This window comes from Sebastes umbrosus, chromosome 9 (genome assembly GCF_015220745.1).
Source record: "Sebastes umbrosus isolate fSebUmb1 chromosome 9, fSebUmb1.pri, whole genome shotgun sequence".
Classification (NCBI taxonomy): domain Eukaryota; kingdom Metazoa; phylum Chordata; class Actinopteri; order Perciformes; family Sebastidae; genus Sebastes; species Sebastes umbrosus.
This window is the reverse complement of record NC_051277.1, coordinates 33,670,661-33,731,608: the sequence shown is the minus strand read 5'-3', so window position 1 is coordinate 33,731,608 and position 60,948 is coordinate 33,670,661. Positions and strand designations below refer to the sequence as shown.

The 60,948-nt window shown below is 42.7% G+C and overlaps 2 long non-coding RNA genes across 2 annotated transcripts in view; one reads left to right on the top strand and one right to left on the bottom strand.

Annotated features, from left to right (window-relative positions):
* Positions 1-363: 363 nt before the first annotated feature.
* Positions 364-27,878, bottom strand: LOC119494102. Its single transcript, XR_005208121.1, has 3 exons — positions 26,604-27,878; positions 3,269-3,272; positions 364-376 (listed from the first exon to the last, which is right to left on the bottom strand). It is a non-coding gene; the product is annotated as an uncharacterized LOC119494102 (long non-coding RNA).
* Positions 27,879-60,007: 32,129 nt separating this feature from the next.
* LOC119494105 overlaps positions 60,008-60,948 on the top strand; it is a 9,048-nt gene continuing 8,107 nt past the window's right edge. Inside the window, exon 1 of the long non-coding RNA XR_005208123.1 lies at positions 60,008-60,269. This is a non-coding gene — a long non-coding RNA (uncharacterized LOC119494105). The remainder of the gene's footprint in view (positions 60,270-60,948) is intronic.

Here is a 60,948-nt window from a genome sequence, read left to right as displayed (position 1 = left end):
GGTTCGTTAAGAGGGGAGGGCGCAGAGAGAGCAAAGGAGTGTGGGAGAAGGAGGAGGTGGCAGAAGAAGAAAGGCAGCAGGAGCACGCCACGTATGTTACAGAGTTTAGCTGATTAGCTAGTTTAGGCTACCAGCCTTTTGTTGTTTTTGGGCACTCTTCCAACCCCGGGGTTAGCCTGTATTATAGGGTAATAAAACCCGGTTCTCCGGTTAAACTTCAGCCACCTTGTCCTCATCATTTAGCTAGCTAGCCAGCCGTGCTACGGAGCCGCGAGCGCTACAATATACTACAGATGTCTAGACATTGAAACTGTAGTAATGTTGCTGGTATGATATCAATATACTGTCAACAGATCACTTTGACTGTCTGTTGTTACTGTGAACCGCACGCGGCAAAAATAGGCGAGACCTCTATTCTCTAGAAGACGGCACAGTCTCACGCGGGCAGTGTGGCTGCTCTAACCTGTTAACACGGACGCCGAAATAAAAAACAAGTTAACACAGCCGCCACGCACTGCTGACATTCCTGGTGTGTCAGGAATGTGTATTTAGGGCTTTTGTTGTTTTTTATTTCGGCGTCCATGTTAACAGGTTAGAGAAGCCACACTGCCCGCGTCAGCAGCACGGCTCTGCTGTGTCTCTTCTAGAGAATAGAGGTCTTGCCTATTTTACCACAAGCCGTGCGGTTCACAGCAACAACAGACAGTGAAAGTGATCTATTGACTGTATATTGACATCATACCAGCAACATTACTACAGTTTCAATGTTTATCTGTAGAGAGATGAAAAAAAAGTAAAGACTTATTTTTAAATCAACACTTCCTGCGTTCATTTCAAAATAAAAGCCATCAAGCGTTTTTTCTATGGACAGAATTCCTTCATTTGTTAACAAAAGGCTTTTGTTCTGAAATATGTGCAGGACAGTGTTGTAGAACATGCAGTGACTTGGATAGCTCCATGAATGAATATAGTACAGAGTTTTAATTGTGGATTATTACTATTATTTACAAATTACCAAACGTTTCTTAACCTTTCTCTGTCTAAAATAAATATAAATGATATTTATAATGAAAAGGCCATGAAAAGGCAAACTCTATTTAGAAAGAAAGGGCTGACAGCAGCAGCAGAAATGCAGCAGACATGCAGCTGAAATGCAGCTGGTGTGAACACCTGACGCGTGAATCACGCTGCCACCATGCCACGCAGCCGCCATGCGCTCCTGATGCTCCTGGTGTGTCTGGGGCTTTAGCCTCGATCACTAACCATCATTATCACTTGTTCATCAACACCTGAGGTGGTTTACAGAGGAAGCCAATTAGCTTTATGGAGGCTCAGATGTACACGGTGCAGGAGCTACAGGATGTGCACAGCATTATGAGTGTTTGTTGGTGTCTTCAGGCATAACGTGCGTACGTACATGTAGATGCCTTTGTATCAAAAATACGACAAACGTGTGCAGGTTTCCCTCCGCTCCAGGTCAGTGTGAGTTCATTAGTATACTGGAGTCTGTCGGTACATCAGTGTGACTGCCAGCAGTTGTGCTGCTGATGAGGCCTTTCTATACATGCAGGGTGAATAATTCCTACTTAGCAGGCTACATGCTGCACCCACCGGGTCGTGAAAGTCACTTTGTGTCGCAGTAATTGGCAGGGTGATCCACTGCATGGTGATTAAGCAGCTCGGCGTAGCTAAAGACGTCTGTGTATCCAGGAGAAATCATGACGGCAGCGGTGGAGGAAGATGTCACGCCGGCTGAATACACGCCGTTACAAACACACTGACTGTAGGTGCATTCATATTCAATATATTCAATATATACAGTACATCTGGTGCTGCAGGGAACTCTGCTCTTACAATGCTTTTGTGGAATTGCTTGCTACTATGTGCTCATCTCTGATGCATTTCAACACTGAATGTACCTAAATATCATCAATAAACCTCTATTTATTTTTCTACCAACGAATATGTGCATGCATTAATAAAGTAATGTAGGAAATGCTTTTTCTCTGGATAACATCAGACAACTCCTCTGATACATAAACAATATATATTATTTTTATTTTAGATTTTGTCTCACATTTTAAAGTATTGACTTTAACAACTATATTTTTAATAATTTTGCACAGCCACACACACAGGCACACACACACACACACACACACACAGGCAAATAAACGTTTTGCAGTAGCAATCTACAGCCTGGTGATTATCGAACTGTCTATCACTGAAGTTGTGCACTTTACAGAGATCATGTACACAACAGAGAGGACCACACGCACACACACACACACGCACACACACTGTAATAAAAGCAGTGATCCAAGCTGTCAGTAGGAAGCTGCCACCTGCCAGTTAGAGATCAGTCAATCAGCAAGAAGCATATAGGTGACATGTAGACACACACACACACACACACACACACACACACACACAAAGATGAACATGACTGACATCTTTTCTGAATTGTATGCATTGTCTAAAGAGTTTGCTGAATTTATATCTTTATAAAATGACATATACCAAATATTTGTAAAACAGTAATGAGTCTCATATCTGGCTGAGCTCTGGCGGAGCCCCGTCACTTCACAAGACACAGGAAACCTCTGTTGGTCTGGAGGAGCTGCAGCAGTTATTTCTGCACAAACGTCCACTGAACATTCACTAGATATTCTCAGAGCTAAACTAACTCTTCTGCAGTGTGGAGTGTGCGCGCATGAACGTGAGAGTGGAGCGAAAGAGCGAGAGAGAAGGAGCGCGGTGTGTGAGTGAAGGCAGGCAGAGGAGCAGAGTACAACATAGACTCCGGTCCTGGAGACCAAAGCTACGGTCTCCCCCGCGTCCAACACTGTTTAACAGACGAGCTTCACTAGATACAACCAAGAGGTTTTGGAGCTTCACTGTAGTTTGTGTTGGAGTCTGAGTCTGAACAGTGAAGCCACACGCGAACGCGCATGGGACACCGACCCGCAATGATTTATACGTGTAAGAAGTTACAAACAGTCCCTTTAAGTTTGTCATACAATTTATTAAGTTTTATATAAAACAACAAAATGGAATAAGCAGGTGACGAAAATGGAAGAATGGAAAAGTTGCAGTGCAAAAGTATATCACCTTAACGTTGTTTCAGAAGCTCCCTGTAACTTCATCTTCAGGTGCAGTGCCCGTTGGAAACGTGCCTCCTCAGAACGGGCTGAGTTCTTGGCCTGTGGTGGTGCTGCCTGCAGCTTTCTGGAGAACCGCTCATTCAAACAACTTCTCACACTCACACCGAGCTTCCTGAACAATACACCTGCCATGACATAGTTGCATCACAAATACAAGTCACGGCTACTCACGGTCAGAAACACCGGTGAAACACACTCTGGTTCACAGGAATAAACACCAAGGGCAGACTTTACTGTTTGATGAGGTCCAGTAGGCATCTGCCTAAAAGGGCCTCGATCACCTATAGATTTGTTAGGATGTTTAGATATGAGAAATATTGAATTATGTTACTGTTCTAACTCATTGCACCCCAAAATAACTTAAGGCCCCCAAAACTCTTAAAAAATATGCAACTCAACTGTATACAATACTGTGCACTTCTACATCATTGTAGTACTTTATTTACCTGACAGAGAAATGTTACTGGGCACATTGCAGATTCACATTTAACTCACAAAATATCACAATTAAAATAAGAATCATAATTATTCATTAAACAATCCAGTATCACTATCCTGAAAGCTCCAGCTCCAACATCAGCGGCTGTTTTTCTCGGTCCGGTTCCTCATCTCTCCGGGCCGGAGCGATTCTCTGGGAAATCCGGTCGCTGCGGCTCGTTTTCCTCCTTCCTCAACGACCATGCTAAGGTAGCCTACATCATCACTCACCTCTCTGGCAGAGCAGAAGCCTGGTCTACAGCGGAGTGGGCCTGAGACTCTCCTGTCTGTCACTCACTGACTCTTTTCATTGAGACTTTTAATAAAATCTTTGATCACACCGCTCACGGTCAGGAGGCAGCTGTAGCCCTCATAGGACTGTGCCAAGCAGACAACGGGTCGCAGATTAGGCCATTGAGTTCCGCACCCTTACGGCTGACAGCGGCTGGAACACCTCCTCCCTGATGGCAATGTTTCGATGTGTGCCTTTTGGTCTCACCAGTGCTCCAGCAGTGTTTCAGGCCCTGGTTAATGATGTCCTCCGTGACATGCTTAATGCTTAAAATGTTTGTTTTTGTGTACCTGGACGACATCCTCATCTTTTCCCCGGACGAGGAGACACATGTTCAGAATGTTTGCCAGGTTCTGCAATGCCTTTTGGATAACCAGCTCTTTGTCAAAGCCGAAAAGTATGAATTCCACATCTCCACTGTTGCCTTTCTCGGCTTCATTATCTCCCGGAGCTGCATCCAGATGGACCTGGCTGTCAAATTTAACGCAATCATTTGCGTTAATGCAAATTTGTTTTAACGCCACTAATTTCTTTTAACGCATTAACAATTGCAATTTTTATGTTGTAGCGGCCTAAGTTTTAAAGGGTGAAGATACTGGTATCTATGAAACTATAAAACCTGATGAATCCATCGGTACCAACCATGTCAGACTAGCTGGTCATGAAGGAGGTTAAATAATGCTCTGAAGTTACGCTGAATTTTGGTGAGGAAAAACTGTCATGGCCATGTTCAAAGGGGTCCCTTGACCTCTGACCTCCAGATCAGTGAATGTAAATGGGTTCTATGGGTACCCATGAGTCTCCCCTTTACAGACATGCCCACTTTATGATAATCACATGCAGTTTGGGGCAAGTCATAGTCAAGTCAGCACACTGACACACTGACAGCTATTGTTGCCTGTTGGGCTGCAGTTTGCCATGTTATGATTGGAGCATATTGTTTTATGCTAAATGCAGAACCTGTGAGGGTTTCTGGACAATATCTGTCATTGTTTTGTGTTGATAATTGATTTCCAATAATAAATATATACATACATTTTCATAATGCAGCATATTCGCCCACTCCCATGTTGATAAGAGGATTAAATACTTGACAAATCTCCCTTTAAGGTACATTTTGGATGTATAAAAAATGTGCGATAAATTTGCTATTAATTGTGATTAAATTATGGGCAATCATGCAATTAATTACAATTCAATATTTGAATCGATTGACAGCCCTACTGTTTATACAATCTTTTTGTTTTCTTATGCTTCTTGTGTTGTCTTTAACTGTTGCTGCTAATCTGCTGAGGCATGTAGGCTATTCCAGGAAAGTTGTCTGATGTGTTGTTCAGGTATGATTGGATCATTGATGGAAAAGGGGGCGGGCGTAGCGTTGTTAGCATTGAGCTATAAACTACAACACTGGATTAAGGTTCATTGCTAAGAATTGTTTTTGGAGTCTCCCTCCCCCATGTGGTTACAAAGGACCTTAACATCATTAAAATGTAATTTCCCACTAATCTCCCTTCCTCCACCTTGACTAAATAATACTCTCATTCCTGTGAAATAAGAGGAATTAAAACATCTTTTCATCTGATAAGAAAACATGATTTTTAGATCATTTGAGTATAACATCAAATAGTGTCTTATTTTGAAAAGCTCAAGGGTGACACAACTTGAATATAAATGAAAAAAAAAATGTTTTAATGAGCCACTTTATTAATCAAAGGCCACATTCAGAGTGTGTCAGTGCAGACACTTGTATCAATGTGTCCCGCTCTTATTAAACACAGACTAAAGGTCTTTTGTCTGTCTCTGTCGCTCACTGCCACAAGTTATGTTTGGACAGGTTAATTGTTCGAGATTGATTTTTCCCCCTCTAGGGTATGGACACACACACACACACACACACACTCTAGAGTACGGAGACACACACACACACACATATATATGTTAAGACTCTGGATACACTGCACACATTTTATTTTGCTTTTGTTCTTACTATTCAATTAGACAACACTAAATGTCAGTCAAATTGCCTAACAAAAACAAAGACAATGCATTATATCGTTTTTCAGCTGCACAAGCTGTTGCTTTGTTGGATCAGTCAGTGAGGCTCTGCTCAGTGTTCTTGAGGTGAGTTTGACTCAAATGAAATCAAACGTGATATGTTTCATTTTGTTCTACTTTGTAGCTCTCAGCCCTCTGAGGACCCTGATGTGTTCCTCCAGAGATGCTCCATCACCAGCGCTCTCCTCCTGGTAGAACCTATTAACCTCCTCCTGGCTGTTGGCACAATGCTGCTGATGACCTTACTCTTAGAAATAACGCTGTCAACTAGAATTACATAGGGATTACCCTCGTGGGAGAACCCTTTTTGGTTCCTATTAATACCTTTTATAAAGGTTCCACATTTCAGATAGTTCTGCCTAGAACACAACATAAAGCATTGTACCTAGGACCAACTGAAATAGGTTCCACCCAAAACCCCTTATGAGAGGTTCTTCAGAACCAGAACACTCTTTGGAGGTTGTATCCAGAAACCTTCCACCTTCTAAGGGTGCTATCAAGAACCCACCCAGGGGGTTCTACCAAGAACCCTTTTATATCCCAAAGATCTTTCTCCACACAGTTTAGCATGTTAGCCTGGGGCCATGGGAACAACATCCAGCAGATTTAGGCCTCACAAGGCTCCTAAAGGGCTGGGGCTGATATATTGCAGCACAACCCATAGTTTTTTGGGGGTGTGGCTGGGAGGATCTTTTGACACCCATGATTTCAATAATCCTTGAAGAACTCTTTCTTCCAAAAAGGGTTCTTTGGAGGAAAAGGGTTCTTGATGGAATCCTTAGTCTTACAATGAATCCTTGAAAAACTTTTCTTTCTTCAAAAAAGGGTTGTTCTGAGGCCAATGGTTCTGGGTAGAACCTCAGACTTTCAGGAAGAACCATTTTGGAACCCTTATTTATAAGAGTCCTAAGGAAATGATCATCCTGATGGGATGTTTTTACACCTTCCACCTCACACACTCCAAAGTAGTTGCTACTTTGTTATCCGTGATTCAGACTGAGGTACTTGAAGGACAGGATTCATGAGCGTGACCTTACTGAATCTGATTTTGAGTTATTTTTATGGTTTGTTTACAAATTGATATGTGTGTGTGAACTTGAGTTATGTGTCCAATATTTGTTAGTTCTGTGAGGATGCTTGCATTTTGAACTGCTTTGTTGTTGTTTTAGTTTTTTTTAGAAGACTAGGCTTAACTAGATTTCTTGAAATTAGTCTTTTCGATATTATTTCAAGATTGTGCTATAATGACGGGACAGCCTGACTTATTTTAAGATATCTTATTAAGTAAAAATCCCTTACTGCACAGGCAGCAAGATTTGCTTGTTTTAAGCACAAGCAGGCTTATATCTAGAAAGTTTGGCCTTAAATTTGATAGGGCTTTTTTGCTGTGACTGGTTTTCTTTCAGCTCAGTGGGAGAGTCTTTACAGGCAGAGAGCGGGACTGACATTAGCTTGATTTGTGTGCGTGGGTATTAAAGTTGACCTGAAACGTTCAATCAAGTTGAGCTGGTTTTATTAAAGGGATTTCCACTCTAATGAACTATGATGTAACAAACAGGTTATGCTTGGTTTTGGGTATGCTAATGTTGAGCCGGTAGCTAGTTAGCTAGCAGAAGCTACCGGCAGGTCACATAAACAAACGCTATAACGTGGGCTTCAGAATAAGATAGACCTGACCCTGTCTTTGAACGGTCTGAATGAGACAGAGGAGGAGAGACAGGTGATCAGAGAGGGGAGAGGACGAGAGATGGAGAGACAGAGACAGGTGATCAGAGAGGGGAGAGGACAGGAGATGGAGAGATGGAGACAGGTGATCAGAGAGGGAGAGGACAGGAGATGGAGAGACAGAGACATGTGATCAGAGCGGGAGAGGACAGGAGATGGAGAGACAGAGACAGGTGATCAGAGAGGGGAGAGGACAGGAGATGGAGAGATGGAGACAGGTGATCAGAGAGGGAGAGGACAGGAGATGGAGAGACGGAGACAGGTGATCAGAGAGGGAGAGGACAGGAGATGGAGAGACTGTTTGTTGTTTGCTGTTTTCATTGTCATATTGACAACCTTTTATTTTTTAGTAGTCAATATCTGCTGACAGGTTTTCGATAGTCATCTCTTGTAATATATGAGTGTGTGTGTGTGTGTGTGTGTGTGTGTGCGCGTGCGTGTGTGATCATGGACATATAGTGTACCTTTTCACACAGGAATATTGATGATGTAATTATATATTTTTCCCCTCTGGATTGTGCAGATGAGTGCATTAATTATTAACAGCTGCATGTGTAAAATGATCATTAGGAGTTGAAGAAGATCATAAAGCTTTGCTTATAAGTGTGCTGGCTAGAAAACAACTTCAAACGTATTCTGTGTTGAGTTGGATTCTCCACTTTTGTTTTTTGATATGAAAATAAAACAATGAAACTAAGCATATGTTACCATCTTTGAAACACTAGTGTTGCTGTTTCAGGAACATCCCACATCCCCTTTCAGCTGGTCCTTTGAGCAGCTCATCCGTAATGATCATATAGTTTGGGACCATTCGTCCCTAGTTCGGAAAGGTTGAAGATCAATTTGGTATTGGTTTCGGGACGTGAGCCTTGTGCCCTTGCACATGATGTTGTTGAACATACAGTATATTGTTCAGACTTATTCCACATACATACATGTACATAAAACTAAGCTTCATGTACACTGTCATTTAATTGCTGGTAATATTTAGATTCATGGATGGATAGTTATTCCTAGTTATTCAAGACAACAAGGCTAAACTGTTTTGTGTTGTGCTTAGAAGCTGTAGTAAGTCTGGAGAATGGCGCAAGGTCCCTAAAATAAACTGTCCCTCCCTGCTTCTCACTCCCAAAGCCCCTCCCTTCAAACTATCGTTACATCCACAATTCTTTTTCAAGTCACTTTTAAAGTACTGCATGCATCTTTCTGATACTTTTAGGTATTGTGCAGCCGTTGGGTGTTTTAGCACAACCGAATAACGTTAACGCTAAACTCAAGAGCAGCATATTGATTAGACACAGTTACAGGATAACGTGCTTAAAGCTGAAGTAGGTGAGATTGGAGCAAATATGATTAAAAAAGTTATTTTTATAAAACGGTCGCTATATCGTGACAGTAGTACATGAAACAGGTAACCTGAAAAAAATCATGTGTCCTCCGGTGCTCCTAACGGCATTTGCAAGATTTCACAGACCGGAGGAAAACAAGCAGTAAGAGCTGATCTGAGGTCTGCTGTCCATCTGCTGTCTATGAGAGCCGGCTGTCAATCACTTGCGAACTCCGACCAAACGGTCAAACTAGGCAGCGCTGATCAAATATGAATCAATATTCTGTTACTGTAATGCCTATTTCTCTCCTCAAATGTTTTCAGAATCATCTTGTAGTGCACGGTTTAGCTGTAAAATGAGAAAGATTGTGACACCGTCGACATTGTGAAATCTTGTGAAGGAATGCCAAGTACCAGTCACATGACCGGAGCACAGCCAATAGGAATGCTCTCTTTCTGAAACGACCTGTGATTGGTCAAAGTCTCCCGTCACGGGCTAGATGTTCTAAAGCCTGAAAACAGAGCCATGAGGAGGAGCAGAAGTCTAGTTTTCTCTCAGAACACTTGAATTACAATATGCTGAAAGGTTATTATTAAGGTTATTATTTGCTTAATGATGTCAAAAATATACTGCCTACTGGCACTTTAATTATTCGTATAAACACAACATATCTGAATAATTAAGCAATAGGAAACAAAGCTGTGGACACGACAGCTTTTCCTTTCTATGCGAGGGGCTTTCTCACTCTTAAGGGATGGTGCTTTGTCTGAGAAGCATGTTGAACATTAAGCGTAAACAGTGGGATGGGTATTTGGATGAATTAATAACTTAATTGGACTGCTAAAGCCATAGTACGGTTCAAAACTAGTTCAGCTGGGAGTGTGTGGTTTGTGTAGCCACCATACATTACCTTTTCTTGCCTGGAGTGTGCAATGATGTACCTGATCTGGTTGCATGACATGGTCTCTGTAAAAATGTCCAGTTGCTGTCGACATTCAGACAATGCACAATATTCCATTGGCTCTTAGAGTCTTAATAAGTGAGAACAATTGTGTAAATGGAAATATAGTGTAGTATAAGTAATCGGTTGCCGTGTCTATTTGTCCTCCACATGCCCTGTAAGGTGAATCGCCGTGCTGAATGCATGAAGAGTGCCTGGGCTGCTTCTGTCCTTTGTTCCTAAGAAGCCAGATGCATGTGGAAGAAAAAGCATTGCTGACATTAGAACAACACCAAACTCCCAATACAGTATGTGAACAAATGTATTAATTACAAAATTATAGTCAAAGAAAAAAAAGGAAGCCTACCTGTAATAATGATCCCGCCGAGAAAAGTTGGCCAATTCTCGGGTATTGCAATTGGACAAAGGTATTCACAATAAAAAATAATTAATTATTATTATTATTAAAAGACACAAAATAAAAATAAAACTTACTTTTTACAGAGCACTGTCCGCTCCAGCCTTCTCTCGGTCCTGTCCACTCTCCTCTAACATCACCTGCCACACACTGGTCTCTCTGAAGCATCAGATCACCCCACTTGAGTTCTCAACCAATCCAGTGGCATCAGAATGCAAAACCAATTTAGCTATATTTCAGAAGCATAATTAACTCCTGGATCGTTACAACATCCATTTGTGTGTGTGAGAGGGTGTTACAGCCAAAATTTCAGCATCCTAGTACATTCCAAAATTCGTCCAAAATTCCATACTTACATGCTATTTAGTACGCTAAAACAGTACGTGAGATATTTTAGTAGGTCCGAAACCTTAATATAAAACCAATAGTACGCCAATTGCATACTATTTCCGGTAAAATATTACAGTATGCAACTTTGAACATTACGGTGGCATAAATATCCCACAATGCAATAGTATAGTAGTGAATACAACGTGAATACAGTGAATACAACGTTCATAATAGACGTGGACAGACAGCTCTGTAACATCAATAACACTTCAATTTAACTGTAAATATAAGATGTCACTTTGCTCGGTTTAATAAATATTTGAAATTAATTCAGACTTTGCATCTCACAAACCGTCGATTTTAACACATGAGGTTGGCACAGGTTACCATGGTTATGCGTCTCCAACCGGCAAGGGGGAAGTAATGACGTAAATTACTTCTCAGTGTGTCCAAAAAGACACATACTACTGTTTATTCACACAAAAGTATGTTGAACTTACTATTGTACTATTGTACACCTATTGAGTAGTTGTTGTTTTTTTAAATGAACATCAACATAGTAGGAGTCATAGTTCCTCTGATGAAGTCAATGATTTCTGTCATTCAGATTAAACTAACATTCCTGTGACATCATCATTGAGATCATGGAATGTTGCCTCTGTGACATCATAAATGATAATGTTACATAAACTGCAACATTATCATTGAGATCATAGAATGTTGCCTCTGTGACATCATAAATGATGATGCCACAGGAATGTCTATTGAGCTCTATATGTCAGCATTCTATCACGCTCTATATGATGCTATTGTATTCTACTCTATATCAAAGCATTTGATCAGCAATTGTTATATTTTTTGCCGCTATATATGACAGCATTCTTTTCCGCTCTAATGTCATTACGACTAATCGAAACGCAATTGTGGATATCTCTAATTTTAATTCCAGATAGTGAAGCTTAGCTATTAAATGTTAAAACAGCTTGCCATAGAATTGTCCAACGCAGACGCTAGGCAATGCCAATAAACATGTAGCCCAATCATCAAAATGACAGCGCCCTTCATTTTTTTAAAGGTCCTATTCATTTACATGCTTTAATGTTAAAAAAACAACTCTTTATTTTCCTCATACTGTCTGCCTGAATATGCCTGTATTCACCCTCTGTCTGAAACGCTCCGTTTTAGTGCATTTCAATGGAACTGCAACATAATTGCGTTGCTAGACAACAGTTTAGGTCCATGTTTACTTTCTGTCAGCTGATGTCATTCACATACACTGCAACTGGAAATAAACTGTGACACATTTACGTTTAAATGTTCCATATATCGTAGATTTGTGACATCACACATGCGTAGTACTCCTGACTGCTTGTTTAAACCTGCTTAATAATAAAAAATAACTGAACATCTCACTTTTTATAATATGGGACCTTTAAGGCATAGAACAGTTAAATAAATTTGACCTTATTTAGGTTTTTCAAATTAACATCAACATGGTAGTAGTCATAGTTCCTCCAATGAAGTCAATGATTTCTCACAGAGATTGACAGAGTAGTAGTAGACACATGGGACACTACAATTACCAGAAAGTCTTGACAATCAGATTAAACTAACTCTCCTTTGACATCATCCGTGACATGATGGAATGTTGCCATTGTGATGTCATAAATGATGATGTCACATAAACTGTGACATCGTAAGTGACATAGCGGGACGTCGTGGAAAGTTTACTTATAGAACCCCCGTTACGCCCATCAATCACAGATCAGAAAACAAGTGTTTTTTGACAATACCACGCGTAGGACGACAGACAGGGACCGAAGACCGAAGACTCGCAGGTCCTCCACTGTCAGCAGATGGAGGGTTGCCCGACGCAGACGCTAGGCAACGCCATTAACCACGAAGGGAAAGCATTAATGCATTAAGCATTAATGCTATTGATTTGTCTTAGTGTTTTTTTAGGTAGTATATTTTACTGTATTTATATTTTTTTAATTAACATTAACATAGTAGTATTCACAGTTCCCTTGATGAAGTCAATGATCTCTGTCATTCAGACTAAATTAACATTCCTGTGACATCATCAGTGGTTTCATCTGTGAGATCATAAATGATCATGTCACATAAACTGTGACCTCATCAGTGACATCACAGTTTGTGGTTGCGTCCAAAATTCCATACTTACATGCTATTTAGTACGCTTAAACAGTATGTGAGATATTTTAGTAGGTCCGAAACCTTAGTATAAAACCAATAGTACGCCAATTGCATACTATTTCCGGTAAAATATTACAGTATGCAACTTTGAACATTACGGTGGCATAAATATCCCACGATGCAATGCGGTAGTGAATACAACATTCATAACAGACGTCGACAGACAGCTCTGTAACATCAATAACACTTCAATTTAGCTGTAAATATAAGATTTCACTTTGCTCGGTTTAATAAATATTTGAAATTAATTCAGACTTTGCATCTCACAAACCGTCGATTTTAACACATGAGGTTGGCACAGGTTACCATGGTTATGCGTCTATTGTGTAGTTTTTTTTAAAATTAACATCAACATAGTAGGAGTCATAGTTCCTCTGATGAAGTCAATGATTTCTGTCATTCAGATTAAACTAACATTCCTGTGACATCGTCATTGAGATCATGGAATGTTGCCTCTGTGACATCATAAATGATGATGTTACATAAATTGCAACATTATCATTGACATCATAGAATGTTGCCTCTGTGACATTATAAATGATGATGCCACAGGAATGTCTATTCAGCTCTATGTCAGCATTCTATCAGCTCTATATGATGCTATTGTATTCTACTCTATATCAAAGCATTTGATCAGCAATTGTTATATTTTCTGCCGCTATATATGACAGCATTCTTTTCCGCTCTAATGTCATTACGACTAATCGAAACGCAATTGTGGATATCTCTAATGTTAATTCCAGATAGTGAAGCTTAGCTATTAAATGTTAAAACAGCTTGCCATAGAATTGTCCAATGCAGACGCTAGGCAATGCCAATAAACATGTAGCCCAATCATCAAAATGACAGTGCCCTTCATTTTTTTTTAAAGGTCCTATTCATTTACATGCTGTAATGTTAAAAAAACAACTCTTTATTTTCCTCATACTGTCTGCCTTAATATGCCTGTATTCACCCTCTGTCTGAAACGCTCCATTTTAGTGCATTTCAATGGAACTGCAACATAATTGCGTTGCTAGGCAACAGTTTAGGTCCATGTTTACTTTCTGTCAGCTGATGTCATTCACATACACTGCAACTGGAAATAAACTGTGACACATTTACGTTTAAATGTTCCATATATCGTAGATTTGTGACATCACACATGCGTAGTACTCCTGACTGCTTGTTTAAACCTGCTTAATAATAAAAAATAACTGAACATCTCACTTTTTATAATATGGTACCTTTAAGGCATAGAACAGTTCAATAAATTTGACCTTATTTAGGTTTTTCAAATTAACATCAACATAGTAGTAGTCATAGTTCCTCCAATGAAGTCAATGATTTCTCACAGAGATTGACAGAGTAGTAGTAGACACATGGGACACTACAATTACCAGAAAGTCTTGACAATCAGATTAAACTAACTCTCCTGTGACATCATCAGTGACATGATGGAATGTTGCCATTGGGATGTCATAAATGATGATGTCACATAAACTGTGATATAAGATATAGCCACTGTCCACTCCTACCTGAAGCCCTGCAGTAAGTCATGTGAAGTGGACAAATCAAGTCCACTTCACATACTTTACTGCAGGGCCCCGGGTATTTGAAGTGGATAGTGGCTATATCTTCAAAAGGCCTTGTGCTAGGAGTTTGAAAACTCATCAGTAACACCCTTTCCCACAGATGAATAAATGCTGTAAAAATTAAGAAGATCGGAAACAGTTTATTTTTTCCATACTACAGCTTTAATGTGAAAACACAAAGAAAAGAGAAACTTCACAACTTTGTGCTGGAATGTATTAGGATGCTGAAATTTTGTCTGACACCGTCTCACACCCAATAATAGATGTTGTAAAGATGAAGCAGAGTGGAACAAGGGCATGTTTGCCACACTTGAAATTAGTTAAGTAAGTTATAATAGGTTTTTGCATGTAGTGTCCAAACTGGTTCCCAAGGGTCTAGCTCCATCAACGTCTTGTCAGTTATTCATCATGAACTGTTCTTTTAAGATGTACCGAGTTTTAGCTCCTTTGGTCATCTTTTGGGTCAAAAGAGGGAAGTGATGGATAATTTCCAGGACAGGCGTCCAATAGCAATACTTTCCCATTCAAATTTTTTTAAATACTTTGGCCTCTTTAAGAAGGTTCTCTAAGGGGTTTAGAGACACCACAATCAAACATATTCATCACTTAACTATGTGGTTTTAGTGTCCTGAGTTCCAAGTTGATTGGGCTTCAGGAAAGTACAAAAACACACTTCTCTAAACAAGACCAAAACAGTAGGCCTCAACCAGTAGGAAAATGCACAAAACAGGTCAAACTTGGCCAAATTAGGCCGAATAACACAGAGTTTCTTATTAATTATGTCATGCACATCCAAAGTGACTTGTATTTTATCAAGTTGTCTAATTTGATCCACATTTGGAGGTTGAAAAGGCTTCCTTTTTGCCGAGTATACGTCAGAATATGAGCCTAATCGCAGAATATGAAAATATCAAAACCTGCACTGATTGACCTGCAGACACTGTGGCCTCGAACGGCACAGTGACAAACTAGTGACACAACTTTGGAGCCTCTAGACCCTTGTTAAGAGCCCCAAATGGCCCCCACAGTTAGACAAAGTCGGCAATATAAAGGTATTTTGTCCATTTCGAAGTCACTTGCATTAAAAAATTATGGGTTTTAGGTTAGGCTGCTGCTCGGGCTCCAGAGGAGCTATAGAGTGCACATACTCTTTCTTGGCAGGAGAAAGTGTCTCTAAAATTTGGAAGCTCTGGACAACTTAGAAAGAAAGTTATTGCACTTTTTTCACCAAAATTCTCAAAGTTCTTACGGCTATTGCTCGGACACCAGAGGACCTACAGGCCTCAAATGTGGAGCAGTAATATTTCTTGGTGTCAAGATTAAGCACCTAACATTTGGTGGTTCTAGGTGCTCTGCAAAAAACGGATTCCATCTTCAGACCCTGTAAGGGGTGTTAGCGGAGTCAAGTCTGAGAGCCCAAGTTTTGGACCAAGTTTTTTTTCTAGAGCTTCTGGGGTGCTGAAACTGAAATATGTTGACCTCCACTCCTTCTAGAGCAATCCTGTGGTGGTTGCACATCTCTATGTATTTTTTACACTCTGGGGGAAGATGTCCATTTGAAATTACAAATGAATGGGGGTTGAAAGTTAGGGAAAATCCCATTATAAAGGATTTGTAATGGACAGAGTCATATTTCAGCTGTAATAGCTTTAAATGATGTGAAATTTATAGAGGCACCTAAAATTGACCCTCTAATCCAGAATCCTGTGTTTCAGGCTTCTATCTCTCCTTCAGGGCTACTTCCTTTCAGGGTCATTGTAGCAATACAGATCCCAGGCCAGATGATTCAGGAGGTCGCAGAGATCACGTGGTGCAATTTTGGAGTCAAAATTCATGGCAGAATTGAAAATATGTCCTTAATTGGCTAAAGGTCAAGAAAGGTCAACGTGTCCACTGGCCATACATTAACATTGACCGATTGATTGTCAGTGTTTATATTGCTTGCGTCAGACTCATCGAACAATGTAGACCTGTTTGGACCTCTTGGCGGTGGAGCAGGGCCAATTTGGAGCCTCTGCCAATTTTGGCGCGTTTCGGGTATAAAATGGGTGAAAACTGTCTGAGTCCATGAAGTGAAAAAAATTCCACTTCATGGACACCCCAATAGCACGCTATCACCATCTAGTGGATTTTTCATGTATCGCACCCGAGTGTCCGACGGCAGACCCATTTGCACTGCCATTGGACATGTCACTTTGTTACTTTGTCTATTGAGTTGACTTTGGGCCACTGGCAGGAAATTGCCATTCAAAATTTGTCCATAAAGTAGAAGATTCCATTACTGTAATATTAAAACCTTTTTCTTCTGTAGTGTGTTGCAGAATAGGAGACCAGATGTCGGTCATCAGCCCTTGCCCAAAGAAGATCCAATGGCGAGGAGTCGAAAGCGAGGTCCTCAGCACACAGGCCTCCTCTGCTTTTCCTCATATGTCTGTAAGACCATATGCCATGGTAGCGCTCAACGCAGCAGCACGCCTCCTGACTACTCTCTCCCTCTCTCTTGCTGTTTTAGATTTTTTTATTTTATTTTTTTTTAGTCTTTCGATTTTTGTTTTATTTTATTTATTTTTTTTAGTCTTTAGATTGTCTTTCGATTGTTTTCTTCATAGCAGTATGTTTTTTAAACCTACTGTCATCACTTATGATAGACAAACTTTACTGGAATGGAAGGAACAATTTGCCTGCCTAATGCCGTCTGCCTGCATTTGTCCCGTTGCCTACCAAACTGCGACACCGGGCGAGACGCGGTAAGAGAGCCGGCGTCCAGGTGAGGAATAAAACAAGACCTCATCGTACCGCAATGCCAAGCATATTTTTGTGCAATGCACAGTCCTTGAACAACAAACTGGATGATATGCGGGCCAGAATTGAGTTTCAACGGGAAACACGGGACTGTAATGTTCTGTGTTTCACAGAGAGCTGGTTGAATGAAAACACTCCTGATGCAGCCATCAGATTAACAGGCTTTTCACCTTTCCGACATGATAGGACTTTGGACAGTGGGAACTCTAAAGGAGGTGGTCTGTGTGTGATGATCAACTCTTCCTGGTGCAACGGTAGTAATGTTACTATCAAGGCGACTATGTGTTCACCAGACCTAGAGTTCATGATTTTAATGTGCCGCCCTCATTACCTCCCCAGAGAATTCTGCTGTTGCCTTGACTGCTGTGTATGTCCCTCCATGCGCCGACCTCAAGTCAGCTATGAAGGTGCTACATAAAACCATCTCAGCAATAGAATCAAAACATCCTAGTGCTGCTGTCATAGTAACCGGAGACTTTAATAGGGCGAATCTGAAGAGCGTACTGCCGAAGTTTTACCAACATGTCAAATGCAACACAAGAGGCGGTGCCACACTGGACCACTGTTATTCCACGCAGAAAGATGCCTATAGGGCGTTCCCCCGTCCGCCGCTGGGGAAATCCGACCACAACGTCATCTTGTTGCTGCCCAAGTACCGCCCACTCTTAAAGAGACAGGCTCTTTAGAGAAAACTAAAGAGCTGATCCTGGACTTCAGGAAGAAGGCTGAGCACACACACAATCCCATAACCATCAATGGTGCGGTCGTGGAGCGAGTCAGGAGCTTCAGGTTTCTTGGTGTCCACATCTCGGAGGACATGAAGTGATCTCGGCATGTGGACACACTGGTGAAGAAATCCCAGCAGCGCCTTTACAACCTAAGAAGGCTGAAGAAATTTGGAATGTCCTCACCTGTACAGATGAACTTCTACAGGTGCACTATTGAGAGCATCATGACCGGCTGCATCACCACCTGGTATGGCAACTGCTCCGAGCAGGATCAACGGCGGCTTCAGAGAGTGGTGCGGTCGGCCCAATGGCTCACAGGTGGAGTGCTGCCTAATGGAGGACATATACACCAAGAGATGTGTAACCAAGGCAAACAAGATCATTGCTGATCCCAGTCACCCGAGCCACGGCCTCTTCATCAGGAAGCAGTCCAAGAGGAAGCCTGGCTACATCAGCATCAGAGCTAAAACCAACCGCCTCAGAAACAGCTTCTATCCCCAGGCCATCCGGATGCTGAGCTGAGTCTCACAACTGACCCTGACCCACTACAGCCCTGTCTCTGTCTCTGTCTCTGTCTCTATCCATTCATCCATTCGTACCCACCTCCTCACCCTTGGTTACACTGCACTTATTGCACCACAAACTTACGGGTGTGCGGGTGTATGTAAATTCTCTGTGTATATTCTCTGTTATTTATTTTATAATTGTGTATGTATTCCCTATCTCATATCTATCGACCAATTTGCCATTGTTGCTGTTATATTTATATGTTTATAAGGATGATTGTATTTATTTCATTATTGTTATTCAATTGATTGAGAGATCGATTGTTTTTTTATACAAGGATGAGAGAGTAACAAACAGGAACAAAGAATCTCACTGCCATCTCAATGTGTATGTGATCAATAAACTAAACTTAACCTAAAGAGAGTGACGGGGGTGAGAAGTTCCTCCCTACAACCACAATTGATATGATTGTTGATTGTTGACCGGATAGTCCCATCTTTAATCCTGGAGGAAGAAAACTCTCCAAACCGTTGAAAGGGAGATTGTCGCTGTGAAACTAACTTCTTCAACTGCTTCTCCTGCTACAAGAGGAAATCTCTCTTTCAACTCAAAACAACCCTTCAATCGCAGCAAGGGATGGCAGCTTGTAAGAAAAAACCTCTCTATTCCTGGCTGCAACCAGCGAGTCCTGCTCGCCTTCATTGGCAGCGTGGAGACGCCGTCGACCCAGAACAACTCTGTCTTCAAATCCTTTTTGGAAAAGCATCTGTCAGATGTTGGACGTTAAAAGCCTGGAAATGCATTTTCTTTGGAAAACGTCAATATTTTCTACAATGACAAACATTTCATTGGCAAACTCTCCTGCAGTAAGCCAGCTCCCACAGCTCCACCTGTTGTCATGGCTTCCCCTGTTGATGGTAACATACAGTATATGACCTGTAGGACCGAGTGTGATTAAACATGCCGTGTACTTGTTTTTCTTAATCTCCTCAACATCCATCCATCCATTTGACTTATTCTGGTATTAACCTGCAATTCATTCTCAGTTGTAAATGCTTGATTGTAAATGACTTGTCTTTGGAACTGTTACTGTTTCATTGGTGGAGATTTAATGTTTCTTCATGCTTGCGGAAATTCGAAAAAATTAAAATTAGTTTTCTAAACTTTTGTTGTGGAAAATCTATTAATTCATCCATTTGTAATTGTACAATTTAACAGTATAGATTATCAGGTTTCGAAATACCACGTGCATTAGAACTGCAGTGCACGTAAAATTTGAGCATTTGTCATTGATAAAATACCAACTCAGTGGTAATGCCTATTAACATTTAAATTACAGTTACAATTACAATTTACAGTTTAACACAAACTTCATTTATGGCACTACCTTAAGCAAATCTTCACAGGAAGTAAAACCTACATAATAACTTCAGTTAATTCTTCTTTATTTTCCATAAATATTTCATCACAGAGCAATTTGACTCCCTGGCATTGCTCAAATATTTACAGCCAAATACCCAGCTAGTATGCAGCTGCAGATATTAAACAGGAGACATCAACCGTAGGGACGAAAGCACTGTTTCTGAGTGTAAGTCGGCAGGTAGTGGCATCACCATACCTGCCACTAGGTTATCCTCCTTGTTCGCGGAGCTAGCTGCTGGGGTTGGGGCTCAGACCGCTGTGGGGCTCGGACCGCTGGAGCTCGGACCGCTGGGGCATGAGCTTTTTTGGAGGGCAGTTCAGTGGCTGTAGCTGCGACTGCAGCGGAGTTGCGGGAGCTGTTTTTCCCTTTCTTGGCAGCTTCCTGGGAATGGAGAATTTGGAAAGATCTGCAGTTGGGGTTTCGGCAGGGATGATTTCCGAAAAAACATTTGAAAAAGGTTTTCATGAGAAGAACCGACTGGAGCCGTGATGAGGTTTTCGAACAGGACTTCCAGGAGCCTGGGCACTGGCCATTCAGAAATGCTAGGAGTAGAACTCGAATGTCTAATTGCCAGAGGATAGAGATTCGGCGGAAGGAGACCGGGCTCTCTTCGCCGATGGCTTCCTCTGCCTCGGATTGCTGATGCTCTGACTCCATGGCCCAGTCCTCCAGCCAAGGGTCCTCATCATGGACGGAGATTGACATGATGAGCAGCAGGGTAAGTTGAAACGTGTATGCAGATAAGCCGGTCGTTCTCAGGTGAGAGAGTTTGCGATCGGCTTGTAGAGGAAGCAGCACAGGTAGGCAGGCCAAAGCAGCTTAAATAAGGCGCCCTGTATGAGATTTGCCAATTGAATGCATAGAGGGGAATCAGCTGATTGGGCTGGCTTAAGATCAGCTGATAGGGATGTGATATGAGCAGAGCTTGACGCTAGGCTCAATGTCTATCGTTCCTGGAGGGGGGACCCCTCCTCTGTTGCTCTTCTTGAGGTTTCTTACATTTTTCCCAGTGAAAAGTTGTTTTTTTTTGTAAATGCTAGATGTATTTCTAATGCTCTCTGTGTCTGCAAGCTGCATTTTAACATATTTTTGAAAATCATATCAAACTTCAGGAAGAGAGCAGATGGACAGTTGAGTTGAAATGAAGGAAATATGTTGTTAGCAGCAGGATGTCATTTCTTGGAAACAGCCCAGCAAGAAGAGCAAAATAAATCTATGTTCTTTTAACAGCATAATAAGACAGTGGAGCGGTCAGCTATTGGAACTCTCGGTTCAGTAGCTGAGTAGGATTTGAAGTTGCCGCTGGAGGTTTGGCTACTTTAAAGTGGAACAGTGTACCCATGCTTGTAATGTAGTTTGGGTCTGGGAATACAGTTGGGGAATGAAGAAACAGAAAAAAAAATATGAAATGTTTTTTTCCCATTGCGTATGTTTATTTGTGTTTTCTCTGTGTCCTCTATCTGTCACCCCTGGATCTCTGAACTCGCTCTAGCTTCCTCTCTTTTTCTCCTCTCTCCATCTGTCGCTTTCCATCCATCTCACTCTATTTCCTCTCTCTTCTTCTCATCGCCTGACTCTTGATCTCTCTCCTTTTGTCTCTGTCCATCTGTCTCTCTGTCTTCCTTTGTATTTCCATTTGTCAGTCTCCCATCATCTCATGTTTTCCCTTTCTCCTCTTTCTCACTCCATCCAAACCTTATCTTCCCTCATTCCTTCTCATTCTACCCACATACATCCAAATCTCATTTATTAAAATGAGACTTGTTGCCAAGCAATATAGTGCATGGAGTAAGGTAATCTAACACCTATTACCAGATGACTGACGATAAAAAAAATTTCATTATCAGAGTAATCAGTGTAACAGTGTTTATTTTTATTTATTAAATGTTCTGTGTGGAAAGTTAAAATAGTGCAAATACATCGGTTGAAAACAGAGGGAGGCTTTACATATACATCCAAGTGTGCTAATACAAAGGTATTATTACCTCCGCCAAGGTCGAAGGCCTAGGAAGGAGGTTCTGTTTTCACTGGCGTTGGTTTGTTGATTTGTCTGTTAGCAAGATTACCTCAAAAGTCTGCGATGGATTTGAATGATATTTTTTGGAGGGGTGGGGTGTGGCACAATGAACAAATCATTAGATGTTGGTGGCGATCCGGATCATGATCCGGCTTCGGGATTTTTTTTTAAAAACTCCACTCTGCCTGTGCATCAACATTACAGGCTTTAAGACATGTGCAGTGTAACAGATGAAGCGTTCATGACGCGTCACCCAGCCTCTTTCCGCGACCCCAGCAGGCGTCAGCTAGCTGTCACGATAGTTTGTGGTGCTCCTAAACTTCGAGAAAAGTTGGAGAAAATGTTCGAGTCACTATCTAACATGTAAGAATACCAATGATCAAAATTGATTTCTCGCCTCAAAAATTTTCAGAAGTGAATTTAGTGATGAAATAGCTACAAAAAATGTAAAAAACAAGTTGATTTTGGCGGAACCAGTACGACATGCAGGTATTTTTGGCATACTGTAGACTTTGGTTTTATTGTCATACTACATGTTGGCCAAATGAGTACGTACTACTAGTATAGTATGAGGTTGTACTACTAGTATAGTTTGAGGTTGTACTACTAGTATAATATGAGGTTGTACTACTAGTATAGTAATGAGGTTGTACTACTAGTATAGTAATGAGGTTGTACTACTTGTATAGTTTTAGGTTGTACTACTAGTGTAGTATGAGGTTGTACTACTAGTATAGTATGAGGTTGTACTACTTGTATAGTATGATGTTGTACTACTATTATAGTATGAGGTTGTACTACTTGTATAGTTTTAGGTTGTACTACTAGTATAGTATGAGGTTGTACTACTAGTGTAGTATGAGGTTGTACTACTAGTATAGTATGAGGTTGTACTACTTGTATAGTTTTAGGTTGTACTACTAGTGTAGTATGAGGTTGTACTACTAGTATAGTATGAGGTTGTTCTACTAGTATAGTATGGGGTTGTACTACTAGTGTAGTATGAGGTTGTACTACTAGTATAGTATGAAGTTGTACTACTTCTATAGTATGAGGTTTTACTACTAGTGTAGTATGAGGTTGTACTACTAGTATAGTATGAAGTTGTACTACTAGTATAGTATGAGGTTTTACTACTAGTATAGTATGAGGTTGTACTACTAGTATAGTATGAAGTTGTACTACTAGTATAGTATGAGGTTGTACTACTAGTATAGTATGAGGTTGTACTACTAGTATAGTATGAGGTTGTACTACTTGTATAGTTTTAGGTTGTACTACTTGTATAGTATGAGGTTGTACTACTAGTATAGTATGAAGTTGTACTACTAGTATAGTATGAGGTTTTACTACTAGTGTAGTATGAGGTTGGACTACTAGTATAGTATGAGGATGTACTGCTAGTATAGTATGAGGATGTACTACTAGTATAGTATGCAGTTTAGAATGCAGTCTGTCAAAGTATTAGAACAACTGCAAGGACTTAATTGGACATGAAATGCAGAGAAATAGAAAGCTCAAGGAGATGCCCCCATATGTTAAAAAACAAACACACAAAGTTATGACAGTGTTGGTGCAACAGGTTTGGTTTGTTGAACACACACAAGTACTGTACAGTACTGTTTAAACTGTTAATCTTTGGTTTGGGTTGTGTTACATTAATAACATAATGTATTACTGCCTTGTTGTATGCTGTTGCACACCGAACTTGTGTTAAAGAGTCTTTTAGAGTTGTTTTTGCACCCGGTTGTAAGAGAACGTAACTTTACAAACTAAAGTAGAGTTATGAGTCGCATGAGTGAAGATGTGGCTGCGGGTGTGGAAGTGTGTGTAAGAGCAAAGTAAAGTAAAGTTTTTTTAACAATGTCTTTATTGTTTTTTTGTTATATAATCATCAGCATTTTTGTGCTATATATTCAATACAGGATTTACTTTAACAACCCCTACACACCCACCCATCCTCTCTTAACTTTTCTTACAGGGCCAAAATCAATATACAGCTTCACAGTATCAATCATACAATTAAACAGTTACATGGCACCTCTGACAAAATGAAGATACACAAACAGAAAATAAATATATAGAAAATAAATAATAAATAAAATGAAAAGATTTTCAAATACAAGAATCCATTCCCTCATCCATTCTTTACGTATCCTAATTATTCCTCCTGTGGAAGCTCTCCAATATCACTACTTTTTATGAAATCATTAAATGATTTCCATATTTCCTCATAAACACCCAGTTTGTTTTTCAGGGTATATGTTGTTCTCTCCATTGACATACATTGTGCTGTATTTTTAATCCAAGCACCAATTGTAGGTGCATCAGATTTCTTCCACTTAAAAGCAATCATCCGTTTTTCCTGCAATATAGCAAAATCCATAAATTTACATTATTTGGTTCTCAGATCAAGATCTGATTGGTACAAATGTAGCAATATCATTTGGGGGTCGAGTGGAATGTTTACAGACATAATTATCATGATTTTATTAATCACCTCCCTCCAGAATTCCTTAATTTTTTCACACTCCCAAATGTAATGTATAAGTGTTCCTTGAGCCTCATTACATTTAAGGCAAGGGTACGGTATATTACTGTTATATTTATTCAATTTGACAGTTGACAGACATAAGTCCACATCAACCAGTTGTATTGAAGTAGCTTCAAATTAGTGTTGGCTGTTTGTATCTGAGCCTTCTTGCAGACTATGTTCCAATTATTATCTGAGAGGTCCTCCTTTAAATCCACCCTCCATGCGTCAAGTTTGGATATTGAGGTCTCCTTAGAGCAAGATGCAAGCCAGTTGTGTATTAATGAAATTAAACCATTGCTATTACAGTTTTTGGTAATAATTTCTTCGAAGGATGAAAGTGCAGGAATTACTAATGACTGGTTCTGCATAGAGGAGATAAAAGTTCTCAATTGCAAATATTTAAAGAAATGCTTCTTTGGGATGTTATGTACTAGAGAGATTTCCTCAAAGGTCATTAGAACCTCTTCTTTATAAAGGTCAGATAGTTTACTTAGCCCTTTCTTTGCCCATAGCTGGAATCCAGCATCCAGCTTACCTGGTTTAAACCAAATGTTGCCCCAAATGGGACTATATTGTGACAAGGAGTTAGCTATATTCATATATTGATTTACCTCCTACCAGACATTAATCATATTAAGCACTATGGGGCGGGTAGTTTAAGCTCTTAGATGTTTAGATACAAATTTAATGGTATCTGAACGGCACACAACTCTACAGTATATCCATCCATGATGGAGTACCTGCAATAGAGAAATAGAACATTATAGTTCTCAGCTGTGCAGCCAGATAATACCAATAAAGATTGGGGCACTTCAACAAAGCAAAGAACTTTAGCAACTTAGCTAAAGCAAAATGGAGAGGAGTGAAGCTGCAGCAGAGTGGAGGGTCAGCCAGAGGAGAAGAGGAAGCTGCCAGCTGCATCCTGAATGCAGGGGGAAGTTAATGGGAGAATTCATCACCTTTTATGTGGATGTCCAATCAGTGCTGATGGTAAATGTAGTCCACTGAAGACTTAAATTCCCCAGTGCTGCTATATCGACTGAGAAAGCTGATTTCTCTGCGGAGCTATGCCGGCTGTGCCTACATGTACCAGGATGCATTGCGCGCAAGCGTTGAGTTCGCTACGTCTGATAAATAAACAATAAACAATATAAACTCACAAAATGTCAATGAAGGAAATATCCTTAATGCCCCGACACACCGAGCCCACGGTCGGCCGTCAGACAGTTGAGTTCCTGCTGTGTGTCGCTCACTGTCGGCTCCAGTCTGCCCGTGTCAGAGGTTTTTCAGCCAATTTAGCATGTTGAAGGCGGAGCTCAGCGGTGACAGAAATCACTCTGATTGGATTCAGCTTAAGCGAATCAGTGCACAAGGAGAGAAACGGATGGGAGGAAAGCAAGCCAACGAGTAAAGTCAAGAGGACACACACAGAAGACTCTTCTCATTTTTCATCTTCATCTCATCTGATCGTTCCAACACACGGATATTTTCACAGTGACATGAACATCAGCAGACGCCGCTTTGTTTCATGTACGTATCATAACAACAGCTTGTATATCCGCCGTCCTCTGTCTCCCAGTTTCCCTTTTTGAATGATGAATACAGACTACCGCTGTCTGCTGGTGTGGAGAGTTATTTCCTCTCACACAGATGCAGAACGTACGTGCTAACTGGCTGTCGGCTGTAGACTTTGCGGTGTATTCGAGTGCAATTTATCGGCCAAGACAAAGGTGACGTGAGGTGATGCTAGTTCTTTTTGTCTCTTACACGGAACTAAGACAGGCTTAAAGGTATGGTTGGTAAAGATTGATTGGTAAGACATTTGAAGTTCTCATCCCGACAGCAATCAATAAATTAAATTAAAAAAACGGTATCTGTGGCTGACGCAGGACTGTAATAAACCCGTCCAATCATTTCAATTGGCCCTAATGTAATGATTGGACGGCTCCGTGCCTACCTGTCTACCTGCACAAATGCTGCCCGTGCACTCGTCATGCATCACAGGAGCCTTCCACAAGCTGCTAGTGTTACGGGTCCCAGGGACGGGTGTCACCGTAACAGAAATGTCACCTGTATTAAGCAGGTAGAAGAGTAAACAATGAGGAGACGGTGCATCTTGTTTCGCGCCAAATTGCTTCTGTTTTATTACACTCACTCAACACATGTAGCCATAAACACAATATATTTCTGTTATCTGTATTTCCATACTCTTCATTAAAGTCCATTACTTACTTCAGTATTTTCACAGTCTCAATAAAACACACATTCACTTGGTCAGTTACTCTCTCTGTGATGAACATCCATTTTCATATTTAAATAAACATCTTAAGTCTTAAAATACTTCTTCTCTCACAGTAATTAACTGGTTTAGACAGTATTATACTCATTTAGAGCAATTCAGCAGTTTTACACAATGCCCCTTTAACTATGCCAATATGCCAACTGGCTCAGTTCGGCGCTCCAGGCGCTATTCTGTAAGAATTACAGGATTCAGAAATATATAAACAAGAAAATGCTGTGCTACAGGAACAAAACATACTTTAGTGTAATTAACAACTTACATTCAATTTATAACTTTCAGTCACTATTAATAAAGTGCCTGAGACCCAATAAACACATCAGTAAACACATTAGTACACAATCATCCTAAATATTCACAATAGCCCTGAGAGACACTCTTCTATTGTCAGGCCACTTTAGACCTAAAATGGCGCCAATATGTACACACTGCGCCAGGACGGACGTAACTCCCGTTGGTCTTCTATGCATATAAAATCAATATAAACTCCGTACACATTTAGTTAATAATTTCATTAATAAAACCCGACCTTGTAAAGTATATAATAATAGTTTATTTACAGTTTACCGACCTGTATTAAGCAGGTAGAAGAGTAAACAATGAGGAGACGGTGCATCTTGTTTCGCGCCAAATTGCTTCTGAGGAAACAGCGGAAGCGTGCGCTCTCTCAACCGTTCCCCGGAGCAACTGAAGCGAACACAAACGTTCCGCCTCACAACTTCCTTTTTAAAACGGTGTCATTACTCCATTAATGTAAGAAAATAAATAAAGGTCCTAACATAAATGCAAATAATGATCCAAAATAATAAGTTAAATCATCACACACCATATTATCACTGAAATGTGGCCACACTGTCTCAGGTGTGCCACACGCTCCCCAACAACAAAAGTGGCTCCCGACACTTACTTTGAACACAAATTTCCATTCAAAATACTTAAACATCCTCTGATAAACAAATATTTACAATATACCAAAATCCTCACACCTCAAGAGTGTCTGGCCATGAGGACAAATTATGTGTGTGCTTTCAATAACCATGTGTGGGGTAAGTAAATGGTAAACACGGACATTGAATGAGGGGTGTGTATGAGAATGTTGGTGGGTACGGCCACAGGTGAGTATAGAGCATGGGGTATGTGTTAACCGCGTTTACTGTAAGTCGTGACTGATAAGTTGGATGACCAAGGGATGAGTAGGTGAGTATTTGGCCTGGTCGTCTTTCCCTAGTGGACCTTCTCAGTGGGACAGGGGAGCCAGGTTGAGAACCTTGTATCTGCTCATCAAGGTATGCATATTGAGGCAACTCCCGCTCGTCGTCGGACTGACGCCCATTGTTCTCCTCTGGCTCAGTTTGACGAGGGATATCCTGTTCCTCCTCAAGACGTAGTTCACCATTCTCTGGTAAGTGCCCTTCTTCCCCTTGATCCTGTTTTTCAGCTTGCAGTGGCACAGAGTCCAGTTCAGGTAAGGTTCGGACCTCCACTCGTTCCAGATCTTCCCCATACACTTCAACTGACTCAGGCGGATTTCCATCCCTGTATTGGGTGTTTCTGGCACATATTCTGTGTGCTGGTTCATTTTGGAGTCTGACAGGTTTCCTGGGAGTCTTATCAGACATTTTCTCAGAGGAAGACTGTGTCTCCAACACTGGCATTCGCTTTCTCTGGGACATGGTTGTTCTCTCAGGTGCAGTTGCTGTTCTTGGCTCGGCCCAACTCACCGGTATCCTCAACCAGTAACCTCCTGCAGACTCATCATCCGAGTCAGATGTCTCCGCCCTTATAGTTTGGTCTCTCACGTCGTTCACTTTCACTTTTCCTTGTCTCTGTGATGGCTTTGAAGTAGGTTTGGTTGGCTGTGGTGGAAACTCCACTGGTAAGTCATTGACCAGCAGGAGCAGATTTCTGTGCAGCGTTCTTGTTTTCCCTTTGTTGTCGCCTTCTGGATGGATGACATACACTGGATTATCTGAAACCTGTTCCTTTACCACATATATTCTCTTCTCCCAGTAGGAACGCAGTTTGCCAGGCCCGCCACGTTCACTTAAATTCCTCACCAACACCCTATCTCCTGGCTTTAGAACCACTCCTCTCACTTTCTTATCATAATAGGACTTGCCCTTGGCACTAGATGACAAGCTGTTATCATTAGCAATATGATATGCTTCTGTCATTGTTTTATGCCACTTCTCAGCATATCCTTTATGTGTCACCGGATCTGTCTCTTCTGACAACCCAAACAGGAGATCAACAGGGAGGCGAGGGTGTCGACCATAGAGCAGGAAGTGTGGTGAATAACCAGTGGATTCATGGCGGGTGCAGTTATACGCATGTATAACCTGCGGGAGATGTTCTTTCCATGACTCCTTTTCTTTGTCTGTCAGTGTACGTAACATCTGTAACAAGGTACGGTTGAACCGCTCCGCTGGATTACTTTGGGGGTGGTATGGAGATGTTCGGGAATGACCTACCCCAGAGAGCTGCCCGAGTGTTCGAAAGAGTTCATTCTCAAACTCCCGTCCTTGGTCATGATGGAGTTTGTTAGGGAACCCGAAACGAGGTACAAAGTCATTATAGATCCTCTCTGCTGCTGTCCGGCCAGCTTTATTCTTGGTTGGGTAGGCCTGGGCGAACCTTGTAAAGTGGTCGATTACCACCAAGATGTACTCATAGCCCCCTTTGCTTTTCTCAAGATGCAAGAAATCTATACAGACCAGCTCCAGGGGTGAGTTAGATTTCATGCCGCTCATGGGTGCACGCACATGGACTGTGGGCTTCTTCTGTTTTATGCAAGAGCATTTCTTAGTTACATAGTCCTCTATGAACCTTTTCATATAAGGCCAGTAAAATCTTTCTCTGGCGAGGTGGAGTACTCTCTCTGTGCCCACATGCCCCATGTCATCATGAAGATGCTTCAAGACAACCGACTGGTATTTGAGAGGTAGGACTAACTGTTTTCTTTCTGATGTCCGTCGATACAGGATTCCATCCTCAAGGTGTAGTCGGTTCCACTCGTGAAGGAGCTTGCAAGCGGTTCCCTTCACTGACCTCCGGATACCATCTGTCAGTTTATCATTCACCTCTTTGAGCCTTATGATCTCCCCAATCGTGGGGTCTTCCCTTTGGGCGTGAACCAACTCATTATGACCTATTTCATGGAGGGGTGTGCGGGGCTGTAGGATAACGTCATGGGAGGAGGCAGAGAGGGCAGCTACCCAGGCCATATCTTTTCTCTGGGCCGCTTGACTTCCTTCCCAAGTTGCATTCACCACATCCTGCGACAACTCCTCTGTGCATGTTGACATGTAGCGATCAATATCAAGAGGGACACGGGACAGAGTATCAGCATCGATGTTAGCTTTCCCAGGTCTGTATTTGATGTTAAAGCAGAAGTCTGACAATTCTCCCACCCAGCGGTGGCCAACCGCATTGAGTTTGGCCGTACTCATGACATACGTGAGTGGGTTATTGTCAGTATAGATGGTGAAGTGTGGAGCATAAAAGAGATAATCTCGAAACTTCTCACACACTGCCCACTTTAACGTCAGGAATTCTAACTTGCCACTATGCAAATGATAGTTCTTTTCTGCACTTGTCAGGGTTCGTGATCCATAGCCAATTACTCGCAACATTCCGCTCTGCTGCTGATAAAGAACAGCCCCAAGACCTTGCTCCGATGCATCAGTATGCAGAACAAATGGCAGGTCAAAGTCTGGATACCCTAAAACCGGGGGATGAGTTAACATGTCAACCAGTCCCTCAAGTACACGTTGATGCTCAACAGTCCACTCTATAGGTGCCCTAGATGACAGCTGGGGGCCTTTGGTCTTACTCTGACAGGAAAAGGTGTGCAGTGTCGAGGATTTCCCTTGGAGCAACTCATACAATGGCTTAGCTATCCTCGAGAAGTTCTGTATGTACGACCGGTAGTAACTGAGAAAGCCTAGGATCCTTCTCATATCACCCACAATCTGTGGTGTTTTCTCTTTTAGAGCCAGTACCGCCTCCAGGTCTTTGGGGTCAACTCGAACACCCTCAGCAGAGACAAGGCGCCCTACATAGCGAACTTCTTCCTTGAACATTTCACATTTTTCAGGTCGGAGCTTCACCCCCTGACATTGTAATGCTTGGAGCACTTTGCGAATCACCTCCACGTGATCTTCAAAAGACCCTGAGTAGCAAAGTATGTCGTCGAGGTAAGGTATACAGCACTCATCTCGCAGAGAACTCAACATCTCCTTCATACTTCTCTGGAATGCTGCAGGCGCATTGGACAGACCAAACGGGATCCTTACCCACTCATAAAGCCCCCAGGGTGTGATGAAAGCGGTGAGATGACGTGAACCTTCAGCCACAAAACCCTGGTGGTACGCTTTACCCTGGTCGAGGATGCTGAACAAAGAGTACCCACCCAAGGTGTCCAACAGGTTCCGTATTCGAGGCAGTGGGTGTCTGTCTGGCACAGTTTTCTGATTCAGTAGACGATAATCTATACAGAGGCGTAGGGTGCCATCCTTCTTCCGCACACACACCACAGGGGCAGAGTAGGAGGATTTAGATTTAACTATCCATCCCTTCACAAGGAGGTCTTGGATATATTCTTTGACCTCCCGCAACAGTGGTTTTGGTATGGAAGCGTACGTTCTCTGCACAGGAATATCATCTTTTAGATTTATCACCATTTGCAGGCTTGGGTTACACCCAATGTCATCTTCATCCCTCGCGAAAGCCTTGGATTCCTCATACAACATCCTCTTGACGACCTCTTGTTGTTCCTCCTCCAAGTGGTCGAGTTTCACCGGCGGATGCCACAGGGGTGGAGTTGACTCAGTGGGTCGAGAGTTGATCTCATTGACTGTTATGGTAGATGTCGGCTGGTCGGGAGAGTCAGCAGTCACAATCCTTTCAATGTGCTGCAAGGTGCCCAATGCCGTTTTCCGTGGTAAGGTAACATCATGTTTGGTGGTTTCCAACTGCAATTGTGACATAAGGCTTTGCAGGGTTTTGCATCTCAACCAACCCTGTCCCTAAATCCAGCTGCTCTAATGGCTGACTGCCTTCATCAGCTTCAAACAACACTGGACAGTCAGAACGGTTCATGTTTGGAGGAACCCGGCACCTCACCCAGGCGACCTGACCGGCGGGGATGACAATGTCTTTTACACCTGTTCTTAGGCGTCCTTGTGGCATTTTTGGTTCTGCTGTCTGAATAAAGCTCACAATGGCTTCTGCTTTCTCACAGATAGCATCACAAAGCAACTTAGTCAGAGTAGGCATTATTCGTTCTGGCTGTCCCTCAATGAGCTGTTCCAAAACATTAAAACCAATTAATGGTCTCTCCATGGTCAAGCTGCTGACTAGGAATGGGACACTGACGGAAAGACTGGGGTCCTCATTCCCTGGTAGATTGGTCATTATGGGTACCCAGCCGTCGAATGGGATAAGCTCCCCATTAACTGCATACACTTCTAGCTCGTCCATTTCCTCAATAATTTCAGACATTGGTCGAATGTTGAGATGAGGTAGATATTGATCTTTCCAGGCTCGGCTTATTATACTAACTTGTGCGCCTGAGTCGAGCAATGCAGTCACTGCCAGGCCACTAAGGTTACACTGTATCAGAGCCTTCTTTCCTATTAGCTTGGCAACAGCTCCACGTTTAACACCTGGTGGCTCAAATGAGAACTGAGCTGAGGAGTCACTTTGCTTGTAATTACTCTGTGTACTAGCTACGTCTTGGGTAATGGACGAGGAAAAATTTGTTGTCCCGTTTTTACAAATGGTTTGAGCTTTTACCCCCCCAGACGGCTCAGTTTGGGACTGCGTTTCAGATCCGATCACTGGGCGCCCCACTGCAGCGACCGGTTCGCGTTTCCCTGGCTCTTTTGTTTCTGTAGACAGCCTACGGCCCGGTGTCCTCCCTCCCCGCAGTAGAAACAATGGCTACAGTCCAGCCGGTTTTGTTCAACACATTTTGGACACCCATAGGGTTTCTCTCTCTTCATTCTCACCTTATTTTGAGAATACTGATTCACCGGGTCTGCTGGCCGTGGCTGGCGTTGCTGTCTCATTGCCTCTATTAAACTTGTGAGCTCATCTACTTTGGCTGCAAGCTCTTTAATAGGGTCCGTCTTTGTTTTGAATGTGGAACTTTCTTGCTTGTCGCTACGTTCTTGGAATGTATTAGGTTCAAACTGCGCGCTGTGTGCGCTCATTGTGGTCTGCCGACGAGAAGAACCTATCCTCTTCTGTCTCTCACTTTCCTCACTAGTGATCCTCATTACCTGGCGTAGTATTGTTTCATCACTTACTTCACCGCTTGACAGAAGGGGCTTTAATTCTCTGCGTACATCACTGTGTTTATATCCTAGTCCCTGGTAGACCGTATGTAGGAAGACATCTTGAACTGTAGCTGCACTGTATTTAATGCCTGCATCTGACAGTTTGGATGTGAATAGGACTCTTTGTTTCAACCCTATTACCCGGTAAAGGAACTGTTGTGGTGTCTCGTTCTCATCCTGTCTGGCACACATTAACTCTTGGAATAACTCTGTGCTGTTTTTCTCCCTTAAGTGGGACTGGAGGAACCCCTTGAGTTCCGTCACCGTCAGGTCATCCTTGTTTATGAGCATATCTTTAAAGGTTCCAGGTTTTATTATTCGGAGCACACCACGAACTATCTCTGTGTCATGGAAGCCTTCTTTAATCCCTTCCTCCACTTGTTTACAGACATTATTGTAGCTTATGTCTGATGATTGATCACCAACCTGACCCCCTTGCACTTTAAACTCTCTTCTCTGAAGGTAGGAGAGGTCTCTTAAGGAGATCATCCCCTCGCGGGCAGGCTGATCTGTAAAGTTGTTGTATGATGAGCCACTATGTGACTTAGTGGCCTGTGCCGGTAACAGCGGGGTGTGTTTTAGTGACTGTGTTTCAGATACAATCATACTTTGACGAAGCTTTTTGCCAAGCTCCTCATAGCTAGTGAGCATTTTCAGTAACTCAGTATTTGTGGTGTCAGCTATAGCACTAGCTAACCTTGATCTCACTGGGCTAGTTGTGAAAACCTCACTGCTAGGCAAAACAGAACTGAGTGGGACAGTAGAGCTAGCTGTGCCTACGGCTTGGGACATTAGATTGGTGGTGTCATCTGTAGTGTGAGCAGTATGTACTGTTTGCGTGGTTGTCTGTATATTGTGTGGTTCTAAATCTGGCAAATCTGTTACATCCCGGTTACTAACAACAGCATCAACAGCATCCTTTAAAATCAACAAATCAACCATCCCACTGTCCTCTGACTCAAGCAAGTGCTTACTGTACATGAATGAGCTGATGTAGTCGAAGCAGCCCTCATGGTCTCCCTTTTGGAGCTCAGACCAGTCCAAGCCGGACACTGGACCCACTTCCTTGGCAATGTGGAAGAGCCCTTCCGCTGACAGGGTGAGTAGGCTTTTCCTAATGTCCCACACTAGGCTTTTCCTCTCGCTCTCCGACATGGCAGTGGCTCCTTCCCGTCCCTCACAGTAGGTCACTCCATTCCACAATGGCTCAGTCACTGCTCCAGCTCACGGCTCTCATCAGCCCTTGTATCTTGTTTCACGACAAATTGCTTCTGTTTTATGTAGATTTAAACACAACATATTTCTGTTATCTGTATTTCCATACTCTTCATTAAAGTCCATTACTTACTTCAGTATTTTCACAGTCTCAATAAAACACACATTCACTTGGTCAGTTACTCTCTCTGTGATGAACATCCATTTTCATATTTAAATAAACATCTTAAGTCTTAAAATACTTCTTCTCTCACAGTAATTAACTGGTTTAGACAGTATTATACTCATTTAGAGCAATTCAGCAGTTTTACACAATGCCCCTTTAACTATGCCAATATGCCAACTGGCTCAGTTCGGCGCTCCAGGCGCTATTCTGTAAGAATTACAGGATTCAGAAATATATAAACAAGAAAATGCTGTGCTACAGGAACAAAACATACTCTAGTGTAATTAACAACTTACATTCAATTTATAACTTTCAGTCACTATTAATAAAGTGCCTGAGACCCAATAAACACATCAGTAAACACATTAGTACACAATCATCCTAAATATTCACAATAGCCCTGAGAGACACTCTTCTATTGTCAGGCCACTTTAGACCTAAAATGGCGCCAATATGTACACACTGTGCCAGGACGGACGTAACTCCCGTTGGTCTTCTATGCATATAAAATCAATATAAACTCCGTACACATTTAGTTAATAATCTCATTAATAAAACCCGACCTTGTAAAGTATATAATAATAGTTTATTTACAGTTTACCGACCTGTATTAAGCAGGTAGAAGAGTAAACAATGAGGAGACGGTGCATCTTGTTTCGCGCCAAATTGCTTCTGAGGAAACAGCGGAAGCGTGCGCTCTCTCAACCGTTCCCCGGAGCAACTGAAGCGAACACAAACGTTCCGCCTCACAACTTCCTTTTTAAAACGGTGTCCTTACTCCATTTATGTAAGAAAATAAATAAAGGTCCTAACATAAATGCAAATAATGATCCAAAATAATAAGTTAAATCATCACACACCATATTATCACTGAAATGTGGCCACACTGTCTCAGGTGTGCCACACTAGCCCAACACGTTCACATCCCAACTCGTCACATATCACTGCTTTGTCACGCCCCTTAGCATCACTTTATTTTCACCATCAAAACCACGATAGCTACCCTCTGAGACACTCTAGGATGAGGTATCAAAACCACTATAGTTACCCTCTGAGACACTCTAGGATGAGGTATCAAAACCACTATAGTTACCCTCTGTGACACTCTAGGACAAGGTATCAAAACCACTATAGTTACCCTCTGAGACACCCTAGGATGAGGTATCAAAACCACTAGTTGGATCCTGGATGAAAGCCTTGTGTTTGTGTGTTGTTTTAAAGGGACTGTTTGTAACTTCTTACACGTATAAATCATTGCAGGTCGGTGTCTCATGCGCGCTCGCGTGTGGCTACGCTGTTCAGACTCAGACTCCAACACAAACTACACGGAAGCACCAAAACCTCTTGGTTGTATCTAGTGAAGGCCGTCTGTTAAACAGTGTTGGCCGCGGTCGGAGGACGCGGGGGAGACCGTAGCTTTGGTCTCCAGGACCGGAGTCTCTGCTGTACTCTGCTCCTCTGCTTGCCTTCACTCACACACCGCGCTCCTTCTCACTCTCTCGCTCCACTCTCACGTGCATGCGCTCATACTCCACACTGCAGAAGAGTTAGTTTAGCTCTGAGAATATCTAGTGAATGTACAGTGGACGTTTGTGTAGAAATAACTGCTGCAGCTCCTCCAGACCAACAGAGGTTTCCCGTGTCTTGTGAAGTGACGGGGCTCCGCAGAGAGAAACGTTATCGTCTCCGACCAAAACTCCGGCGTCTCCCCCGTTCCCTCCGGCCGCGGTCGGGAGGCTGAGGCAGGAAAAGCCAACACTAGGATCAGCATTGATTCATGGAGAGACCTTCGTCTGGTCAGCTAACATTACTGCCAAGCAGCTAAAATATAGAGTGATATTGTGCTTTTAGCTGACGTGTGTCGCCTCACTGTTTTGAGCGATGCTCTTTCATGTCTATGTAGAGCGAGCACAAGCGCAAGCAACAGGACGCTGACTTTTATTGACTTAACGGCCACAGGTGATGCTGTTAACAAGACATTTCTGATTCTTACAAACAGTCCCTTTAAATATGTGTGTTTTAATAAAACTCAACAAAACCATTAGTCTGTTAGTCCTTCTACTGTTCCAACAGTCAGCAAATCTGGTTTGGTAGAAATAAATCCTTAATTCACAGAGTAAGATGTGAAAAAATGCCAGCTCTACCGGCTGTCTCCCACCCTACCCCCCGCTGTATCTCTCGTCCTGCTGCCCGCTGAGGGTCTCCTTCAATAGATTCACAGAGTCTTAAATAAAGGAGAAGAGTGTGGGGAATTTCCATTGTATATATGTATATATATATATATATATACATATACACATATACACACACACACACACTACATTTCATTTCATTAAGCATCTGTGCCAGGTGCATGGATCCATGAGGAGAAGGATGTCATCATTCAACAGCAGCAGTACTACACTCTCTGATAGGAACACTGTGTTGTGGCATCCTGATGGCCCGGGGGGGGGGTTAGAGCTGACCATGCTATCCCAACCTTCCTGCAAAAGGTCTGGGACCTTTGTTGCATGTCATCCCTCCTCTGTCTCTTTCCTCATTTCTAGTTTCTTCTCTGCCACCGACATCGACCCTGTTTTATTTTCCACTGTGTGGTTTGGACCTGAAGCCAAAAGGACGACTACACAGGAGCAGTGGACAAAATACAATTGGCCCAATCTCAACAAAGCACTGAAATTAAATGTATCCTGTGCACCAAATGAATCACCATGAGAGGAGGTGCCTGAGCATCAGCAGCTTGTGCCATAAATTGGCTAAATTGCAGCAGTGACATGTTTTTTTTATCCAGCCTCTCTTACTCTTTGTGCTTTTATTATTCAGGTTCTTTCTCTTGCAGTACCTCTCCACTCCCATCTTCCTGCCTGTTGTTTCTTTAATTATCCCGCTCTGCATCCTACTCTCTCTTCCTCCTGCCTCCTTCTTCCATTCCCCTCGCCTCTCCTACGCCGGCTGCTACACTTGGACCTCTCCCGTTATTCTGACTAGCATTTCAAACCTCACACTATTGCCCGCTTTACTCAGAGGCTGGCTCAAGATAGCACGCTGTTGTTTTCTTGTGTTTTTTGCTGACACAATTTCTGCATTCTCAACTTAATAAAACCAGAATGTATGTTAGCAGGTGAGGGGGGGTGACATGCTGAGTCAAAGTACAGGGTTGTTCAACTATTGTGGGGGTTTTCAGTTCAGTAGACCGGTTGGATTTCAGCAGTTGGGCTGGCCTTTGGAAAGTAAGATAATTGTGTGTCCTAGCTTGTAATGTGGTATAGCAAGATGTTGAAAACAGTTGGAGAGAAATTTCTTTTGAATGCCACTTCAGCTCACATCCTCCACCAGGAAAACAGTATGTCTGTCCCCTTGCCTCTGTAAAGGTTAGGGAAGAACATCTCCCACAGTGTGAGACAAGGCTGTGGAAAAGTTTTATAAAAATGCATTATTCTGTTCCAAAAAGTGTCAGAAATACAGGATGATGTGTTGCCGTATCGCTATCTGAACACACTGGTTAGACGGCTTTGAAAAGAACAGGCAAAACAGAGCGTGAGACTGAGGCAGGTAAGGGAAGTAGAAGGTGACAGAGAGGATGTGCTGCAGGGAGGAAGAAAGAAGGGTGAGAAAAACAAAGACAGAGTTGCTTTAGAAAAGAAGGAACACAGATTATTTTCCAGAGAGAGGTGGGTACATTGTTAAGAGAATACGCTTTAGTCAACCACAACCAAGTCCCCGGTAATATTTTAAATTTGCAAAGTGATGCAGGAAACATTAGAGATGGTGTCTTCCACCTGAAAATAGACCTTGCTCCATGTGATGCTTTCTGAGTCGACTGCTGTCTCCAAGAACAACAGCAGTGGAAAAGAATAGCTGGTTCCTTAACCCCTTAACAACCTGCTGCTATTCTGTCTTTCAGAGGTTGGACCTGCTCAACTAGAACACCTGAGGAATCCACTGCTGCCAACCATGGGTACGTCCCAAAGCTCTTAATTTTCGTTTCCTCGCTCCTCGATCCTCGCTTGAACCGGAAGTTGTTCTGGTGCGCCATTTTGAAGACCGTCCCAAAGCCCTTATTTGTGCATCGAGGAGCGAGGATCGAGGATCGAGGAGGCTTGCTGGAGGAGCTATGAGCGAGGATACACCAGTGTATCCTGCACGGAAGTCTTTTACCGACCGACACACCCCCTTATTGGATATCAGTTACTGATTGGACGCTGCTGCCGATCAGACTGATCTGATAACTTTACCTCTCAACATCACTGGAGTTTTATACCACAATGAAAACAGATCACAGATTAAACGTTTTATAGCTTAGTTGTCTTCTGATTCACCATCTAGTTATAATCTGTGTTAACTGAAGCTCTGAGCAGCAGCAGAAGGACCTGCAGTAGCTCTCCTTTACACACCGTCAGTGAAGCAGCCTGACAGTCAGAGGGGTTTATAACACCTGACAAAGTGACTTAAAATAGCTTTCTGCATTTTTTAGAAAGATTTTTCTTTTCATGATCTGTTATTTCCCCCGTTAACTTTTATTAATGAAACTATTAAAGTCAGAGAGAAAAGGAGAGTCTGTCTGTCAGCAACAAACACCGCTTACATCATTTATCCTCATTTCCATTCAGTCACATGAGGCTGATCATTCCTGAACGTCTAGTTTGATATGAGTTATATCATTTACATTTTCCCTTTAGCCTAATAAATAATATCCAGTGTTTAAAAAAACACCGTAGTCATATTCTGGGTTATGAAATAATTAACTCACAATCAGAATATCAATAACTACAGACACTAATAATGAATAAATAATATAAAGTTATTGTGCCAGTAGAGATGGTTCCTGGTCCTCTAAGCAGTCCACAGTAGAAATACAGGCTGCAGCTTGCACTTGTCTTTATTCGTATTAGTACAGTTCAGACACAAACAGCTGTTAAAGTTTACTGACAGCTGATCCAGATGTGATCAGCTGCTGCTGTCATCAGAAACGGACGTCGCTTCACGTGACGCTTCAGAGGAAACGACCGTCTCATGTCGCTTAAATCGTATTTCCTCGTTTCCTCTCTCCTCGCATGGTTTCCTTGCGTCTCTCCATGCTTCCCTGGTGGGAGGGACTAAGACGCAAGGAAAAGACGCAAGTGAGGGAAACAGGGATGCAATTAAGAGCTTTGGGATGCAGCCCATGTCATGGTAGCTTGTCAGGAAGAATGGCTTTGACCTCTGACCTCTAGATCAGTGAATGTAAATGAGTTCTATGAGTACCCACGAGTGTCCCTTTTACAGATATGCCCACTTTATGATAATCACATGCAGTTTGGGGCAAAAAACATGCATTATTTTTGCATGCGGTATAAATGTTTTATTTGTGTCTATTCTAAAATGATGCATTTGAATATTTCTGCATACTGGAGTCCCTAAACAGAAAGACTGTTACGTTCCCCCCCGTTTAAGGTCCAGGGGATGGAAGGAGTAACAAAATAAATGTGCAAACCTAGGAATGAGAGAACTGGCAACCAGATTGTGTGAAAAATAATCATACAATTTATTAACAAAAATATGAAAAAACATGTACAAACACAAACTGAAAACTACTTTCTAACAGAAGGAACAGAAAGTGTGAGGTAATTAAACAATTAAATAAATACGGCATTAAACCAATATTAAAACCCTCAAATTAAAGCTACTGCTTAAAGAGTGCTGCACAACACAACCCCAAGGTACTCAACCTAAACCTCCTGCTCCACAGAGACAGTGAACAATCAGCTGCTAAACAAGTTAACACTACACACTAACAATATATCAATAAACACACTTAACAACAACCCACTGCCAACCACCACACACAGTATTGAATACTGCCGTTAGGCCCACTGGCCACCTCTGCTCTGTTCTCCAGCTCTTTTATTCTCTCCCCTGATTGCTGATAAGCTGCAGCCGTGTGCTTCCATGGACTGCAGCTGCACAGAGGAGGAGGGCAGCACCTGAGGAGACAGAGTAGAGGGCACAAAAACACAACATACATGCAACACAGCACGGCACGTAACAAAGACGGTAAAGGGTCAGGATCGCCCAGGAACCTGCGGGTCTCAGAGGGTTAAAGTGGAAGTGAATCAGTCAACCAAGTTCAGCTGGTTTACTAAATAGATTTCTACTCTAATGAACAATTATATAACAAAAAGGACAAATGTCAGCCTTTTAAAGAAAAAAAGCAGCTTTGTTTCATCTTTCACAGAAAGAGCGCCGCCATGTTGCAGTACTCTAACCTGTGACATCACCAGGTTGGTTGAGTCTTCAGCAGCGATGTCAGTGATTCTACGGTAGGAGCTGTTTTAATATGAAGAGGTGAGCTGTTCCAGAGATTAGGGTTCGGCCACCGCAAAGGCTCAGTCGTCTCTGTTTCTGAGAATGTCCCTCGACCAGAAGACAGAGAGCACGAGAGGAATGGGAGAATTGTGTGGACAGTGGTTCATTGTGACAGAGACACATTGGACAGCTCCCTCCACTCGCACCGACAAGGAGCCGGGAGTTTCAACACCATAACTCCTAGCTGACAAACTGCCTCGTTCCTTCGTCACATGAACATCACAGTACAGAGTAAAGACGGCTCTGAATCAGGCTGGTAAAAGAGACGAGAGGCCGCAAATGAGACAGACATTTTGTGCAGTTTCAGCACCACGATGTTCACCTGACAAATGGCCTCATATGTTCTACCGGTCTTCTGTGCTCTCACTCTTATACCCTCCCTTTTTCTCTCCCTCTTTCTGTTCTGCACCTTGTCAGAAAGTCTTGAAAGTGAGAACGACAACAACGGCAGCTAATAAGTTCTGTAAAGAAGAGATGGAAGCCCGAAGGCTCTGTGGTAGAGATGTGGTTTTGTGAGGATACTTTCTCATTTATACAAGCACCGTTTCAACACGAACTCTCTTCTTTTCCCCCAAATCTAAGTCACACTGATTCATTCACCACCTCTCTATTGTTGTGTGCTTCTTTCTTCCTTTTCTCTGGATGCTGGTAAATATGGAGCAACGGAGAGCCGGACAGATGACGGGACTGACGGTGAGTCAGGTCAGAGCTGATGGGGAACGAGGTTTAAAGGTTCTGACAGAGACACATTGACCAGTCTGCTCCCGACTCAGCCCTCACACTGGATTTGGAGTTGAACCTTGGACATCACCTCTTCTCTCTCTATTTCTCCCTCTCTCTGACTTCAACACTCCCCCCCCCCCGACTGAAGCTGCAGCGCTGTGTGTTGGACTCGGAGTATGTTGATCTGCATTCACACACAGTGCACAGACCGAGTGTTTCAGCAGTTGGGCTGACTGTGTTTGAGTACGTCTAGACTCTACACGCACATCTGACGGTGTGTTCTAATGCTGATGTGGGATGCGAAGGCCGACTCCTGAAGAGCTGGGTGGAGATGGGTTTGTCATTAGGAGAGACCAATGTTAATATTATAATCATCATTCATCAAAAACCTAAGTGTGATATTACCATATCAATAAAAATACTATAAGTTCAATTAAACATAGATTTTTTTTTCTTTTACAAAATGTCACTCACTTAATTTAATGAATAATCTTTAATTTGGTGAGAAGTTCAAGGCAGTGTTCGCCAACAGGTAATCAGTGAATAAGAACACAACCCGTTCTCACTCCCAACTCATTAACAAGTACCGCCCTCTGGTCAGTGCCCCGAGGCACCTGATACCGACGCCCCGAGGCACCTGATACCGACGCCCCAAGGCACCTGATACCGACGCACCGGGGCACCTGATACCGAGGCACCTGATACCGACGCACCGAGGCACATGACACCGACGCACCGAGACACCTGATACGGACGCACCGAGGCACCTGATACCGACACACCGAGGCACCCTGCGTCTGTATGAGACAAATCCTCTCCAACCTCTCTCTGTTGCAGAGCTATCTCATCTCCATGTCAGCGATCCATGGTGGCATCATTTGCCATAACCCCTTTGTTTCCTCCTGTTTCCTCCTGTTTCTTCTCTTCCCCCTCCTTCAGCTTTAATGCCACATTCTCACAGCTCACTCTTCCTTGAATTGCAACCTGTGCGTCGCATAATCCCATCCGGCCACAGCATGCACCCTCACCACTTTTCTGCCTTGCACCTTAGCGCCTCTCCCTTCTTCTCTTCTCTCTCTCTTCTCTTTGAATACAGGAACCACTGGGGGCTCTATCCAAATCAACCCCCCCCCCCCACTCAGAGCCTCGACTCCCCATGTTTCCTCCCATCTTCCTGCCCTCAGCTGACACCACTCCATCATCGCTCTCATCCATCCATTCATCCACAACCCTGATTCCTCCCCTCAGTCCTTCATCCTCCACCCTCATCCCCTTATTCCTTCATCCCTCCACCCTCATTCCTTCATCCCTCCACCCTCATCCCCTTATTACTTCATTCCTCCACCCTCATCCCTCATTCCTTCATTCCTCCACCCTCATCCCCTTATTCCTTCATCCCTTCACCCTCATTCCTTCATCCCTTCACCCTCATTCCTTCATCCCTCCACCCTCATCCCCTTATTACTTCATTCCTCCACCCTCATCCCCTCATTCCTTCATCCCTCCACCCTCATTCCTCCACCCTCATCCCCTTATTACTTAATTCCTCCACCCTCATTCCTTCATCCCTCCACCCTCATTCCTTCACCCCTCCACCCTCGTCGCCTCATTCCCTCATTCCTTCTTTGTCATGATATATCTTTGGCAGCCTAGTTTTCCTTGTGTTTCCTCTGTTTCCCTGCCCTTTTGTTTCCTGTGTGTTTTTCCCTGTTTTGTCTACTCTGTCAGTGTGTTGGGAGGCGTGGCCTTCTTCCTCCTCCTCCTTCTCCTGGGCAGGCACTGCTGGAGCAGCTGACAGCAATTTACCAATCATCACACACACCTGCAGTATATCTACCCCGGTTTTCCTGCCAGTCATCGCCAGATCGTTCCGTCACTCACAGTGGTACATGACGTATTCAGGCTCCCTTGTATCTTGGTTTTTGACTTGCTCGTGCTTGTGTTTTTGGATTTTTGGATTCACCCTGTTTTGTCCTCTGTTCAGGTCTGTTCAGCTGTGGCTGCTTCCTGATACCAACCTGCCTGCTCACTCCTACACGCTGCTCCTCCTCGACCTGGATCCTTACCTCCAGGAACTCCAGCCCTGTTCACAGTTCCTTTTATATTATTGTAATAAATTATATATTTGTTACACCTTCAAAAGACTTGTGTTTGTGCCTGCAATTGAGTCCACGCTTTTGGTGAACAAGATCATAACATTCTTCCCTCCACCTTCATCCCTCCACCCTCATTCCATCATCCCTTCAGCCTCATCCTTCATCCCTCCACCCTCATTCCTTCATCCCTTATCCCCTTATTACTTCATCCCTTCATCCCTCCACCCTCATCCCCATTCCTTCATTCCTTCATCCCTCCACCCTCATCCCCTTATTACTTCATCCCTCCACCCTCATTCCTTCATCCCTCCACCCTTATCCCCTTATTACTTCATTCCTCCACCCTCATCCCCTCATTCCTTCATCCCTCCACCCTCATCCCCTTATTACTTCATTCCTCCACCCTCATCCCTCCACCCTCATTCCTTCATCCCTCATCCCCTCATTCATTCATCCCTCCACCCTCATCCCCTCATTCCTTCATCCCTCCACCTTCATCCCCTCATTACTTCATTCCTCCACCCTCATCCCTCCCTCTGGACCTTTAATCCGTCCCTGCTGCATTGTCCTGACTCACCTCCATCTTCAGTATGTAATTAAGTGTTCTAACCCCATGTGGTTATTGTTGTGGTCTCTGTTTGTGAAACTCCTTGTAATGTCCTAACTTATGTGCATATACAGTACAATGAAGTATAAGTCTATCATTGTTGCAGGGATTGATGTTGGCGTATGTTGTGATGTTCTCGAAACAGAACAATGTATACTGTAGGTGGGTGAGCAGGACCGAAGGGAAACGTTACATTTATTTTTTAAAGGTCCCATACTGTAAAAAGTGTCTTTTATATTATAAAGCAGGTTTAAGTGCTTTATAATACTGTTGAACTATCAAAACACTCAATATACGGAGAAATACACACAGCCTGTATTCAGAAATTGTGTGTTTGAAACAAGCCATCAGGATTTCTGTCCATTTGTGATGTCACAAATATACAATATATAGATCATTGCAAGGTTTTAAATGGAAACATTCTAAATGTGTCCCAGTTTATTTCATGTTGCAGTGTATGTAAATAACATCAGCTGACAGGAAGTAAACATGGACTCAAACTGTTGCCTAGCAACGCAATTCCGTTGCAGTTCCATTGAAATGCACTAAAACGGAGCGTTTTAGACAGAGGGTGAATACAGGTATATTCAGACAGACAGTATGAGGAATATAAAGGTTGTTTTGAACATCACAGCATGTAAACATGTTATAGTAGAAACACAAAATACAAGTATGAACCTGAAAATGAGCAGGATATGGGACCTCTAAGTTGCGTTTAAAAGTGAAAGGAAACTTTATAACACAATAAAAAAAATAAAAAAAAGTGAAAGGAAAAGTGAAAAACTCCTCTCACCTGAAAAAAAATGGCATTAAAGTAGCACATCATCAGCAGCTGAATTTGACTGTTGGTTTCACTTTCTTTTTTCTTTTTTGTCTTCATCCAATCTTTTGCCATTTGGTAATGTGTGACAAACCATAATTTATAAACTCCATTTGTCTCATTGTACAAATAATTATTCAGAACCAGTATGACTTCCTTACATAAACTTATAGGTTCAACTTACCATCTCCACTTTAAAAAAATATAACCTCTAAATGTATAAATTATATTTAGATGGACCTGAAGTGCTTAAAGTATGGCAGAGGGTGCCAGTAAATCTGCAGCAGAGAAAGTGTGAAGCTGTTTTCTAGCAGAAGAGGCAGAAATTGATTACTTTCCCAAAGCAGAGAGTAGATAACTTCTCAGCTGGCAACCTCACTGACAAATCTGCAGAGCTCTTTCTCTTCCCCTCTCTCCTCAACATCCAATAATTCACTGACAGAGTACTTTACCTTGATGCCTTCTGGTAAAAATGCCGGAATAAAAAGAAAACTAAACAAAAAGTAGAGGACAGGAATGAGCCAATATTGAGGAGATTTGACGGCTCAGTGCCCAGCTCTACGTACGTCTCTCTCATCAAACTCTAAGCTCCAGCTCTGGCCATCAAAACTTCAAATCATCCATCCATAACAATAAGCAATATCTCTTTATTGCATTTGGACCCAGTCTAACGAGACACACTACAACGCTTCATAACGGGATTTACAAGGAAAACAGTGCTGTTCTTCTATTGGCTCCTGGCCCATATCTGGCTGTTATCTACAGAGTAAGGCAGCAGTAGTTTCACCGTTACTGAAGGCAGCTGGTGAACAGGAGATTCTAGTGAACAAGGAAACAGTGTGTAGCACATTCAGGCACGCCCATGTACCTCAATTAGGGCATGTACTTTTATCTAATTGAGAACACAAAAAACAATTCACATCAATTCATTAATAAAATAGTAGTAAGGATGTTTTCATTTCAGAAGAGGTCGATGGTGGAAGGTCAGTGATAGCTCGGTATTTTTGTAATGATAATGTAGGACAAGTGATGCCGGGATCAGACTACAGGATATTTTTGTCTTTGACGATGGTCACCATGTCAGATCCAATGATCACAGCTCCATAAACTCTTGCAGTGTCTTGGTCGGTTGACCGGCAAGACTACACGTATGACCACGACCAATCATGGAACGTCGTATTCCATGATCAAGCGTGAGTTCAGACGTCATCGGGGAGGCGGTTGAAGTAACTGTCAATCATGGCGACAGAAGCGTTGTGTGTGATGCTGGTGGTCTGGTGTTGCCAAAAGAAAAAGAAAAAAGTGGTTGTGGATGTTCTCCTGGGCGGCTCAGAGAGGACGGTACGGGCTGTCCATACTTCAGTCAGTTTGGTTGTCCCACCTGACAGCAGCAAACTCACCATCCCTCCTCCTTTTCTCCATGTTTGTTTATTACCAAGTTACCTGACTGCGACTGCGCTGGAGAGAGAGCACCTGATTGGTCAACGTCGTTGGAGATGTCACACTAGGTAAATGGTAAATGGACTTGGACTTATATAGCGCTTTTCTAGTCTTCCGACCACTCAAAGCGCTTTACACTACATGTCAGCATTCACCCATTCACACACACATTCATACATTGATGTCAGAGGCTGCTAAGGTGCCAACTTGCCCATCAGGATCTAATCTAAATACTCATTCACACAATTTGGGGTTAAGTGTCTTGCTCAAGGACACATCGACATGTGATTTAGGAGCAGGCGGGGATCAAACCACCGACCTTCCGATTGGTGGACAACCTGCTCTACCCTCTGAGCCACAGCCGCCCCGTAAGGCGCCCTGTAGGTGCGTCGAGATGACAAATTCTGACAGGCTCGACTTTTCCTCGGGGTGTCGTGGGGCGTCCCAGACGTGGTGACGGTTGTCGTGTACTATGACACACTACACAAGATAAGAGGATCGATTTTCACATTCGACACTCATTTATCGTTCCCGATCCCCTACGACGGCTATGTCGGGTTATAATCGGGCTGATATCGTGAAGTCTGAACCGAGCATAAGACAGAACTGTTTCCATTACCTTAGGTTTGAAGAGGTTTGGGGTTTATTTAAAGTTACACTGTATGCAACAATATCACTTCCCCTGGATAGATGATGCTTATATAGATTATTATTTCTAACCTGGCATAAGCAGTTTGTTTTGTTTGTGTACATGCAATGATTACAACAAATTATAAAGAATTGCACGTTTAGGTGTAATGACTTTGAAAAGTGTTGTTTTTTGATGGCACAGCTGGGGAGGAGAGGTGGAGGAGGAGAGACGTTGGCATGTCCCCCTCTATCAGCCAGCACAACGTTGGACATTTACCTCCATAAGTGCAGATATCCGTCTACGAGAATGTGGCAACATGACTCCTGTGGAGGATTTATCTCTCTGTTGTTGATCTTATTACTGATGTTTCTGCTTCCCACTGATCATGTCATGCACATCTGAAAGTGGAAAATATAGAAGACATAAAATATACTGCACACGATTATCACATCTACAGTCGGCAGGTCTGAAGTTAAACCTGTCTGTAAAAAACTGCATTCACCTCATGTTAATTGTCTTTATGGTTAAAAACACTATTTATTAAATTTATATTTGATCCAATTGCACACCATATATGAATATTAACCATGTTTTGAGTGATGTTATGACAATGAACATCAATCAAAATGATGAATACTGAACAATGTCGGCATACACACTAAATAGCTTCTTCATTAATTCATTCATTGTGGTTTTGATGGACGTGATACTCCTGCAGTGCAAATGAAAGGGGAGGTTATGTCTTTTCTCTATTTTTTCTTCACTTTAAGAACCACACTATCAGCACGGTAAAACACTCATATAGCCGGCATATCACAGAAAGATGCATATAGGTGCAACATGATGCAGAGGTATAATGTTGAATCAGGAGGTAGATGGTAGTCTGACTTGTTTTGGGAGAGCAGAGGAGTGGTCTTTATGGTCTTTATTGTCTTTATGATCTTTTGGAGGGTATTTTATTTTCATCCAGCCTCAGATTTATAGATTATGACCTTGCCTTGTACCAAAATTGTTACATCCAACAGATGGCTTTTTGAGTGCACCACCGATCATAAAGGTGTACATATGCACAAGGCAACAATTCTGTCTGACTGGTATATTTTGTGGCATTTTTCTCTTTATTTTATAGTGGACAGGTGGGAGGTGAAAGGAAAACCACCAAAGCTACAGTGAGTTACAGGCTGTAACAATTCATTGGTGACATTTGTGCCATTAGGGAGACCCAAACCAAAATGTTCCAACTGACTTAAAAAAATTAAACTTTATACTTACAGGTACATACAAGAAATGTGATCTCTGCATTTAACCATCCTTAGGCGTAGTGGGCGCTTCACAGCAGCCCACTGCTGGGAGCAACCTGGGGTTCAGTGTCTCACTCGAGGACACTTCGACATGCAGACAGCAGGAACTGGGGATCGAACCATAGACCTCGCGGTTTACCCTCTGAGCTAAAGCCTCCCCTATATGTTGCTACAGAAGTACTGGGTGGACCAATAAACATCAGGATGTAACTCCCTACAAACTGTCATTTTTCATTCACTGTGTACATAAACAGTAAAAAATAAGGGTTCAAACATCTAAGTTAGGCAGCTTTGAGGTGTTTAGGCCAGGCTAGCTCTTACCCATGTTTCCCATCATTATGCTTAAAGGGACTGTTTGTAACTTCTTACACGTATAAATCAATCCGGGTCGGTGTCTCATGGTCGCTCGCGTGTGTCTACGCAGTTCAGACTTGGACTCCAACACAAACTACAGTGAAGCACCAAAACCTCTTGGTTGTATCTAGTGAAGCCCGTCTGTTAAACAGTGTTGGCCGCGGTCGGAGGACGCGGGGGAGACCGTAGCTTTGGTCTCCAGGACCGGAGTCTCTGCTGTACTCTGCTCCTCTGCTCCTCTAACTGGCTTCATTCACACACCGTGCTCGCTCTCACTCTTTTGTTCCACTCTTACGTGCATGAGCGCACACTCCACACTGCAGAAGAGTTATTGTAGCTCTGAGAATATCTAGTGAATGTACAGTGGACGTTTGTGCAGAAATAACTGCTGCAGCTCCTCCAGACCAACAGAGGTTTCCCGTGTCTTGTGAAGTGACGGGGTTCCGCAGAGAGAAACGTTATCGTCTCCGACCAAAACTCCGGCGTCTCCCCTGTTCCCTCCGGCCGCGGTCGGGAGGCTGAGGCAGGAAAAGCCAACACTAGGATCAGCATTGATTCATGGAGAGACCTTCGTCTGGTCAGCTAACATTACTGCCAAGCAGCTGAAATATAGAGTGATATTGTGCTTTTAGCTGACGTGTGTCTCCTCACTGTTTTGAGCGATGCTCGTTCATGTCTATGTAGAGCGAGCACAAGCGCGAGCAACAGGACGCTGACTTTTGTAGACTTAACGGCATCAGGTGTCGCTGTTAAGAAGACATTTCTGATTCTTACAAACAGTCCCTTTAATGCACAGACATTACTGTTGGAATGAGAGAAAGTGAGGTTATCTTACAAAATGTTGAAATGTTTCTTAAATATGTTCACATTTGATGCTCTGAAAAAATGAGTGAAATAACACAATAGTGTTTCAGACTGTAGTCACTTCATAAGTAAGACTACACAAAAGCACCGCAGCAATGGCAAGAACCATAAACAACAGCTTTGTGGAACATGGCCACCGTCTGAACGTTGGAAACGGTAGTGCTGTAAAACTGGAAAAAAGCATTAATAATGGTCCATGGATTCTGCTAGTAAAACATTACACATCCACACAGACATGTAAACACAAACACATCTACACAGACTAATATGTATGAACACACACAGGGAGCTGGCGGCGCAGCAGCAGATGAGATAACACTAAGTCAAAGAGACAGCTTCTTCTTTCTATGAGTCACAATAAATGTACTAATATCTGCACTCTCATTCTGGCTGTCTCTTTCCCTAACCTCTCCCTCTCTCTCCCTCTCTCTGTTTTTCAGAGAAAATAGACTAATATTTACTGTCTTACTCTCAGACTGCCAGTTTCCCATTCTACCCTCTCCTCTCCCTGCTCTCTTCTTCAGCTTCTCTCTTTATTTATGTTATAAACCACACTTAAGGAAAACAAGTTTTTGGCAATGTCAGTTAATTTGTCAGTTGTCATGATCACACATGTATGTATCTACATATGTTATACTATCATAGGCCTCCGTCGGTCAGTGTTTGACCATGGTTGGCGCATCCTCCGGGTCTGGCTGTCTGGTACAGCGTCTCTTGTGACTGAAAAGCTCTACTGTATGTGAGAGTGGCCGTCTCCATCACAGAGGTCACATCAGTGTGTGGTTTCTGGTCTGCCTGCGTTGCTGCGTTCTTTCCTGCGGGCCCTCTTGTCTGCCGCTGCGTCCTTCAGTTTTTGCTCCCCCGTCATGAGGTGTTGGTGCAAGGTGCTCATCCACCTTGTGCGGTCAATCGCAAGAGCCTCCCAGGACTTGGTGTCGATGTCTAGGGCCTTCATGTCTCGCTTGCAGACATCTTTGAAGCGCGGGTGGGGGAGGCGGCCTGTTGTTCTGCTCCCAGTTGCCAGTTCTCCATAGAGGAGGTCTTTAGGGATGTGACCATCCTCCATGTGACAGACGTGGCCCAGCCAGCGCAGCCTGCGCTGTCTGAGCTGAGTGGACATGCCGGTGAGGCCAGCGCGGGTCAGAACCTCGGTGCCGCTTGCTTTGTTTCACCAGGATATGCCCGGGATGCAGCGGAGGCTTCTCAGATGGAAGGAGTTGAGTCGTCTCTCCTGTCTGCTGTAGGTTGTCCATGTCTCGCTGCCGTACAGCAGTGTACTGACCACGCAGGCGTTGTATACCGCCATCTTGGTCTTAACTGTTAGCTTGGTGTTTTCCCACACTCGTCTGGAGAGGGGGGCAAGTGTTGTTGCTGCATTCCCATCCTCTAGTCGATTTCCGTGTCCAGTTATACTATATTATTATATTATGTACTATATATCGCTATATTAATACAGACGATCCTAGTCTCAAGTAGTGTTACTTAATCATATATACTTCTCGCAGTAGATAGTATCTATTACTTTTTAAACCATACTTTGCTGCTACTAACCCCATCACTATGTCATTTTGCTTGTACGGCACTAGTGTTTGTATACCTGGTCGTGGGTGCTGCATGTACATCGCAATGCCAGTGGAAGTCTGCAGAGGCTGAAGAAGGCTTTTTGTGAAGCAACGGAGAATGAGAAACCAGCACTCACCGAAATCCGAGACAACCTGCGTGACCGCATTAAGATCTAGTGCCGAGCTGAGTGTCACCGCAGGGACGGGAAGAGACGGACGAATAAACGGGTGGCCTTCACCACGAACCCATTCATACATCTGTTGCAAACTCCTGGGCAACAAAAGAGCAGGGGAGTTGAGAGCAACCAAGGAGGAGGTAGAGGAGCACCTTCGTCAAGTCCACAGGAGCTCCAGGTCCGGAGGAGAAGGAGAAATCAATACAGCTGAACCAAATATCCCCTTCGGAGTGGAGGAACAAAGCTGACAAGAAGTCAACAACTTTCTCAATGCCAGAGGATATTCAGCCGCAGGGGAAAAAATGCCATTCAGTACAAGGTGTAAGTATGATGATAGGCTCAGGAGACAACTCTGGAAGTCACTGAGGTCGGCATGGATGAAACATTTTTTTGTTGATCGTTAGTTTATTGATGAGGTATGCTTTATCTCGTTACATCTCACTACTCAACGTGGAAGGCAAAATCTTCTTTAGGATTCTGACAAGGAGGCTGACCACTTTCATGTTGGACACTCCAGTTCACGCTTGTGTTTTGGATCACTTGTTGTGTTATTCTTACTGATATTAGTTAATATTACTAATATTTCTTGAGTGCAAAACAGTGTAATCGTCAAATCAAAGGCATATATGGCTACACATACTGTAGCAACATTTCCCTTTTAAAGGGACTGTTTGTAACTTCTTACATGTATAAATCATTGCGGGTTGGTGTACCATGCGTGCTCGCGTGTGTCTACGCTGTTCAGACTCAGACTCCAACACAAACTACAGTGAAGCACCAAAACCTCTTGGTTGTATCTAGTGAAGCCCGTCTGTTAAACAGTGTTGGCTGCGGTCGGAGGACGCGGAGGAGACCGTAGCTTTGGTCTCCAGGGCCGGAGTCTCTGCTGTACTCTGCTCCTCTGCCTGCCTTCACTCACACACCACGCTCGTTCTCGCTCTTTCGCTCCACTCTCACATGCATGCTGCTCACTCCACACTGCAGAAGAGTTAGTTTAGCTCTGAGAATATCTAGTGAATGTTCAGTGGACGTTTGTGCAGAAATAAATGCTGCAGCTCCTCCAGACCAACAGAGGTTTCCCGTGTCTTGTGAAGTGACGGGGCTCCGCAGAGAGAAACGTTATCGTCTCCAACCAAAACTCCGGCGTCTCCCCTGTTCCCTCCGGCCGCAGTCGGGAGGCTGAGGCAGGAAAAGCCAACACTAGGATCAGCATTGATTCATGAAGAGACCTTCGTCTGGTCAGCTAACATTACTGCCAAGCAGCTGAAATATAGAGTGATATTGTGCTTTTAGCTGACGTGTGTCTCCTCACTGTTTTGAGCGATGCTCGTTCATGTCTATGTAGAGCGAGCACAAGCGCGAGCAACAGGACGCTGACTTTTGTAGACTTAACGGCAACAGATGTCTCTGTTAACAAGCAAAGTCTGATTCTTACAAACAGTCCCTTTAATAATAACTAAAGTAACATGATCATTTTGCATGTGTAATATAGTGTTGAAATGACGCCTCCTCAGTGTGTGCCTGTGCTTTATAGAAAGTCCACACACATATTCACATACACACAAATAATGACATTGAATCTACTGATTAACATCTGCAACACGTTTCATGCCTGTCGTTCACACAGAGAAAGAGACAGATGAAGACTGCTTGATTGGTATTCAAATGCTAATATCACTCTCATGCACATTTAGTATTCACTGGCTCATTTCTAACCGTGCACAATCTTCTGTGTTTGGTAGCATTTACACAACTGCCATGATTGTTAATAGCTGGAACAGAATGAGTAGACATTCAGGGTCCTGCAGAAACAAACATGTGCATATGAAGTTAAAAGTTATTGACGATGTGTAACATGCTATCAATAGCACAAATAATACCCAGGATTACCACCATCTTGTCAATATCAGGAAAACAAATGTTGCTATTAGAGGATCCTGTGCCTGCAGGACTCTAATGATACTGAGTTGAGTTGATGCCTCAATTTGTTCTATAATGAGTGAATGTCAATGAAATCTACATTAAAATCTTCAGTAACATCTAGTTGTGGACTCACTTGTGTAACAGATGGTTGCTAAGCTACAGTGTACTGTATATAGTATATCCAATGTATGTGTGTTTGTTTCTTTGACTGTCATAACCCATTGTAACACAGTGCTGGGTTGCTGCCACAATAAAAAATAAACCCATATTTTTCTGTCATACTGTGAATATGAGTGTGTTGTATCAAAACATAAACAGAGCCTGTAGCTGGATGCCACTGCTTCAGCAGCACAAAGCTTAGTGTGAGACAATTGTTTGTTGTTCCTTCACAAAACCAATGATATACTTAGATTCTCACACCAGTGGACCAAATCAATACGTTTAAGGCTTGATTGTTCTGAACAGAGTACACCCTGCCCAGTGCCTTAAAGGTGGAGAGAGAGAGACAGAGAGCAGTAATGGTAGAGCGAGCTATATAGAGTGAATGAAGAGAGGGAGCGGCGTCAGTGAGAACAAAGCGGTAAATCAGAGAGATAAAACGTTATTGCTGAAGCCCAGAAACGCCTTGAACACAGCAACATAAAAAGAAAAGAGGAAATCCAGGAAGAGGGCTGTAGATACAGACACCAACTACTAGTGGGTCATAGTGATGGTTGAGAGGGATTATTTTAGTATCAGACTGTACTCTGTTTTTTTTTTACAAAATTCCTGCATATTATAGCTGTATATACAGACGTAGGCAAAGTTGTTGGTAACGTTCCGTTAAAGAGAGAAAAACCCACAATGGTCACTGAAATAACTTGAAACTGACAAAAATAATAATAAATAAAAAATTACTGAAAATGAACTAATGAAAATCAGATATTGTTTTTGAATTGTGGTTCAACAGAATCATTTTAAAAAACAAACTAATGAAACTGGCCAAGACAAAAATGATGGTACCCCTAGAAAAGATGTAAAATAATGTGACCATAGGGACATATTAAACTAAGGTGTGTCCTGTAATTAGCATCACAGGTATCTTCAAACTTGTAATCAGTCAGTCTGCCTATTTAAAGGGTGAAAAGTAGTCACTGTGCTGTTTGGCATCATGGTGTGTACCACACTGAACATGGACCACAGAAAGCTAAGGAGAGAGTTGTCTCAGGAGATCAGAAAGAACATTATAAACCTTCATGTTAAAGGTAAAGGCTATAAGACCATCTCCAAGCAGCTTGATGTTCCTGTGACTACAGCTGCACATATTATTCAGAAGTTTAAGGTCCATGGGACTGTAGCCTACCTCCTTGGACGTGGCCGCAAGGGGAAAATTGATGACATATTGAAGAGACGGATAATACGAATGGTAACCAAAGAGCCCAGAACAACTTCCAAAGAGATTAGAGGTGAACTCCAAGGTCAAGGTACATCAGTGTCAGATCGCACCATCCGTCACTGTTTGAGCCAAAGTGGACTTAATGGAAGACGACCCAGGAGGACACCAAATCATAAAAAAGCGATACTGGAATTTTCCAAAATGCATATTGACAAGCCACAAAGCTTCTGGGAGAATGTCCTTTGGACAGATGAGACAAAACTGGAGCTTTTTGGCAAGTCACATCAGCTCTATGTTCACAGACGCAAAAATGAAGCATCCAAAGAAAAGAACACTGTACCTAATGTGAAACATGGAGGAGGCTCGGTTATGTTATGGGGCTGCTTTGTTGCATCTGGCACAGGGTGTCTTGAATCTGTGCAGGGTGCAATGAAATCTCAAGACTATCAAGGCATTCTGGAGCGAAATGTGCTGCCCAGTGTCAGAAAGCTTGGTCTCAGTTGCAGGTCATGGGTCCTCAAACAGGATAATGACCCAAAACACAGCTAAAAACACCCAAGAATGGCTAAGAACAAAACATTGGACTATTCTGAAGTGGCCTTCTATGAGCCCTGATCTAAATCCTATTGAACATCTGTGGAAGGAGCTGAAACATGCATTCGGAGAAGGCACCCTTCAAACCTGAGACAGCTGGAGCAGTTTGCTCACGAGGAGTGGGCCAACATACCTGTCGACAGGTGCAGAAGTCTCATTGAGAGTTACAGAAATCACTTGATTGCAGTGATTGCCTCAAAAGGTTGTGCAACAAAATATTAAGTTAAGAGTACCATCATTTTTGTCTAGGCCAGTTTCATTAGTTTGTTTTTTTAAATGATTCTGCTGAACCATAATTCAAAAACAATATCTGATTTTCATTAGTTAATTTTCAGTGAATTTTTATTTATTATTACTTTTGTCAGTTTCAAGTTATTTCAGTGACCATTGTGGGTTTTTCTCTCTTTAACGGAACGTTACCAACAACTTTGCCTACGTCTGTACCTGATGCCACACTACATGAGAATGAAGCTGATTCTGGGTCTGATTCCTGTTGACGATGGTCACCAGAGCCCTGTTTGATGGTTCTAAAGATGATCTTTCCAGATGTTCCTGTGGTGAGAGGTATGTTGAGAGTGTTTTTACATCCCCCGATCGTCTCTGAAGTCCATCCTGACCACACCGATTTCAAATCGTAAATATTAAACATGTTCAATACTTACAACGGTTATCTCCTTATATCCTGTTGTGTATGGGGAACCCCGAGGACAGCCGATGATGCAGTCACGTGGGAAAGAAGGATAGCCAATAGAGAGCCAAGCTGACTGAAGCAGAAGGACAATCACGGCCGATATGGAGGCCGCGGCTAATGCTAAAGGTGAAGCATGAAGTAGTAGTATGAAGGAGCTCAGAAATGGAGCAGCAACTTGTTGATTAGTGTTTATTTAACGTGTCTCACATGACTTCATCCATTATTTTTCTTTTTTCTTCGTGAATTTTCAGTACAAAGTAGTGCAAAAACTAACATCGCTAATTCTTCCTGCCCGCCGTCTGCCACGCCACGTTTGTTTACACTAAATTATCGTCGTGAGAGATTTCGCGAGATTTCCTCAGAGGACACTTATTGCCGTCAGGGACGTGTAGAGATTGCAGAGAGATCTTTTCAGTTGAATACATGTGTGCAATTTGATTGGTCATCACAATGATCCACAATAACCATCTGCAGTAGAATCAGATGGCTTTAATGAACGTCATAGTAAAGAAAATCACTCGTTGATCTTTGTTCTGTCTGGCTGGCATTAATACCTAACCTGACCCAACAGATGATTTGTTCCACAGAACCATCTGTGAAGCCGTCATTTGGAACTGTTTGCAAAAAGGCAGACATCAAAAAGAAAATACTTGGCAGGTGATTGGTTGAACCACCTGTCAATCAAACTGTTGCCGAAGCCAGTCGGCAGAAGGGGCAAAAACATCTTTTCTGGGGATGTGAATATTTTAGTATCTCAGGAATCGATTCAATTGTGATTCTTGGGGTCATGATTGGATTAAAAATCGATACCTGATTCAAAATAGATTCTATATTCAGAACATCGGGGTGCTAATTTCAGGTTGTCCTCCAGTCCGTTGTGAGCTTATAAAGGTGGTGTGGCAAATTATGGCATGAAAGCAGAGTAAAGAGTTTTTATTCTTTTACACACAGTGACGTCCCGATCTACCAAGACCGCCATCTGCTACAATGCAGATTTGCAGCTCCGCCTCCAGTGTTTGTACCTCCAACAACAATAGCAGAGACCCCAAAGGCCTGTATGTGTGTGTGAAAGAATATTTGAAAAGTTACTGATAAGTTCCTCCTATCGTCACTTAATCAATGACTTTATTACTGACCGAAAGCCCTGCAGTCAAAATTCCATCAGAGGTCTGGTTGACTTTATTCACAAACATAATCAAGGGTACATTTTTATTTATAACATCAGACCACCGTGGCTCTGTATGACTATCTGTGCTCCTGCATTCATACAATTGTGTGGAAAATGTCTATTTGTGGTCACATCATTTAGTTTTTCTACCCGTGTCTAAGGTCAGACCTAAATCAGCTAAAAGGGTTTCCTCTTCTTGGAGCTTCCTGCAGAATGATTCTGAGCCAGACTGTTTGTGTGTTAGAACTGTTAATGAAGGGTCCTGTGACAGACTCCATAAGGAGCTGCCTTTGCTTTATTTAGCCAAGATTTAAATAGATTTTGGCCCATGAGCAGGCTGGTTTGCTTTTGGAATTCTTCCTGCTGCAGCCTAACTTGACTTTGCTCTGATTGCAGTTTACTGCTGCACACTGATGCTTGCTGACTCCTTACAGTTTTATTCATGCTACTCTGTAAATCAGGCCTTTACCATTAAACATCTAAGTCTAGTCTTTTTTAAAACAATTAAAGTAATAGCTAGGTCAAGTCAATTTTATTCATTTAATAAAATACACATAATATGAATGAAATAACAGAAGAACAGCTAGCAGGATCATGGACATCACCAAGATGTTAGGCCTTTCGTGAAAGTCCTCTGGCTATGAGAGGCCATTGAGGGCATTTTGAATGATGGTGTAAAGAGGGTGATATGATACGGAACCGTGTTTGCAACACTGACAGCTGACTTTTCCTGGGCTTTTATAGAACCATGAAGATAATCAACAGGCAATGGCCATAGCATGGCATCAAAACCAACAGATGTTTTACATTTTTGGCTCTAGACAGTATAAGTATACGACTACGACCTTCTCTGAACACTGTCTGGAATATAGGAAAGATAAAAGTGAGAACACTTTATCTATTTACATAGCAGCTCTAGGCGTTGCACACCTTTCAGATTTCTGAGGGTGACAGAGGTGTTGCTTTGTGTCTATGGCAATTTTTGAAAGCCTGATGAATACAATAGCTTAGCCGGTACAATCAACCAGTTGTTGTATTGGAATTAGCACATATCTCAACCATGACTGGACACACACACACACACACACAAACACACAAAAGCAACTTAAATGAAGTGTAGCCATGATAATGGTAAGTGTTTTTAAATGCTGGGTGCATATCTTAGTCACAATTCCTCAGGAAGCAAATGTAAATTATTTTTATCAAAAATTGTGTCCATATTTAAACAATGACTATACTGTAGTCTGACACATTATTACAAAAGTGAAACCTAAAATAACTTTCTGGCCACTTGCAGGCAGCAGAATAATAGTCAGCTATGAAAGCGGTGACGGCGTGTCCACACCGCCCGCATGAGCAGCACCTGACGGCTGCCTCGCTGAACTGCTGCGTATTTCACACGTCTGGTGTTCACACCAGCTGCATTTCTGCTGCTGCTGCCAGTCCTTTCTTTCTACATAGAGTTTGCCTTTCATAACGGCCATTTCATGGAGCTGTGCAAGTCACTGCATGTTCTACAACACTGTCCCGAAAATATTTCAGAATAAAGCCTTATGTTAACAAATGAAGGAATTCTGTACACAGAAAAAAAAAACTTGAGGGCTTTTATTTTAAAAATAAATCTTTACTTGTTTTTATGTCTGTGATATTCTACAGATGTCTAGACATTTAAACTGTAGTAATGTTTCTGGTATGATGTCAATATACGGACAAAAGATCACTTTCACTGTCTGTTATTGCTGTGAACCGCACGGCTTGTGTTTAAACTAGGCGAGACCTCGAATCTCTAGAAGAGACGCAGCCGAGTCATGCCGCTCAGGCGGGTAGTGTGGCTGCTCTAACCTGTTAACATGGACGGCGAAATAAAAAATAACAGGTTCCTCAGCCGCCACGTGCTGCTAACGTTCCCAGTGTGGACACGCTGTGAGAGTTAGGGCTGAGTATTGTTTAAAAAATTACAACGCCAGTACAAATATCAGTTCCCTTAAAGTGATACCGATATCAATAGTGTACTTCATTATATACCCATCATGTGAATGGAAGCTGTGTGTGTGTCCCACTGGCTAGCTCACAGAGCTGTTTGTTCCCGCCGCTCCACTCAATTTGCTCTCCGTTCACTCCAAAAAACAAGCTGCGTATTTTAATTAGTTCTGAAGACTACTCAATGTGATTTTTTTTTTTACATTTGAGGTTTTTGGATGAAGCTTTAATGATTACATTTATCTTTTTTCAATACACTTTGAATACAACACTCTGGAGTGATTGGAAGTCTGAAACAATCCTATTGAGCTGCCGTGCGCAATACACGTATACATTTGGGTCGAGCTCGTTCAGGCATGCTTCAAACTCATAGTGTGTGCTGTACCAACACATTCTCATCTCAATTCATCACATACTGACACTTTGTCAGACCCCTCTGCTTCACTTTTCGCTCGATTAAAGTTGTGAATTAAACAAAAACACTTGCTTAGGTTGCTTAGGGTCTTGTTCACGAGTGAGGGGACAATGGAACGTGAGATTGGCCGGAGAGTCGGAGCATCTGCTTTACAGCACTGTTGTGACAAAAAGAGAGCTGAGCTGGAAGGCAAAGCTCTGGATATACCGGTCAATCTTCGTTCCTACTCTCACCTATGGTCATGAGGGCTGGGTCATGACCCAAAGAACTAGATTGTGGGTACAAGCGGCCGAAATGGGTTTCCTCAGGAGGGTGGCTGGCGTCTCCCTGAGAGATAGGGTAAGAAGCTCAGTCATCCGTGAGGAACTCGGAGTAGTTGAAAGGAGCCAGCTGAGGTGGTTCGGGCATCTGGTAAGGATGCCCCCCCCCCTGGGCGCCTCCCAAGGGAGATGTTCGAGGCACTACCAGCTGGGAGGACGCCACGGGGAAGACCCAGGACTAGGTGCAGAGATTAGATCTCCACACTGGCCTGGGAACGCCTCGGGATCCCCCAGTCAGAGCTGGTTAATGTGGCCCGGGAAAGGGACGTTTGGGGACCCCTGCTGGAGCTGTTGCCCCCGCGACCCGACCTCGGATAACAGGTTGAAGATGAAGTGAAGCACTTGCTTAGGTTCAGGCAACAAAACCACTCAGTTAGGTTTAGGAAAACAACAACATGGTTGGGCTTAAAACTACTATGTTAAAAGTGAAAATGTGACTAGACATTGTGAAAACAATCAGCTGATTGTAAAATGAAAGTGAAACTGAATGCACAGGACGTGGACAGCGGTCTCCTAGATGAAAGCCCTGTGTTTGTTGAACCCATCCACCTCCCCTCCCCCCCGCCTTGTGTGTCTCTGTCACTCTTTAAACTACGTCACCACAGCACTTTCTCTGAGCGTTTACTGTTGACGCGGATGGGTTTACATTGTCGTTGATGGAACGCCCGATACGTCTCATACCGACGCTAAAGGGGTGTCTTGTGCGGTGGTATCGAATACCGATGGTCATGACAAGGCGTCTGTATTTGATGCCCTGGGAATGAGAACGGGCTGACTGTATCAGAGCGAAAGTGTAGCGTGATGAGCGTGAGATAAGGCATCGCTCCAACTTTTTCAAAATCCAATCTCCGCTCCATCCAAAATCCTTTCGCTCATTCGCTCCACTCCGCAAATAGTCATGTTCTCCTCGATCTGGACACAAAAAGGATCGATTGCAGTTATCGTTTGACCGGAAAAGTTTTGATACTACTTGGTACTGGGTTATTTTGATCGATACCTTGAAGGTGACAAG